This window comes from Oryza sativa, chromosome 4 (assembly GCF_034140825.1).
Source record: "Oryza sativa Japonica Group chromosome 4, ASM3414082v1".
Classification (NCBI taxonomy): domain Eukaryota; kingdom Viridiplantae; phylum Streptophyta; class Magnoliopsida; order Poales; family Poaceae; genus Oryza; species Oryza sativa.
Window position 1 is genome coordinate 20,405,857 of NC_089038.1, and position 66,714 is coordinate 20,472,570.

The 66,714-nt window shown below is 45.8% G+C and overlaps 7 protein-coding genes across 12 annotated transcripts; 3 read left to right on the plus strand and 4 right to left on the minus strand.

The window, feature by feature from the left end:
- Nucleotides 1-7,830: 7,830 nt before the first annotated feature.
- Nucleotides 7,831-8,833, minus strand: LOC9267281 (uncharacterized). 3 transcript variants are annotated; one of them, XM_015778153.3, is made up of 2 exons: nucleotides 8,771-8,833; nucleotides 7,831-8,537 (listed from the first exon to the last, which is right to left on the minus strand). In XM_015778153.3, exon 2 carries the CDS (start codon nucleotides 8,514-8,516, stop codon nucleotides 8,190-8,192), a length of 327 nt encoding a protein of 108 aa, XP_015633639.1. In that variant the 5' UTR covers nucleotides 8,517-8,537; nucleotides 8,771-8,833; the 3' UTR covers nucleotides 7,831-8,189. The 3 variants fall into 3 exon arrangements, with proteins under 3 accessions (XP_015633639.1, XP_015633640.1, XP_066165365.1); XM_015778154.3 differs by having other exon boundaries at nucleotides 8,636-8,833; XM_066309268.1 differs by having other exon boundaries at nucleotides 7,831-8,557; nucleotides 8,636-8,833.
- Nucleotides 8,834-27,118: 18,285 nt separating this feature from the next.
- LOC4335744 (desiccation-related protein PCC13-62) lies at nucleotides 27,119-28,519 on the minus strand. The gene is made up of 3 exons (XM_015778672.3): nucleotides 28,111-28,519; nucleotides 27,790-28,015; nucleotides 27,119-27,701 (listed from the first exon to the last, which is right to left on the minus strand). Exons 1-3 carry the CDS (start codon nucleotides 28,482-28,484, stop codon nucleotides 27,330-27,332), a joined length of 972 nt encoding a protein of 323 aa, XP_015634158.1. The 5' UTR covers nucleotides 28,485-28,519; the 3' UTR covers nucleotides 27,119-27,329.
- Nucleotides 28,520-29,302: 783 nt separating this feature from the next.
- On the plus strand, nucleotides 29,303-29,878 carry LOC136356212 (uncharacterized). Its single transcript, XM_066309807.1, has 2 exons — nucleotides 29,303-29,390; nucleotides 29,517-29,878. The coding sequence occupies exons 1-2, from the start codon at nucleotides 29,303-29,305 to the stop codon at nucleotides 29,876-29,878; spliced, it is 450 nt and encodes a 149-aa protein (XP_066165904.1).
- A 9,793-nt stretch (nucleotides 29,879-39,671) lies between these two features.
- LOC4335745 (acetyl-coenzyme A synthetase, chloroplastic/glyoxysomal) lies at nucleotides 39,672-44,966 on the plus strand. The gene is made up of 18 exons (XM_015781198.3): nucleotides 39,672-40,332; nucleotides 40,675-40,821; nucleotides 40,927-41,082; nucleotides 41,225-41,347; nucleotides 41,437-41,605; nucleotides 41,742-41,824; nucleotides 41,999-42,100; nucleotides 42,177-42,265; nucleotides 42,383-42,473; nucleotides 42,604-42,717; nucleotides 43,093-43,169; nucleotides 43,242-43,320; nucleotides 43,418-43,486; nucleotides 43,593-43,768; nucleotides 43,863-43,919; nucleotides 44,036-44,126; nucleotides 44,236-44,334; nucleotides 44,499-44,966. Exons 1-18 carry the CDS (start codon nucleotides 39,997-39,999, stop codon nucleotides 44,682-44,684), a joined length of 2,244 nt encoding a protein of 747 aa, XP_015636684.1. The 5' UTR covers nucleotides 39,672-39,996; the 3' UTR covers nucleotides 44,685-44,966.
- Nucleotides 44,967-45,821: 855 nt separating this feature from the next.
- On the minus strand, nucleotides 45,822-53,848 carry LOC4335746 (uncharacterized). The gene is made up of 13 exons (XM_015778740.3): nucleotides 53,528-53,848; nucleotides 53,169-53,398; nucleotides 48,060-48,197; nucleotides 47,875-47,956; nucleotides 47,709-47,785; nucleotides 47,512-47,618; nucleotides 47,288-47,399; nucleotides 47,072-47,188; nucleotides 46,891-46,982; nucleotides 46,702-46,768; nucleotides 46,524-46,602; nucleotides 46,202-46,437; nucleotides 45,822-46,094 (listed from the first exon to the last, which is right to left on the minus strand). Exons 2-13 carry the CDS (start codon nucleotides 53,376-53,378, stop codon nucleotides 46,068-46,070), a joined length of 1,344 nt encoding a protein of 447 aa, XP_015634226.1. The 5' UTR covers nucleotides 53,379-53,398; nucleotides 53,528-53,848; the 3' UTR covers nucleotides 45,822-46,067.
- A 2,242-nt stretch (nucleotides 53,849-56,090) lies between these two features.
- LOC4335747 (chaperone protein ClpD2, chloroplastic-like) lies at nucleotides 56,091-61,875 on the plus strand. Of its 4 annotated transcripts, none has more exons than XM_015780860.3 (12): nucleotides 56,091-57,057; nucleotides 57,582-57,751; nucleotides 57,847-58,076; nucleotides 58,185-58,293; nucleotides 58,384-58,514; nucleotides 59,178-59,279; nucleotides 59,474-59,755; nucleotides 59,864-59,985; nucleotides 60,068-60,362; nucleotides 60,456-60,689; nucleotides 60,837-60,980; nucleotides 61,335-61,875. In XM_015780860.3, the coding sequence occupies exons 1-12, from the start codon at nucleotides 56,465-56,467 to the stop codon at nucleotides 61,644-61,646; spliced, it is 2,724 nt and encodes a 907-aa protein (XP_015636346.1). In that variant the 5' UTR covers nucleotides 56,091-56,464; the 3' UTR covers nucleotides 61,647-61,875. The 4 variants fall into 4 exon arrangements, with proteins under 4 accessions (XP_015636346.1, XP_015636345.1, XP_066165251.1 ...); XM_015780859.3 differs by having other exon boundaries at nucleotides 59,900-59,985; nucleotides 60,837-61,070; XM_066309154.1 differs by having other exon boundaries at nucleotides 59,900-59,985.
- A 206-nt stretch (nucleotides 61,876-62,081) lies between these two features.
- LOC4335748 (chloroplastic import inner membrane translocase subunit HP30-2) lies at nucleotides 62,082-64,935 on the minus strand. Its single transcript, NM_001419321.1, has 6 exons — nucleotides 64,501-64,935; nucleotides 63,890-64,005; nucleotides 63,161-63,287; nucleotides 62,760-62,908; nucleotides 62,532-62,594; nucleotides 62,082-62,448 (listed from the first exon to the last, which is right to left on the minus strand). The coding sequence occupies exons 1-6, from the start codon at nucleotides 64,816-64,818 to the stop codon at nucleotides 62,421-62,423; spliced, it is 801 nt and encodes a 266-aa protein (NP_001406250.1). The 5' UTR covers nucleotides 64,819-64,935; the 3' UTR covers nucleotides 62,082-62,420.
- Between the last annotated feature and the right edge of the window lie 1,779 nt (nucleotides 64,936-66,714).

Sequence of the window (66,714 nt, forward strand, 5' to 3'; positions counted from 1 at the left end):
ACATTCCTATTGAATTAAGCACCCATATATGACATCACGGAAGTTGCGTCGAAAAATAGTCAACTTTGTTGTGATCTTACTTATTACTGCAAGTTGCTTTATGTTAATCTGTAAATGATGATCGATACTGCCATCAAAGATGATTCACCAATGCTGTAATGCAAGCTAGTGTAAAAATTTTCAACCAAATAGAAACGATGTTGATAATGACCAATGATGCAACTGGCGAGATGTTCTCTGTGGACTAGTGGGCTGTGAGGGTATGGTGTTGATTTTATTTTATTTTATTTTATTACTTTTTAATGGAATGAGGGTATTGTATTTGCTTTCATTTATCAAATATCTAGTATATGTCAGTATGTCACTTGACCATTGATGAGTCGAAAGGGCAGTTAATTGCCTAAATACAAGGGTCGCAAATCTTGTCATGCACATTTTAGTTATTGTAGCTTGCAGGGCCAGATTCAATCAGTTCAGTATATGTGAGCACAACCACAAGCTTAAAATATACTAGCAGAGGGTAGTGAAAAGAACATTTTGCTGATTAAAATTATCAGCATTCAAGATATGTTATGTAAGAGACATATTCCCTCAGTCTAAAAAAAAATCAACTAGACCTATGTTATATCCAAATTTGTATAAAAAAAGTTGGGTTTTTTTTTACAGAGACAGTATGGCGTCATCTTCATCAAGCATGCAGGCTTTGTCAATCATGAGCTGCACATACATTGTCAAGACCTTTAGGTATGCATCAATGCATGTCAAGACCTTGGAGGCATATGTAGCAATGGAGATCCTACAAAATCTCTAGAACATGGCCTGAATGACTGAATCAATCGCACGGCGAGGCACACCGTGCTTCGCGGGAGCGATAGAATTGTGGTGAAACGAACACTCTCTGAAGTGACAGATATATAGATCATGGATAAGGCTATCTGGATTCAGGCAACAGAAAGATTAGCTTTTCTGTTAGATCGATTTGCATGTGATCTAGTTGTGAACCAGTGAAAGTAAAGCCATGCATGAAGGTGAAGGTTAAAGATAGGCGTGCTAAATTGCCGGTGAGATCACCTAAATTCACGGCCCGCGTTGATTAGGCCCAGCAATGTTCAGAAAAGTTCAGAATAGAAGATGCTCATAAACACTGGGTGATGAATCAATCCTACTACTTATTCTCTGTTTTTTTTCCCGTTGAGCACGATCGCTGTCTGATTTCTAGAATTCTTATTTTCCCTTTCAATAATTTTCTCATTGAAACAATCAAAAAGTAAGATTAGGTTTGGTCGTTGTGTCGTGTCGATAGCCTCTTACCCAAGCGAGTTCATGGAGCACGTCAAAATAGTCCCGAGTCCTAGGCAACATTGTGTGCATCACATGCCCTCGGCGATATGATGGAGCGGTCAAGTTGGAGGGCATGGTAAGCATATCAGAATTGTAGGTTGCGTGGCCTGGAACGCCTAGAGAAACAGTTAGCATGTAGTCTATTTAGGGCTCATTTGAATTAGAGGAAAAAGGTATTTTGGAGAATTTCAATCCTATAAGAAAATTTCCTATGATGCCCTTTGAAATAAAGGATTGAATCATATCCAATCCTTTGAAATTCCTATGGAATGGATAATTCTATAGAGATTTTAGAGAAAATTTAGCAAGAGTTTCAACCTCTTGATAACTTTCCTTTGAGTCTATCTCTCTCATCCAATTCATGCGTTTTCCCCGCAGTTCAATCAAACGGTCATTCCTATGTTTTTTTTTCTGCATTTTGCAATCCTCTGTTTTACACTTGCATTCCTATTAAAATCCTATGTTTTTTCTATTTCTACGTTTTTTCAATCCTACAATCCAAAGGGGCACTTAAGTTCTTATAATGCAACAGAAAACACTGCAACTCACCAATAGCCCTTTGCGTGTTCTTGCATTCTTCCAACACGTGTGTGTTTGTGATTTCTGGTCTCAATTGTAACAATTGGTATAGATGAATTGGAGCCAGTAGTGGACTATACTATTAAACTTGCTCTAAGAGCCAAATTGCACCTTGATGCCGTGTCGGCACAATCTACACCAGCCAACCGGCTTTCCTGCACACCACCCATGTGTCGTCATACCTCTCTCCCTTGGCCCCCACTCTGTAGCCTCAACCATGATGCACGCACACAAGAGATCATCCTGGCGGCGCGTCGTGAATAAGGGTGGAAACGAGCTAGGCTCGGCTCAGCTTGAAGTGGCTCGCAACAAACTAGGTTTGGCTTGGCTCGGCTCAGTTAGAAAAACAAGCTAAAACTTGAGTTCGGCTTGGCTCGTTTCCTGGTTCAAGCCAGCTCGAGCTGGCTTGCAATCCTTCCTGTTGAAACACCTCTTCATATATATTTTGTTATTATTAAAAAAAGCAAAAACAAATCATCAATATGTAAAAATTAAATAAGTTTATATATCAATTCTTACAAATCTTAATGATAAATTTTAAGTTGACAAATAATAACTCTATAAAAAATAAAATAATCAATATAAACACATGATGGCCTAGACTCGCGAGCCAAAACAAGCGGCTCGAGAGCCAGCTTGGACTCGATTCATTTCAGCAACGAGATAAAAAAGAGACTTGGACTTGGCTCGTTTGGCTTACGAGCCGAGCCAAACAAACAAAACTCGAGCCAAGCCAAAGCTGAGCTCACGAGCCCGAGCTTTTTTTCCTCCCGTGGTCGTGAAGGAGTCAGGTGCCAACGTCAATACCCGGTCCTTATCAGGCCAACTACGAGGAGTGGACAATGCTCATGAAGGTGAACTTGTAGGCAATAAGGGCTACGGCAGACCGTTGAGCCTGACGATGACGAGGAGGTGAACTACTAGCAGGATAGTCCTGCGCTGGCCGCCATCCCATGGGTCGTGCCACCTGAGATGCTCAGGTATGTACACCAAATGGGAGATACAAATGGCATGTGAGGCTATCATGACCGTACATGTTGATCTTAGCCTCTCAACATATATGCGAGGGGAAAGGGCAACATATAATGAGAGACGGCGAGGCGATCGACGATTTCTCCATACGCATGAACTGTCCTCGCCGATAGCATCTGCATGTTGGACGACGATCCCCCAAAGCTGATGTGGTGAAGAACCCCTACAAGTTCTCCTCGAACATTTTTCCTAGGTCGTGATCGCAACTGAGATATACTCCCCGATGTCAATGACTCATCCAGCGAGATAGATGTTCGATCAGGGCCACTGCAGAGATTTCTTCAGTACATCAGCTTTAGGGAGGTTGCTACCGAAGACGCGGATGTTGTTGGCTAGACCGGTGATGCGGATGGAGAAATCACTGACCTGCCTCACCATTCTTGAACTCGATCTCGCCGAATCCCTTGCATTAGCAGCTGCTCTTTCGCCTCGCGTATGTGTTAGACGCCAACACTTATGGTCTTGATCACCTCCCATGCTGACTACGCCGTCTGTTTGGTGGACAGTGCCCTGAGCATCTCAGGTGGCATGGTCCTTACGATGTGTAGCGTGAGCTTATCCTCCTGGTAATCTACCTCCTTGGCTCCATGGCCTATTAGAGCCCTTGTGCTGTGCCTAATAAGAATTCTAGAAATCAGACAGAGATCACCTTCACTGTCATGAGCAGCACCCACTCCTCATAGCTGATCCTGGTAAGGACCATGTACTGGACGATGGCACCTAACTTCTTCGCGATGCGTTGAACTTGTCTGAATATTAGAAAACACTTTAAGAACATGTGCTATATATGTACTGTGCTTTCTGAAAATCTGTGTTTTTATCAATGTTTTAAATAGCGGGCTAAGACATTTAGCGATTAATTTCTCAAACAGTTATAGTGGGCTAAATGGAGCTATAGCGATCAAATTGTATATGAGATCAAATAGCTAGAACTCTTTTCAAACAGCTATAACAGGAGATTTAAAACCCTGGTTTTTATGCCCTGAAATGTGTATACAATAATTTATTGGGTTTAGGGTTTAAGGATAAAAAAAAGGAGATTTGGAGGGAGAGACATCTCTTCAAATATTTTTTTTTAAAGAAATTATGAGCATGTTAGGGATTGAGCATGAGATCGTGAGGTTAAAACCACACAATGTATCTCAAAAAACTGTGGTTCAAAAGATTCCATGCCATGGATTACTAGATCGGCCTGCCAAGGGAGCCTCGGTCAAGCCATTTACAATGCGGCGATGTGGCGTGTGGCAATGTTGTTCCTGGCTTACGTGGAGGAGGGAGAAGAGTGGGGATCGTGGCTTTGCCTGGTCCGTGTGACCAAAGTTGGTACCGAGTTCCTTGCTGCAAAATCTGAACCAAAGAGAGAGAGCAAAAGTGTTTGGTGGTGGGACCCATTAGTAGCTTATACTGTGGAGTACAAGCTTTGCATTCTGGATGGAGTTGCTTAGCAGCAGTTCCATCCAACGTGGCATCTCAGGTCCAGGAAAAACCCATGACGCATTGTGAATGGCCTCATGGCACTGTGCTCTGTGCAAGCATGCACTAATCGAAGAAGTATCCTGCAGCATCACTCGGTATCTGAAACAGATGGACGCACGATCTTCAGAGATAGCAGGGACCCTTCTTTTCTGTTAACTAAGACCCGATTCGCCTGACTGTCACCACCAAAGAACTGAAACTTTCCTCTGAAAGGAGTGGTTACAGAATGATATGATTCTTCTCCACCACCAAGATTCCAAGAAGATCACAGGTGCCACCAGGACAGAGAAGCAAAAGAAGGCGCATACACCAGACGCAAACACAGTACGCAAATGATGCTCCCTCCAATTGGAACTGCAGATGCAGCATGCCTCCCTCGAATCTCCATGATGCACGAAAAAGTTCCTTCCTTTTTGCCAGGGAAAAAGCATGATTAGCAGTAGAACAACCAATCAACCATGGCATTGGATCCGATTTCAGGAAAAGATCGCGTTCCCCTGTGCTGTTCTGCTGTGCAGCCACGACGCCCGGTGTCATTTCTGCAGCACGCGAGGATCAAATCGACAGATTTATTACTGCTCCGGCAATGCAAGGTGCAGTCTTTCCTTCCCCACAATGATTCATTTCAGGCATGCACCCTACTTGATAGAGATCTTGATACGGCGAGTCGGTGATGCAGATGGCAAGTCACTGGACATTCATGGAAGTACGAGCTAAAGAGTTTGTTCAGAAGATCAACAAATCTTTCACATGACACCGCTTCTGGCATGAGCATTTGCGCCTTTTCTCTTTCTGAACTTGTTCTCTTTTCACGGCTCATTGAGCAATGGATCAGTGCAGAGAAATCACCAGCGTGGTAGATCTGTGACGGACACATGCGGGGCAGCTCAGGCGATTATGCAGTCATGTGATGGTGTCGCAGGCGTGCCCTGTCCACTGTGTTCACTGACCTTGCAGACAGTAATGTGACTGTAAGCAAAGGCCATCATGCTCAAAAGAGAAGTACTGTACTGCAGTTAGACAGAGATAAACTCCGTTCCAGATATTCAGGGAGATGCATGATCATAGTTAGCTGTGTGTAATTATTTTGTCAGAAGCTCGTGCTTAATTTGAATTTTCTTCCAAATAATCGCACCCAGATCATTGTTCTCTGGACTTGATTCACCAACAAGATTACAAGAACAGCTCATGGTACCAGTACAAAATAAGATAACGAATATATTTCCTAACGATCACGTGGCACCATCTTATCAAGGCTTTGCCTCTGGGTTCGCTCAGCTCATGCAACGTGAATCGGAAGAAAAGAAACTCCTGATTAGGGCCCTTTGAATCACAGGAATAAAAAAACGGAGGAATAGGAAAAACATAGGATTTTGACATGAATACAAGTGTAAAACAGAGGATTGTAAAACACAGGAAAATAATAGGAATAACCGTTTGATTGAGCCGCAAGAAAAACACAGGAATTTGAGGAGAGATAAAGACTCAAAGAATTCTTAACATGAGGTAGAACCTCATGCTAAATTTCCTCCAAAACTTGCATGGCAAGAGGCATTCCATAGGAATTTCATGGGATTACATAGGATTCATTCCTTTGATTTAAAGGGCTATATAGGAAAAATTCCTATAGGAATGAAATCTTTTAAAATTCTTATGAATTTCCTTTGAATCAAAGGGGGCCTTAGGGTTTCTTTCAAACGCATAGTTAGAAAACGGAAGAAGAGAAAAAATATAAAATTTTAACAGGAATATATGTGCAAAACAAAAAAAAAATTATAAAACATAAAAATTGAATGAGAGAAATATACATTAGGAAACTTTCCATAAGATTTGACCTCATCTTAAAAATCCTCCAAACCTCAGGAATTTTGTAGGGTTCAATAATTTTCAATCCGATCATAAAGGAAAATATTCTATAGAATTGGAGTATTGCATTTCCTTCAAATCAAAAGCGCCTTGCTGATTACAAATGGGCCTAAAGAGCATGGTTTGCTGATGGGCCTAAATGCAGAAAGCACGTTGACAGTGAACTGGTCTGCTCTCAAGCCTCTCATTTCACTGGTTCTACACTTCTACTGAAGCTTATCTCGTTTTGCAAAAGTACTTCCCGATAATGAGTTAACCACGTTTCAGTAAAGTAAAATATCGAACTTGCTGCAGCTTATCTCGTGAAAATATGAACTAGATTAGTACTATGCCTAACATCTTACCCTGGACCACCACCACCACCAAGACAAAATCCAGACCAGCACAAATAAGAGCAAGTATAACATAGAGCTATAAATCTATTATAAACTTATATAGAGGAGAGAGATAACAAAAAATCAAGGATGTTAGCTCTAGCTTAACACAAGCTCCTAGATAAATACATTAAATGTATAGGTGAGAGATAGAGAGAGGAGGAGAAAATTATAGCCAACCTTATAGCTAATCTATTATATATATATTGGCTTTAAGATGTGCTAATAGTAGAAAGTGAGCTCTACTATTTTCCTTGCTCTAACTAGTGGTTGGCTGAGTTGATCAGACACCAAGATAACACAGGATGAGCACCCAACCAATAAATCACATCCATCTAATGTATAGTGCCATACTATGATGAGTCGATGACACTGAAGGGCATTTGTGCTCCTAAAGCAAGGTCTAGATAAGATATAAGGCATTACAGTCTACAGGAAGAAAAAAAAATACTCCAAGGCTACAGGAAAATTGAGGGTAACTGCGGATCATGGCATGGCAACAATCTCCTGCTTAACTTTGCGCAAGAACTGATCTAGTATTACTACTACCTCCGTCCCATATTACTTGTCTTTTTGAGTTTTTGTTTGTTAATATTTAATCATTCGTATTATTTAAAAAAATTTAGAATTATTATTTATTTTATTTGTCAATTGCTTTATTATCAAAAGTACTTTACATATAACTTATCTTTTTTTATATTTACACTAATTTTTTAAATAAAATTTTTTTTATATTTACACTAATTTTTTAAATAAAATGAATGGTCAAACGTTACAAATAAAAGGTGAAAAACGTCGTGGACGGAGGGAGTACTACATTGTTACTACTAAACTGTTCTGTTGTTGTTCAGCGAATACTACTAGTGGTTTACATTACCAACATGATAACGTGGCTGCAGCATTTGTCAGCATGCTGCAGAAGCATCACATGATAACCTAAAAAACTGACACAAAACACGATGGCAGGAATTGACAGAGAAGTCAGCTTAACCACCAACAGACCCTCTCTTGATTGTGCCAGATATTTGTGCTTGCTACCTTCTACTCCAACAAATCTACTCCGTTTTTTTGCTACTACGTTATCCTTTAGTGGTTCATTTGTATCAGCCTATCAGCAAATCTGTTTGTGACTAGAAATGCTCTTCCAGGATATCCATTCGTCTGAACAAAATCAACACCTTCAACAAGCATGGATCTTACTGAAATGTTAATTACATAGTAGAGCACCACACATACTCTTAACAATATGACTAAAATGCTTCCAATTTCCAATAGTCGAGAGGACAGAGGAAAAGCAGACAACTTCTTCAATGGAGATCCCAAACAAAAAGATGGGAAAAAGAACGGGAAAAAAGGGACTTTTTTTTTCCAAATGGCACCACATCAAGGGAGGAACCAAATAATATCCCTTTTCTTATGAATGACACAAATATTCTTTGGTTTAGATTATGTTCTTTCCTTCTTTTTTCCTTCTCCTCTCTTCTTGTTGGGCGTTTCTTGGTCCGAGAGACCGTTCTTGCGTCACTGCGCCGCGACGGTGCGGGAGGACGAGGACTGCACGGCCGCCGCCGGCGCGGCGGCGGCGGTGGGAGAGGACGACGGGTGGCCGTGCGAGCTGCTGCGGTGGAGCCGGCACTTGAAGGAGCCGGCGTGCGTCGCCGGCGCGCAGACGCACTTGGGGCCGGACCCGTGTCCGCCGCCGCCGGACGACGCCGAGGCGGCGGACGACCAGCTCCTCCGCATCTTCGGCGACGCCGCCGCGCCGGTCGGCGTCGTGCCGCTGCTGTGGTGGCCGTGGCCGTGGAACCTGCCTTCCTCCCCAGCAGTGTCCACGTAGTTGGACGCCATTACTCCCTGCTTTCTGTAGTTCTGCACACCATTAAAGATGGCTTTAATGAGCAATTAATTACAAGATCTCTTTGTCATAAAAGGTGTTAACAGAATTAAAGATTTTGATTAGGACTTACATCAGATCAAACAAATCTAACCCTGACCTAAAATTACAACCAGCCTTTGATTCCCTTCTCCATACCAAGTTATCAACAACTCAACTAGACTTGTGCAAGAAAAAAAAACAGGAACAAAGAGAAGATTGTGTATACCTAGAACTTGCAAGAATGGAATCAGAACTGCAGAAAGGTGGAGGAGCCGGAGAGCGGCAAACTGGCTTGGGACGGAGAGGGGACTCGCTTTAAAGGCGACCCGGGATTCCCAAACCGTGGGTCCCATTGTGCCCCGCCCACTGACTCACTGGCCCCACCCACATCAGGAGTACTCGTACGTCACTGGGGCTTTGGTTGTGGTGATCCCCACGCGTAGGAAGTGACGGCCGTGCCCTCGTCCCGGCGCGGCCGCGCGTGGGTCGCATCGGCACGAGGCGGTGGCAAGGCGGTCGTTTCGCGAAGTGCGGATGTGGTTTTGCGTGAGGAGAACCGTGGCGATTTCTTTGAGACGGCGGAAAACGGTGGGTCTGCTGGATTTTTTTGGCCGTTTGCAAGGCGTGGCTGGTTGGGTGGATGGATGGATCGCGTCGGTTGCGCGCAAACGGATTTCGCCCGCCTCCGCCCTCGGTGTTGGAGTTTGGTGTCTGGTGTGCCGCCCGCCGGGGCCACCGGGCGACGAAGAAATCTCAGCATAGGATGGTTCTAGAAATCCAAATAATAATCCACTGGTTCTCACCCATATCGTTTCTTCCATATCTGTGGGCTCCGGATCCACCAGATCGTCCGAGACCGGAATCACGGGCTCCACCCATGTGCAGACTTGTGCAGTTGTGCACCATATATCTGATCCGTGCGCCGCCTCTCTCTAGTTTGCTACACAGGCGGGCGAGGAGGCGCGGAAGCGGACGGGCACGTTACGTTACGTGGCCAGTGGCGTACGTCCCGTCCCGCCTCCGCGCGCGTGGTGCGCGGCGCCCGAACTCTCCCGGCCTCTCGCGCGACGCGAAGAATCCAAGCGAGACGGCGACCCAGGCGACGATCGAATCGAGTGATCCCGCGGCACGCGAGCCTGTGGAGCGCGCCGAAGATACGGCACGTCCGGTACGCACGCTCGGCGCCCTTCCTTTTTTTGGGGGGAGATTCGCACGCAGCGACTCCTGGCCCAGCGTGCGGGTGCGTAGTGGCTGCGATCACACCGGCGACTTCCTACGCGCGCCACGACGACGGAGGCTTCAACGTCTTCGCGTAGATGATTTTTTTTTTTTTGAGAAAGGGAGGGAAACTCCCCCGTTTTCATTAAAGAAAACGCAGATGATTACAAGAGTTCCAGACATCAAGTTCTTACAGAAAAGACGAGAGAAAAAGGAAAACAAACAGTTATTACAGGACTAGAACATTGGCATTTCAAGCATCAAAACATAGGTTTCTATCGTCGTCTTCAAAACTCTTTGCCATTAGTTTAGACTGCCTCTGTTTCCCATCCTATTCTTTGTCTGCCGCCCCTCCATTCAAATTTTGAGTGAAAGATCTCATTTGCTACCTGCCTTAGTAGCTGCGCCCCCCACTGCATTCTTCCTCTGTCTCCCTCCTTGCTCTGCAAAATACTCCAAGAGTTTAAATTTGAGCAAATGTTATAAACTATTTCTATAGGATCAACAGGCATAATTCCATCAAAGCAGGCTCTGTTTCTTGCTTTCCAAATGGTCCACAAGACTGTTGTAACCCCCACCATAATCAACTTCCCATTCCCTTTGCCAAATTTCAAAATCCAGGAGCTACACATTTCCCCCACATTCCTGCCAGGCTTCACATTGAGAGCGCATTCAACAACACTCCAAACGAAATGAGCCATCGGACAATCTAAAAACAGATGTTGGATGGATTCACTCTTATCACAGAATTGGCATTTAATCGAGCCCTTCCTCCAACCCCTTTTGAACAGATTATCTTTTGTAAGAATACTATTTCTTAGAACCAGCCAGGAAAAAACTTTCACCCTGGGTGGTGTTTTGATTTTCCACATTTTTTTGTAGGGATAATTGATCCCCTGTAATACCAAAGCTCTGTAGAAAGATTTAACAGAGAAACCTTTGCTAGACAGTCTCCAAATCAGTCTGTCTTTTTCATTAGTTAGACTAACATTGTCCAGGGCTCTACCAATATTAGCCCATTTTCTCTGTTTAACTGCATTTAGGTCTCTCCTGAATTTGATTGAGCCTAACCCTCTCCTTTTGATCTCTGCCACAGTCACATTTTTTGTCAAGGTTATGTTATAAAGATCTGGAGCAGACTCTTTAATTGGTTTACCCCCCCCCACCAACTATCTTCCCAAAAGAGGGTACTCTCCCCATTTTCCACCTTCTTGTCACAAAATCTCAAGAACAGCTCTTTGATCTCCATTAAACTAGACCAAAAGTGAGAATCCCCATTCTTATGTTTTATTTGAGTCAGAGTTTTCTTTTTCAAATACTTGTTTCTTAGCATGTCTTGTCACAAACCTTCTGTATTCTCCAAATTCCACAGCCATTTCCCCAACAGAGCTTTATTCATTACATCTAAATCTAAAATCCCCAGCCCTCCCTGATCTTTAGGGAGGCAGATCACTGGCCATTTCACTAGATGATATTTCATATTACCTTGATCTTCTTGCCACAGAAATCTCCTTCTATAAAAATCAATTTTTTCTCTAACTCCACAAGGAAGAGAGTATAAAGACATCATATAAAGTGGGACACTGCTAATGCTAGAGTTAATCAAAGCAACCCTCCCTCCTATTGCTAGGAGTTTCCCCTGCCAACACCCCAACTTCTTTTCAATTGTTTCCTCTACAGGTTTCCAATCTTTGTTATGGATTCTTACTTGATTTATGGGAACACCCAAATATTTCATTGGCAGTCTCTCAATTTGGCAAGTGAACATTTGGCTGTATGAGTCCTGTCTCTCAGCTGCCTCTCCCAGGCAAAAAACTTCACTTTTATGAAAGTTCACTTTTAGGCCAGTCAATTGCTCAAAAATACACAGAAAGAATTTGAGGTTTTTTGCATATTCCAGAGAATCCTAGATCAGGCATATGGTATCATGGGCATATTGTAAAATAGCCACCCCCTCTCTCATGACATCCATTCCCAAACCCTTGATTAGTCCCTGTTGCTCTGCTCTTTTGATAAGAATGGTTAAAGCATCAGCAGCAATGTTAAAAAGCAAGGGTGAGAGTGGATCCCCCTGTCTCAACCCTTTGTGTGTTGTAAAATAGTGCCCTATCTGATCATTCACTCTGATGGCCACTTTCCCCCCTTTAACCACTTTCAAGATCCAATCACACCATATGTCAGGGAATCCTTTGGCCTTCACCATTTAATACACAAAAGACCACTTAATGTTATCATATGCCTTTTCGAAATCAATTTTGAACAGAATTCCTGCCTGCTTTTTTTGATGAATTGAGTTCAAAAATTCATGCATAGTTACAACCCCTTCCATTATATATCTATTTTTTATGAAAGCTGTTTGATTCAAAGCAATCAAGACTTCAATCACCTCAGCCAGCCTTTCCATCAAAATTTTTGTTATGATTTTGAAACTCACATTTAAAAGACATATTGGTCTGAATTTCTGTATCATTCTTGCTTCTTTGCATTTAGGGATCAAAGTTATAACACCATAATTTAATCTCTCAACTCTAATTTTTCTTTTCATGAAATCTGTGATTAGTTCCATCAAGTTATCCTTAATCAGATACCAAAAATGTTTATAAAATTCCACAGGAAATCCATCAGGCCCAGGGGCCTTATTGTTTTCCATCCCAAAAACTACTTTTTTCAGTTCCTCCATTTCTATTGGTCTAATCAATCTCTCTTTTTCAGCTTCACTCAACATAGCTATGCCTTCCAGATTCAAAGTAAAATCATTCTCTGGAGGGGGGGGGGACCAAAAAGCTGTTTATAAAAATTTGTTATATATTTCATTAGATCACTCTGTCCTTTAATCTCCCCCTCTTCCTGATCCAGAGAATGAATCATGTTTTTTCTTTTCCTTCCATTGGCTTTAGCATGGTAATATTTTGTGTTATCATCCCCTTCCAAAAGGTTTTTTTCTTTACATCTCTGCATCCATTTCAATCTATCCTCTCTTACTACTTTCTTCAACTCTTCCTCCAAATCCCCTCTCTCTTTTCTTTCCAGAATAGTCATTCCATATGCTTCACATTTTTTATCAATGTCTTCTATTTTTTCCATAATTTCATGTTTTTTCCTTTTGTACATTCCTTCCCAGTTCATGTTCCAACCTTTTAGTTTCTTTCTCATTTTTTGTAACCTCCATTGCCATTTATCAATACTGGATCCATTTATATTACAAGAATTCCAAACTTGCTCAACCACAGTATTAATATCTTCTCTCATGAGCCAACTATTCTCAAATTTAAACAGAGGAGATAGCCACTTTTCTCCCTCAACATTGATCAAAAGAGGAGTGTGGTCAGAGTAAATTCTCTCTAAGACCCTTCCACATGCCAAAGGGAACTTAATCTCCCATTTATCATTAAAAAGAATTCTGTCCAATTTTTCAAGAGTTACACTTTGTTTGTTATTAGCCCAAGTGAATTTTTTCCCTTCCAAGGCCATCTCTCTCAAGTTTGCATTCTCAATTATAGAATTGAACATAAGACTCCATTTATTCACCCCTCCCCTCTTGTTTTTTTCATTCTCTTGTCTCAGGATGTTAAAATCCACACCAATTAACAGGGGTTCATCACACCCATAACAATCCTGAGCTAACTCCCTCAAGAACTCCTCCTTGTGTTCAGGCTGGGCAGCCCCATACACAGTTATTAATCTCCACACAAATTTGTCATTTCTATTTTTTACTTTAACATGCAACAAAAAATTCTTCTTGGAAACTTCCATAATTTCCATTTTGTCTTCATTTATTCCCACCAACATACCCCCAGATCTACCCTTGGGAATGGTCCAATTCCAACTAAACTTACCCCCTCCTCCTATTAAATCCAAGTCTTTAGCAGTGAAATCCTGCTTCACAGTTTCTTGGATGCCAATGAAATCAACTTTATGCTCTTTTATTAAATCATTGAGATGCTTTATTTTATCATGATCACCCATACCTCTTATATTCCAAAATAAACCTTTCATGATTTCTTTTTTGTTTTTTTCTTCTCATTTATGCCACTACATTTAGGAGTGACCTTGAAAATCTCAAGGTTTCCTCTGTTATTTTTCCTCCTCTTTTTACCTGATGAATTGCTTTGAGAAAGCCTCAACATGTTTTCAGCATAATCAAAATCAGACATACAATCATCTGAATGTAAGACTTCATCTATATTTATGTTTATGTCACTCAAGTTCTCCCCAACATTTTGACACTCCCCTTTCTGAGAAGTATTTAGTTTCTCTTTCAAGAACAGATTTATCCTAGCCAATTCCAGATTTTTGATTAGGTTCAGATTTGTATCCGCAGCTTCTAGAGCACATCCTAAATTAACACCTAACAGACTAGCCATTTGAGCTAGAGAGAAATTACTTTCATCAACTATAGATGGGATTTGTTTGTTACCTTTGTTGATGAAAGCATTAAGAGCCTCTTTCCTTTCAGCTGCAACATCGGCCACCTTTTTCTTCCTTCTCCAAAAGTCTTAGACTTTTCTTCCTCTTCTCCTCTGTCATGTCTTCATTAGTTTGAGACAGAACAACTCCCACCGCTACAGCAAAGTCACTTGATTCTTGTGATTCCATGTTCTCCTCACTCCCCACCAGTTGCACTCTTGGTTCATCTTCATCATAAATCACCTCCTCACTGTCATTTTCCACTCTCTGGCTAGTACCACTTTTATCTGCCATCCCTTCTTGTGTCTTCTTTGTTTTCTCATTTTCCTCCTCCCCAGCCTGTGCTTCTTCTCTGATTCCACCCTCTATCATCCCTCCTGCTACATCTTTATCAAGTTGAATCTGCTTGACTTTAAAATGTTCTTCTAGTTGTACTCTCAGAGCCATCTCCCTATCTATCTCCATCTGTTTGAGCTTCACCAATTCTGCTTGAGCACTTTCATTGTCTGAATCCTCTTCCACAACTATGGCTTTCTTCTTGTCCCCTGCCTTTTCCAAAACTCTCATGTTTGATGCAGCTTCTTCTTTTCTTGGTTTCTTATTCCTCTGCATGTGATTTATGTTGCCAGGTTCATTTTGCTCCTCCACCTCCACAACTCTCTTTTCCTGTGCACAATCTCTAAACCATCCCAACTCCACAATCTGCTCCAACTTGAAATGAGCTTTGTAAACCAGCAACTTAGGTGTCATCAGAGTCATGGTCAGAGGCAAGCTTTTTAATGTCATCATTCCTACTCTAATTCTAACCACATCCTTTGTCTTTAAAGCTACCATATCCACTTCTATCACAGGTCCTAGATTAGAACCCACTTCATGTAGAGGGTCGTAATCCTTCATTTCATCAGGTACCCCCTCCACAGTCACCCACACTTCATGTAACCTCCCCACTGCCTCAGCTTCTTGAGTCCATTTCTTCACTTTCACATGTACAGATGTTCCTTTTACTCTAATTGAGTCAAATTCAGCTAACTCATCCAATTTCATCTTATTTAGGAATCTCATATGGAACAACCCTTTCTCCTGCATCCTGGCCTTCCAAGTCCAGTTCCACTTGAAGTGTTGAGTGAATCCTTCCTCCAAAGCCTGCTCAGTAAGATCACCTACCCACATAATTGTCACAATAGCCAAAGGGTTAACATGTTCTTTTTGCACTATACCCTTAGCACTCTGAATCAGCACACAGCCAGACCTGGGGCAGCACATCCCACTACTTTAGCTACAGGTTTCTTCTGATTCTTCCTAAAGCAATCCTCTGTCCTATGAGTCTCTTTTGCACAGATCATACAGAACACTGACAATTTGCAATCTCTAGACAAATGACTGTAACTCCTGCATTTAGAACAGAAAATCCTCTGCTGGGAATGGGATTCACCAACCTAATGTTTGGACTCATCTCGATTTTGTTGCTAATTTGGCTTTGCTTCCAATCCTGAACTGATAGAATCCATCTTAGCACTTGTTTCCTGCAAATTTGGACCCGCTTCCTTCCTCCCTTCAGTTTTCAGCGTGTCCTTCCCCTGCTTCCCCTTCTCCTCAGCAACTTGCAGAATTTCCTCATGCTTTGCCTTCCCATCCTCTACTCCTCGATTTAGATCTGGAGGTGGCGGATGTGGACCTTGTGGCTCCTATCGCCCAATCTGCAAAGGGCGGATATGTCCCCTTCCCCCTGCGTCTCCCCTCCAGAATCGATTAGGCGGCCTGAAAGGTGGACGCGGCCTCCATCCTCCGCCTTGATTTGCCATTGGAGAGCCGCTTCTTACCACCTTCGCGAAACTCCGGCCGTCCCCTCGAACGCTCACCGTCCACTCTCGCCGCCGCCCACCACCGCCTACCCTTGGCCACTCCTCCACTTCTCTCACCTCCCCTTGCGTCTCCCTCTTCTCCAATCTCCTCCACCTGTCCTGGAACCCTAGCTCCTCGAGACTAGCTCCCCACAGGTGGTGTAGAAACGGAGTCAGGAGAGTCGACTCAAAGGTGTTCGACCGATCCCCAAAATCGCCATCGTTGGATCTCGACACGTGTTGCCCCTCCACCTCTCTCTCCCTCACTATTGGATCGGGCCGAAAACCATGGGCTTCCTCCCTCCCCTGATCAAAAACTCTCTCGCGCGCCGAGGAGCACTCTCCCAACTCCCGAAGGCCATCCCTTCCGCCACGAATCACCGCCGGCGATCGTCGGAGCGCCGCGGGTGACTCCCTCGTCTTCTCTCCTAGGAAAACTGTGGACCCCCGTTTTTATAACAGGAATCAATCGTGTAAACAGTACCATTTCCTTGGATCAAGTAGTCTGGTACACACGAACTCATAGCTGAAATATCAAGTGCACATACACGAGAGTCTAGTACGAATTATTACATCATAAGCCCGCATGCACAGTCTTAAATCATCGGACTGAGCGGTCCGGAATACATTCCAAAAACAGAAGTAGGTAAGGCAGCGGAGTTAAGGCAGCGGCACACCATTGCCACAGGCAACGACCGTAACTAAGACCTACTGAGCGCCATCGTCTTCATCTCCCTCCTGGTAGTAGGCATAGGGATCCTCCGAAGCTTCATCTCCCGCTTCTGATTATATTTGCAAGGGTGAGTACCAACCGTACTCAGCAAGCCACCACAGCAATGATGCACATGACAAAGGAATTCAAAGGATGGCTATGGTTCTTTTGCACAAAGCAAGTTTTGTAATTCTTTTCACAAGCCTAAGACCTAGCATAGACTGATCAAGTTTTAATACCAGTGTTCATATTAAACAATGACGGTTCTGTCCACCATCCATTTTGATCCCAAGGATAGCTTCCCGCCATTGAGTCGTTATGGTTTTCTGAGGACGTCCATATTCCCGCCTCTCAGGAAGTGGCTCCATCAGCATAAAAATCATCATGCAATATCCCATCCCACACAAGTTAAAGAATTTAGAGTCTAGCCAAGTGTAATACATGTCCCGGTGCTCAATAACCGCGAGCACGGCTATTCGAATAGATTTGGTTTACTCACACTGCAGTGGATGTACACTTTACCCGCACTCCGCGACTGCCCAACACATGAGCCTCGTCCCAACACATGAGACGCGTCACGGCAAAGCTTTTCGATAACCTCGCATTGGCAGTATCCGCTCCATGAACTTAAATCCTCATGCACTCTAGGCGTCCATGTTTCTAGCAGTGTGAGGAGTTCTGGCGCTCCCGGGAAAGAGAAGTCTCACACATATTAAATTATGGTTCAAGTTAAGTTCTCTCTCTCTCACACTCATGGCAGTCCTACCAATGGCGACACCGATGTAGGGCACGCCTCTCGGCCCTACCTCAACGGCTATCCCATCGTAGCGCACCTGCCTCACTTAGGGGTGAACCATCTATGCAGGGATACTGCCTCCGCTCGGCTATCTAATCCGCTAGGTCTATACCCATTCGAGAAGTACGGTTGTACGGGGGTCGTTTCATGCTTAACTTCATGGCTCGGTCCTTAATTGACCGGGGACGGTACTAGCCTTTCCCAAATACCACCCAAATCCTCCGTCCGCCCCAGTCGAAAACAATTGTTTAATTTTATTTCTCCTTTCACAAATCATGTCATCAACATCATGGCAATGTGGCGCTCATGTCTCCACATGCCGCATCTCAATTACCTTCCCAAAAGTAATTGCCCAAGCATCATTTGATAAATATGAGTATGCATGATTCTAGAATAGCATTTCTAAGCAATTGTCATAATTGACTAGGGACTCATACGTAAACATGGTTACGAAGGAATAAGGGGCAAACAATAATCAAGGCATGGCATAATCACAAGTAGGATGTTCATCATTGCATGCAATTTTATTTGTAAACAAAACAATTTCGCAATTGGGATCAACATGTTCAAGGAATAGTGATGACTTGCCTTGCTCAAAGTCTTGCGGGTCTTGGCCTTCACTTGGATCCGCAACTCCCTCGGGCTCTATAGTTATGTGCGAAAATTGATTTGAATTCGGTTAGAATTCAAATAAAAATCCAAATAAATCCAAATGGAAGTCGAACGCGTAAGTCGATTCTTTTATATTAACTTTACTATTCGCGAACTAGGGCAAACCCAATTTCGATTTTTATATCCTAAACTATTTTGCGGGTATAAATATTTTGTTATCATAAGTTTTTAATTTAATCTACCCGAGCATTATATCCATATAATAGGTTGGAAATTTCTATCACAAGCTAAATATCGGACGGAATCCTAAAATTATCTTATAATATTATACGATTAAATTTTAGTCTAGGATTAAACGACTAAATATAATATACGTCTAAAATTCCTAGTGATTAAATCCGAATTTCTACCGTGAATCAATTACTTATAGAGATTACCCAAAATAATCTATAATAGTCTATAAGAATTCATCTAATCGTTTAGTTCTTAATTACATTTAAACTACTACCGCGAATTGATTTCTTGTAGAAATTACCAAGAATAATCCATAATTTATATTAAATTTCGCAATTCTACGTCTATAACTAGTCTATAACTAAATGCTAATTATTTTAAATTTTCTAAACTTCCCTAATCTCCCTCTAATTTCCTATCTATTTCCCTTTTCTTTTTCTTCCCTTCTTTTTCTTTTTCCTTCCTTTCTTTTTATTTTTTTTCTCTCTCTCTTTTCTTTTCTTTTTCCTTCTCTCTCTCCCTTTTCTTTTCTTTTTCCTTCTCCCTCTCCCTCCCGGTTTCTCTCCTCCTTCCTTCTTCTTTCTCTCCCTCGGTTTCTCTCTCTCTCTCTCTCTCTCTCTCTCTCTCGGCTCTCTGCTACCCGGGGCGGCGACGGCGGCCGAGCAAGTGGTGGAGGCGGCAGCTTACCGACGGCGGTGGCGGCGACGGCGGCGACGGCGACGGTGGCGACGTCGGCGCAAGGTGCGGCGCGGCGCGGCGGCTTCGTGGCGGCGGCGCGGCGGCTCTATGCGACGGCGCAGCGGCGTGGAGGCGGCGGCGTGGTGGCGTGGGTAGAGGCGAGGAGGTGAGGATGAAGGGGAAGAGTGGGAGTAGGGGGGCTTATATAAGGGAGGGGGGAGAGAGATAATGGGGAAGAGGGGAGAGGGGCAGCGGCCTCATGGCGTCGGCGGGGTGGCGCGGCGCGGGGCTCGACGCGGCGATGTGACGACGACGCGACGCGGCAGGGCGCGAGGAGCGGCAGCGGCGCGGCAGCAGCGGCGGCACGGGGCTCGGGGGCGCGGCGCGGCAGGTGATGCGACGCGCGATGGCGATGGCGCGGTAGCGGCGACGCGACGGCCGAACGGCGACGGCGCGCGGCGATGGAACGGGCGGCGCGGCGCGGTAGCAGCGGCGGCACGGGGCTCGGGGGAGCGGCGCGGCACGGGGCGCGAGGTGACGACGGCGACGGCTCGGCAGTGGCGACGGGACGGTGCGCGGTGCGATGGGACGGCGCGACAGGATGGCGGCGAGCGACGCGCGGCGGCACGGCGGTAGCGGCGGTGCGCGGCGCAAGGCGATGGACGGCGGCGCGGAGACGCGACGGAAACGACGGCGACGGCGGCGCGGGGTTAGGGGCGGCCAGGTGCGGTGATGGCGACGGCGTCGGCAGAGGGGAGGCGGAGCGGCGCGCGGGGCGCGAGGGCAACGCGGCAAAGGAGGGGCTAGGACTAGGAGACCTCGTCGAACACTTCAGGTGCAATGAACAGTGCCGTTTTCTAATTAACCCGATTTTGGCCCATTTATTATTTAAATTTGATTCTTTAATTCCAAATTTTGCATAAATGAAGTATACTCAATATTTGTGCCATTCCAATCCATGGATTCATTCTAGATTAATTTATTCCATGTTTTATATATTATTATTGTAATTTACTTGAACTTAATTAGAGTTAATTCTCATTCCATTGCTTTTAAATTTGATGGATATAAATATGGTCGTAATAATATTTTACTCATTTCTATCCTCACCAAATCTTATTTTAAGTTGCACTTTAATTATTTACTTTGTCCATTTACTTTTTAGGGTTTATTCCTAACCAATTATCCATTATTCGCGATTTATAAACTCCGAACCCAAACTCCAATAAAATAATCGAATAAAATCGGCATGATGCAATTTATTTAAAAAGTTTTTGAAAATCCGCATTTTTAGAGTTTAGATTTTTGTCGTCGAATTTTCAGGGTGTTAAAAAACCCTAGCCATTGTACATGCCTATAAAAATTTAGGACCCCTTCGCGTAGATGATTGGTGGCGGACGATATTATACCCGCGATATACTTTGTTTTGCAATCGTGCAGGAACAAAAACTATTCGTTCTTGCATGTTGCATCGCGTGTGAACTGGGAACTCGTATCTGAATATGTCGATGGACGATTGATTTCTGCGGCATGACTATCAGAAGTTTCAGAGGAGGACATGCATGCTATATTGCAAATTGCAAATACATGTTCCTGATTGCTGGAGGAGATCAGAACCCAGAAGCAATTCATCAGCCGTCAGTCGTCCCATTCATTTTAGGTGCCGTTTCCCTTCGATCCAAAGGCACACAAACAAAGTGTCAACACCATAACCCCACCATTGCACGACCAAACTCTATCTGCTTTCGCACCGGCCTGCCTTCTGGCATTATTGACCCCCCGGTCATATGGCCCTCGTTCGCCAGGATGTCAGCGAGAGCGAGAGATGAGCCCCAGAATTGCTTGCCACTGTAAACTAATGGTAGGTAGACTAGTACTAGAGCCCTCATCTTCGCCCATGTCGACAGGTTGCAAGTTGCAACGACTTTGCTATCAGCAGGTCTTTTCCCCTTTGCCTCAGTTTCTCTTATCATGCGGCTCATTTTATCTTTCGTCCAAGCAATCGCGTCTCCCGCCTTTGTAAAGAGCTCCAATTATTTGTCCTCTTGACAGTTACAGTACAGTAGTGTTATTCTCTCTTTGCTTATCAGGGGAAGGAAATAGATTTCTTTTTTGTGCAAGGGAAATAGATTACTTGTTTCTATTCAGCTAATCGCTTCCAAGAGGCATCGCCCCATCTGCCTTTAGAGATAAGTAAGCCAATGTCGCTAGCAATCTGATAGATGAGATATTATGGCGTGTTTAGCAGCAGTAATTAACAAGTGTCAAGCTGTCATCTTTCGTCGTCTTCACTCAATCTTATCATACTAAACTAGTGCATTCGGAGAGGAAATGTGAACACCTGACGGAATAATCTAGGACACTACATATTCCTCGAAAGAAAATAAAAATCTAGGCACTGCATAATTAACCTTATCTAGGACTTTTCTTGGTGCGGAGGTATCCATCTTGGAAGGGATCATCAGAAAGCAACATTGACAAAAAAATGTATGCTGAATTTTATATACCAAATGAATAAACAAGATCAGATTGCTAATCACACAATGGGAGATCTATCATAACCTATCTGCAAGATCAGTTGAGTAATTGAGTCTAGCCATGATTTCTCTCCTCTTTGATTCAGCATGGGGGGATATGTTCTGCGACTGGCTGATCGATCCAAGATAATAAGATTCCCTATCGGGTGCCTTATCAGTGTTGTCCCCTACAAAGCCAGCAATAGGTACATGCACTTTGGATAAGTGCATCAGAAAGAAATCCAAGTCCAACGGAACAGGAGGGTGCTTTACAAAAGAGAGGTGTTAATTATACTCCTAATCAAAGATTTTTCAACGAGGGACTCGTTAACGGAGTTCCGCCTGAAGGTCAGAACATAGGTAATATGTCCGGTGCTCTTATCACTTTTCAGATAGAGAAACAAAATGAAGGTTATACCGAAAGAGTCTGTAGCAGTGTCTGTAGCTTGGCTAATACTCCCTCCGTATTTTAATGTATGACGCCGTTGACTTTTTAACAAACGTTTAACATTTCGTCTTATTCAAAAAATTTATGTAATTATCATTTATTTTATTGTGATTTGATTTATCATCAAATATTCTTTAAGCATGACATAAGCATTTTTGTATTTGCATAAAAAATTTGAATAAGACGAATGGTCAAACGTTGGTTAAAAAATCAACGGCGTCATACATTAAAATACGGAGGGAGTACTGTAACTGAATGGTTGACAACTTGAATACTTGATTACATAGTTCAATCCAGCATATGCCCTCTGGGGAGAAAAACTGTCAATCAATAGAACTAAGAACCACTTCCCTCTTGCGTGGTTTCTGAAGGCTTGCATAGCAGGCAGCTCTTACCAACAAAGCCGCATCGTTGCTTCTTCCTCCTAGAGAATCTCTCTTCTACGCGTTGGTCGCTTTCAGTCCTTCAGAGATCGACTTTTCAATGTGAGCATCTTGTACCCGAACAAAGTGACCAAGTCAAGCCTACTACTTGTCCTGAAAGTTTTTCCCTGATTGAAGAAAATGCCCTGTTCATATGAGGGGAAATGCACTTCCAGCCTTTGCTTTGCTCATCAGACAATCAATCGCTGGCTTGGTCCGTGCGTGCCGCTGCCTTTGCTATTCTAGAAGCCAGCAACTCTGGTTTCTGGCAGGAGCTGTCCATAAATCAAAACGAAAGATGATAACAACGCAACAAAAGCGACCAAGATACGTCTCGAAACGTAAGAGAGTAACGCGAGACTGTAAGAGTTGTGGCTGTTCCTGAGGGCAGAAGAACAATCGTTGATCATTGCAGGCCTGGGTGGCTGGATTCATACATGAATACTAGTGAGCCGAGTAGTAGGATCTTTTCTATCAGTGCATGAATGGGTACATAGCGGTAATAAACTCTCAAAGAACGAGGTTCAAGATGTGCAGACCATTATATTCGGCCCCAATGGGGTTCAGGGGGGCGTACGGCCCACTAACAACTACAGGGCTGGAAAGGGATTACGGATGATGCGCGGCCCGTTATTGTTGGCCCGGAGTGGTACTATTACAGATTACGTGGCAAAAAGTTCACGTGAGGCCCTCCTCATCGTCGAGTTTCAAAATCATTCATAAACTAGAATACCAAATATGTTGCATTCCTAATATTCAAAACCGGGTCACTTTGGGTCCAAGGCAGTATAGATGATGGTTTTGAGTGACGTGGTACTAAAAGCAAAAATTAAAAAAAAAATCAAAACCACGTGAGACCCACGTATCATTAAAACAATATTCTTCCTGGTATCTCTCCCCACCACCCCCTCCTCATCGACCAGTCACTGCAGCTGCTGCTGCCTTCCCGTAGCTACTGTTGCCGAAGATCATTGATGATGCGGCAGATTTCACCCAATCACGGGCCTAGTTTCCTTCTGCTCCTGTTTCAACACCGGCGCTGTCGGGCGAGGGTGGTGGCCTGCAAACAACACGACAGTTGGAGCTCGGCATAGTGTTGTCGAGCTTCGTCGCATCTGGAGGAAATCATCGGTGTGGTCACTGCCTCACTAGTCGGAGTTGAGGATAGCAGGCCGGCTCGATGCGGCGCACACGTCAACACCGATTGTAGCAAGGGGACTAGATGCAGCACAAGCAGCCAGGCGGCGCACACTGGGAGGAGACCCGGGTTGTGGCTCGATAGTCAATCATGGGGCGAGGAGATGGCGATCAACGTGTGACATGCCTGACAAAGGCGATGAAGGAGGTCGGCAAGCAGCTTACTGGAATGGGGTAGGAAGAGGAAGGCCGGTGTGGTAGCGGTGGGGAAGTAGAGACCATTGGCCCGTCAGCAAACGACTCGGGCTTCCTCCTCTGCAACTTCGTCGGCCGCTGCACGGTCGCTGCCTCGTAGCTCCTTGGCTACTCGGACAACTTCCTTTGTCGCTCCGACCCGTTGCTCTCCCACCTCCATGCCATCATCACAACAGTTCTCTTCTGGCTCTCCAACACGGCCGTACCGCCCCGCAGGCCTCGCCCACCTCCACGCGCTCCACGCCGCGCTTGCCAACCTGCTCCTCCTCCCGAAGAAGCGTGTCGCCCAAACCACTAGCTCATCTACCGCCTCCTCCCTTCTCGACGGCTTCTTCGTCTTCGCCGACATGTATGGCACCTTCCAGGAGGCCATCCTCAACCTCAGGAAGCACGCCCCCAACGTCTAGAACATGTTGCGAAGGCACGACGCTACGAGGCTCTCCTCCGCGCGACGTTGGGGGGCCCGCGCAGGTCGTCGTCATCATCATCGCCGCCGGAGTGCAGCTAGGAGATGCGGAGAAGCCAAGTGATGTCCACAAGCGCGGTGTCGGGGACATTTAACTTTTTGCCACTTTTAAGATGTAACAATTAATTATTTGTCACTCGCTGTCTATAACATATGAGCCCTTATGTGTCTATGAAATGTGGGTTCAGTGACAAATCTTTTATCACCACATGTAAGAGTGGTAAATAATTAATTATTCCGCAGTGTCAAGCAGTGCCAGCCAGGGTGCGTGGAAGAAGATGGAGAGAAGAGAGGAGATGATGACATGTGGGCCATATTTGCTTTTGCCATGTAAGCGTGTACTTAGCGTGAGTGAACCGAGTCAATTTGTTACGTTAGCGAATTCATACTGCCGAAGGATCTTATTTAAACGGTTTTGCAAAGATCTGGGATGCATTATATATGGTATTCGGGTTCAGCGACAATTCTGAAACTCGACGACAATAGGAGGGATGTAAAGTAGACTTTTACCCATTATGTGCAGCCTGTTTAGTTGTCGGAAGTCCAAACGGGATGGAATAAGTTCACTTTGGGTCCCTTTATTTGTCGCCCAGTCCGATTTTCGTCCCTTGACCGCAAAACCGGGTACAAAACCGGGTACGACCCGTCCCTCAACTTAGGAAAACCGGGCAAACGAGATCCCTCGGTGGTTTTGAAGGCGGTTTTGGCTTACGTGGCGCTTACGTAACTTATTCGACTTGGTCTTCGTCCCACGTGGCATTGACGTGGCGCTTACGTGGCAATTATATCTCGGAAAAATAATAAAAAGCGTGGTCCCACATGTCAGCTGTACACAAAAATATTTTTTAAATGGTGGGGCCCACGTGGGCCCCGCATGTCAACCTCACACCTCTCTTATTCCCTCTCCCTTCTCTCTTCTTCCTTTCCCTCCTCTCTCTCTCCCCTACCCGGGCTGCCGACGGCGTGGGTGGGCGGCGGAGTAGGCGAGCTCCGGCGGCGGCGGCGGGCGTGGTCGGTGCCGCCCCCGACCGGAGCGCCGCGGACAGCGCGGCGTTGGCGGCGGGTGACCGGAGAAGTGCGCGCGCCGGGCGGTCGGAGTCGGCGAGCACCGCGACGTCGGAATCGGCCAAACCAACCCTTCCTCCTTCCCAAAAATACCCTCTCTCTCTCTCTCTCTCTCTCTCTCTCTCTCCGCCCCAAATCCCCCACCTCCTAACCCTCACCCTCCTCCTCATCATAGCCGCCGCCGACGTCGCTGAGTTGGCTTCCGAAGCGGACGCCATCCACGACCTAGCCAAGTCGGTCCCGGCCCTAGGGTGGGATGGCGACAACGTGTGCGGCTTCGAGGCTGTCACCTGTGAACGGGGCGGGTCGGGGAAGGTGACGGAGCTCAACCTCGCCAACAGGGTGCTCGCCGGCACGCTCCCGCCCACGCTCTCCTCCCTCACCTCGCTCACCGCGCTGCAGCTCCAGGGAAACGCGCTCGCCGGCGCCGTCCCTTCCCTCGCCGGGATGGCCTCCCTCACCCGCCTCGCCCTTGACGGCAACGCCTTCACCTCCCTACCACCCGACTTCCTCCTTGGCCTCACCTCACTGCAGTATCTCAGCATAGACAACCTCCCCCTCCAGCCATGGCCCGCCCCCGACGCAATCTCCAACTGCTCCTCCCTCGAAACCTTTTCTGCCTCCAACGTGCTTCGGTCAAGGGGCGGCGCCGACCATGCCCGCCGCCGCCACCGGAGCTCGCCTGCTCCGCCGACCACCCGCGTCGTCGGCAGCCCGGGAAGGAGAGAGAGAGAGGGGGAAGGAAGAAGAGAGAGAAGGGAGAGGGAAGAAGAGAGGTGTGAGGTTGACATGTGGGGCCCACGTGGGCCCCACCATTTTAAAAATATTTTTGTGTGCAGCTGACATGTGGGACCACGCTTTTTTTTCCCGAGATGTAATTGCCACGTAAGCGCCACGTCAATACCATGTGGGACAAAGACCTAGTCAAACAAGCCACGTCAGCCAAAACTGCCTTCAAAACCGCCGAGAAACCTCGTTTACCCGGTTTTCGTAAGTTGAGGGATAAGTCGTACCCGGTTTTGCGGCCAAGGGACGAAAATCGGACTGGGCGACAAATAGAGGGACCCAAAGTGAACTTATTCCAAACGGGATTGAGGGCTACGTGCGGCCCATTTAAATTGGGCCAATCGCACAACACTACAACAGGCCCAATTTTCGCCCTTTGCGGCTTCGTCTTCTTTCATTTCTCCGATGGCTTGATCCATCGAACTCCAATGTCGGAAGGGCACTGCAGAACGTTAGGCTTAACATCAGAAACGGCTAAAAGAATAGAAAGAAAATAGTATGTGTCTAGCTATCAAATTTGTTAGCAAATTGTCCCATTTATTAAGGGAAAATTACAATTACAAATTTATCATTGGTTTGATTGTCACTAGAAAATTACTTCCTCGTTCCTAAAATGAGCATCATATATACCAAGAATAATTTAAATCGCATCAATCAAGACAACATGCACATATTCTCTCACAATGCATGTATCGATCAAAACATTGTTGCCAATTACTCCCTCCGTGCTCGTAAAGGAAGTCGTAAAATAGTACACCTTAGCATACATAAATTCTTCCCTGCTGTATTAATTGTATTATGTTGAAATCCGTATCCATGCGGTTATATAATGATCAATTTAAGAAAATTTGCATTCCATTACATGCGGTTATATAATGATCAATTTAAGAAAATTTGAATTCCATTACATGATGATCAATTTAGGAAGTAGGAGTATAAAATTACCACTAGAACTATTACTCGAGTAGCATTCTTACATAATGACAAATTTGTAAATGTCTCCTTTATTTATTATTGATATTACCATCCAGTATGCATGTATACACTCCCCAATTTATCCATGCAAGTTCTATAACAAAACACACACTGACACACATGTAAGGTGTATAGATAGTCTACAGCTTGCAAGAACATGAGTTATATGTGTTCCGATGTATCTATGTCCTTTTTCTTCCATCGGTCGGCCGGCTTGCTAGGCGATGAAGGCTCTGGCGATGCGGCCGTCGGCGCCCTGGGGGAAGAACCCGCCGGCCTTGGCGGGGTCGCCGGAGCCGTACACGACGCCGAGGATCTCCTCGGGCGTGCGGTCGTAGGCGAGCGAGAAGCGGTCGCCGGCGATGATGTTGCCCACGGTCTGCCCCTCCGGCCCCTGCCCCGGCGCCACCACCAGCCCCTCGTCCTTGACCCCCTTCCTCCCCAGCACGTTCCGCAGCTCGGAGATGTGCGCCGTGAGCTCCGCCACCCCGACGCCGTAGCTCGCCACCCGCGACAGCCCGTGCTCGTACAGCAGCGCCCTGATCACCGCGTCCTGCGCCGACTCCACGCCCAACAGCCCCGCCACCAGCTGCACGTACATGCTGTGTGCGTGATCGATGGTGGTAGAGTGATCATGTGCCATGCGCGTGTGTCGATCGGGGTGTGTGCAGCTTTACCTTCCTGGCCTGAGGGGTGAGGAGCCTGGGGTTGGCGCCGACGTAGCCGGTGAGGCCGACGTAGGGGATGATGTAGGAGGCGAGGAGGAAGTTGAGGCTGTTCTCGTAGGGGTTGAAGGGCGGGTCCAGCGTCGTGTTCATCGCCGTCTCCACGATCTTGCCGAAGTTCGCCGCGCTGATGTCCAGCAGCGGCCGCGGGAACCCCTTCACGTTCTGCTTGATCTCCCTGCAGGCACGTACGATCAAATTAACACAAAATCGATCAAACGCTTGTGGAACACCGGTTCGATCGAGCTACGTTTGCATCTCCGCTGTTTTTACCTGAGGTGGCCGACTTCTTGGTAGCAGAATTGGGTGGCGATGTCGCGGACGAAGGGGGTGAGGGCGGCGGTCTGGGCACCGACGGGGGCAGGGCCGCCGCCGGTGAGGCTGGCATCGATGCCGTCGAGGCCGTAGCCCAGCGCCGACCAGCAGAAGAACTCCGCCTCCAGGTACTCCAGGTTCAGCGGGAACTCCAGCAGGTCCACGTCCGACTGCGGCAGCAGACCGCCGACCACGCCGCCGCCGGTGCCGCCGTAGAACCCCCTGTTCCGCGCCCACTCGTTGTCCATGTCCTGCGCCCGCGCGCCGCCGCCGCCGCACAGCGCGACGAGCGCCACCGCCGCGACCACGGCGAAGGTGACCGGTGCAGCCATGGCTGGGCTAGAGCCTAGAGCTATCTGCCTCAACTGTCCACGAGCCGCGCGCGAGCTGCGACTAGCTTGCACTTGCACACGCCACGACACTGACACGAGGCTGGAGTAGAGGTGAGCTCGGGATGGGGTGCACGTATATAGGCGGGTCGGGGGGCGCGCGGCACGTGCGGGAGGGCGTGACACGTGTGGCCGGGTGAGGTGGATGGGTAGGGGAGTCGCGCAAAGGGTGTGTTGTGCTGTGGCGTCGGGAGAAGGTCGGAAGGACGTGTCGTGTTTGTTTTACACACTCGGTCGCTCTTTTTTCCTTTGTCTCAGAGTTTGAGCTCGGTTGCCGTGAGGATTTAGGTTATGACATGTGCACGGATGGATCGACTGGAGAGATCGATCGGCGAAGGATTCATCCATGTTGTTGCCATGGTGCTTCCGTACGCTCTTATATATTCAAACGCCACTTCAAATGAAAATTCAAATGAAAATAGGGTGCAATAAATCAAGGGACTACATAGGATATCCTCTCTGTCTTTGGTGTACCGTCCGGACTTCGCACCAACTTTGCCAAGTGTTCGGTTACTCCGATCCGCTGTTCGGCTGAAGACCTGGAGCTAGTTCAGTCCTGCTTTTCCTACTCGATCTCTGATTTTCCTTGTTCTTATCTCGGCATTCCGCTATCCGTTCACAAGTTGCCGAAGGCGGCCCTGCAGCCGCTTGTGGATAAGGTTTCCCATCGTCTTCCTCCCTGGAAGGGACGACTCACCACTATGGCCGGCCGCTCTGTTTTGGTCCAATCTATTATCTCCTCCATTCCGGTCCATGTGTCTATGGCGATCGGCCTTCTAGCCTGGGTGATCAAGGCCATTGACAAGAAGCATCGTGCCTTCTTGTGGACGGGCACGGACTCGGCTCACGGTGGGCAGTGTCGGGTTTCTTGGACGAATGTCTGTCGTCCCAGAGCTTTCGGTGGGTTGGGAATTCCTGACCTTAGGTTGGCAGGTTTTTCCCTGCGTGTTCGCTGGCTTTGGCTCCAACGCTCAGGGCATCCCTACTGGGATAGCCTGAAGGCCCCAGCCGAGCGAGCCGTCTCTGACATGTTTGAGGCGTCCACCTTCTTCGTACCAGGTGATGGTGAGTCGATTCTTTTCTGGTCTGACCAATCGATCTGTGGCCGCTCGGTAGCTTCCTTGGCTCCGGATCTCCTCTTCGCTGTGCCCCCGCGTCTGCATGGTTCGCGCAAGGTTGCTTCTGGCCTAGCAAACAACGCCTGGATTTCTGACATCCGCGGCGCCCTCATTGTCCCGGTCATCTCCCAATTTCTTCTTGTTTGGGATGCGGTGCTCCACATTCAACTTACGCCGGGTGTCGGGGATCGTCTTTTCTGGCGTTGGACGAGTGACTAGCGCTACTCGGCGCGTTCGGCGTACCAGGCGTTCTTCTTTGGCCAGCACTCCTTTGCTTGTGCCGATCTTCTCTGGCACGCGAAGGGCCCTGCTAAGTGCAAATTCTTCCTCTGGTTTGCATTTCAGTAGCGCTGTTGGACGGCTGATCTCCTCCAGAAGCGCGGCATTGATAGCCACTCGGCCTGCCCCTTTTGCGCTCAAGAGCTTGAGACGGCGAACCACATCCTCCTTGACTGCGTGTTCGCTCATCAGGTCTGGTTACGGGTGTTGTCGTCTACTGGCTGGGCTGCCCTCTCTCCCCTCCGTGGCAGCTGGCTACAGGATTGGTGGCCATCTTCTAGGGCTTGTTTACCTGATCATCTCTGTGCCAGCTTCGACTCCGTAGTCCTCCTAGTCTCATGGCAACTGTGGAAGAAACGTAACTCCAGGGTTTTTGACTCTGTGCTCTCTTTGGTCGCAGTGGTCCTAGAGTCCATCCTTTCAGAGGCCGGATGTGGTCATTAGCGGCTGTCGCTTCCTTTGGGGAATTGTTGAGAGCGTAGAGTGGCTCTGCCCCCTCTCGCTGTTTGGAGTAGAGTTACCGTCGTTTCGAGTTCCTTTCCTTTCTTTGTTTTTTATCTTTATTTTTCTTCCTTCCTTGTCATAGGCCGGTCTGGCTGAGTGCGTCGTGTATCAAAATTCTATTCTTCTAATATATTGACGTGTAATCCTTTTGCGCGTTCGCGAAAAAAAAAATCTTAAATCTTGTAGAATTTTCGATCAAATGCAACTACTAACCGCTACTTACAACATAATAGTATAATTGTAATGCACTATGCAACCCGGAACTGATAGTGAATGTCTCCCGTCCACCCATCCAACCCTCATCCTCTGTAGGCAAGAACTGACGCTAATAACATTTTATCAGAATCGGTTTATTAAAAAAACTAACACTAATAATATCGATACTGGTTCAGTAAAATACTATTTGATATGTGAAACATCAGTACCGGTTTTTTATATGAACCGACATAGATAGAGATATCGAGCAAATTCAGTCGATCGACTCTTTTAAGGTTGACTCAACCAAAATCATCTTTTGAAGTCTTGATCTATCTCTTTGTCTCTTGTTCTCCCCATTTCCCTCTCGCTCTTTCTCTAGTATCACGCATCCTCCATGCCTCCACCGCCACAGCTTGAACAGCAAGTGCCAACAGTTCACGTCCCCTCTCCTGGTGTGCACAGAAAGAGAGCACGCATTATGGGGGCCCTTCTTCGGATCTGGACGAGGACCTGTTGCCCCACCAGTATGACGAGGGAGATAGACAATGGCTGCGTCTCAAGGGAGATGACGGCAACAAGCTAAGGGAGATCAACGACGGTGTTGGCAGCTCCGCTGGGATAATGATGGTGGGTCCAATTTCATGTTGGTTTCTTGATCTATTGAATGTTGTAGATGGCATTAAGATATTTATTGGACCATTTGTTAATCAATAAACGACAATATTCTCTCTCTTTTTGCTCCACATTGTAAAAATTGCACTCGGTGTGTCGGTATTGGAAAAGTAGTTGATATTTCATATGTACTATTTTCTCTTATGCTTAGTTCTTTTCAGATTATTTACTGAATTGTTGAAACGGATTGTTTGCTCCATGTTTCAAAAAATATATCTTCTCAAAATACTTTCTTCTATTGTATTGCTTGCACCATTTTTATAAAAAATATTTGTTTAATTTTATTTATCAAAATATTTAATTTATCTTCTTGGTCTAAAAAATTAATTTATCTTCTAGGTCTAAAAAAATAATTTATCTTGGATCTATAATTAAGTAGGTAATCCACAACAACAATTTGCTCAATAATCTACTATTCCATACTGAGTCTTTGACGCTGATTTTTTACCATTGTTTGTCATGCCCTTAGATGGACTGTGAATAGTGGAGAGTGGAGAGCGTTTTGGGTGGGACAATGCAGCAGCTGGGGGTTAAACTAGTGAGGTTTTGGGATGCGATTAATTAAAAGAAACACATGTCGTGTGCCATATTTTCAAATCGGTAATGCCTATTATATTGTTTGGACCGAGAAAACATACTGCTCGATCGCATGATCTTGTAGCGGTGCTGTAGTAGTGGCTGCGCCACTGTAGTCGATCAGAGCCTGTGTAGGTGCGCACTTTGACATGTTACCAGCATGTGGGCGGCTACAGATGTGGGTTGGTGTGGGTTTTCTCCCCTCTAAGTCCTGCAGAAGTGCAGAGAGATGCGGCGCCATCCCACGAAATGTACGATCTATTCGACGGTGCAAAGCAAGAAACGGCGAACAATGACGTGCAGGATATGTTGTGCGGCCGATATCTACCTTTTCTTTTTGGATGCGGTGCCGGATTGGCACATTACAATTTTATTACAACGGTGCCGTCCGTAATAGTGGAGCATTACGCTCCCCAGTATCGTCCAAGCGAAAAGACACGCCACACGTCCACGCTACTGATTGGCTGCCATCTTTCTTGTGAATAAAACATGTGACGAAATGCAGCGCCGGAGGGCATACGACTATACGAGATAAGACAAAGGACACGAAGGACTAAAGGCCCAACTCGTCTGTATATTTGGGCCGAAAGGACTAAAGAAAGCTGGGCTAGATGCTAAGTTTGTAGATGGACTGGGCTAGGCCAAATAATAGCAAAGAATTTTGGGCCCATAGACTTGTCACGCTAGAACAAGTCCCATCTATAAAAGTCTATTATACCTGCCTCATCCCTTACCCTTGGATCGAATCGCTTCCCTCAACTATAAATCGGGTATAGTGTATACCCCATATTAGAAAACCTGTGCGGTTTGCGAAGCGGTTTCTACAGGTGGCCCCACATGTCAGTTCATTTTCTCCTTCCCCGCCTCTCTCTCTCTCTCTCTCCTCACAAGCAGTAGCGGAGGCAAGACAAACTGAATCGCCGAAGGACGTGGCTGACAGTGGTGAGGCGGTGCGCAAAGGAAGTCCTAGAGGGTCGCTACCATCTTGGATGCTAAGGAGGCCACCAGAGGTGGCACACAACAAGAACCCATTGATGGTGGCAAAGCTGTTAGAACCCACCAAGGAGTGCGTCCAGGAGTGCATCCTGCCGTTCGCTCCTTCGGCAAAGCCATCTGGTTGTCAACAGATGAACTGGATGGATGATGCGGCGGCGTAGGAGCTTGGAGGTGGTGGTGCAATGGACTACGAGGTTGGCGTGGCACATGTTGACCATGACGCTGCTCATGGCTAGCCTCGAGGAGTACTCGTTGTGAGCTTGCCTCCCGCAGGCGCTCTTCTACGGGTTTCCGCCCGGACGGGACGTTGTTTCTTGCACGGCCATGGTGACCGTGTGAGGCACAGGTTCTTGGGTGAAGCCATGTTTGTGTCCTTTGGTCGACTGGTACATCATTTCCTCCACAACCATGGTGACCACCCACGCGAGGCACGGGTTCTAGGACGAGGCCGTTCTACTGTTCTTCACCATGGTGGATGACGGCATCGTGCCCATCATGTTCTTAGCGTGTGCGCAAATCGGGGACCTCACGGTGGGCCGATCGTCCTCGGATCTGGGCAGAGAGTGACCTCACTAGCTGTTTTGATCCTACCCATCACTGCACACGCCCCTCCGGCTGACCGCCCCTACAGGAACACGTCGAAGGAATTGGTGGAGTGATAACAAACTAGTGGCAAGGAATCAGTGTTGGCAACAACGCTGGGGGGAGGAGGAGATTTTAGGCGTGGAGAGGTCCGCAAGGTATGGCCGGCGTCGTGCACGCGGCATGGAGGACCGGCAGTGGCACAGATGATGGGGCGGCGAGGGATGTTGTGGACTTTGTGGTTGTGCCATCGGCCTCAGGGGAGAGGTGGAAAGGAGAGGAGAGAGGAAGATAGAGAGGAGGGGAATAGAGGAAAGTGACGTGTGGGTCCCATATTTTGGCTTAACGAGTCAACCGCAGGCAATATACTACGTCAGCAGAAACCGCTTATAAAACCACCGAATGAGTCTATTTGTACCGGCTTTGGAAGATGGGTGAAGCGTTATACCCGGTTATACAGTTGAGGGAGATGATTTAATCGGAAGCCAGACATGAGAGTCTTTTTTTTAAAAGAACTATGAGAGAGTCAAAATAGACTTATTCCTCTATGAAATGGCACTCAGCACACATCCTTCGGCCCAACGCTGTTTACAAGATTAAAAACCCATGCGCATGCTTAACAGACGGAGACCACTAGCACACCATTGTTAACCTTAAAGAATTCCTACTGGAGTGCATCACTGAGAAAGTGAAAGTATACATCAAGATTCGAACGTGAAGTCACACGCTTGCAAACTCTATCCCCATGCATGCTAAAAATATGGTCCTACCTGGAAAACTAGACATCTAAATGTTCATCTCACAAACGAAAATCAGGGAGGTAGATATTCTCCAATTTTCAACGTTAGCACCATCAGCACTGCTAGCTGACTGCAACTAGTTGGTGAGAAAAGATCTAACTGGTCACACTCACACATCAAGAAGTGGCTATCAGCCTATCACTAACATACGTAATAAACAACTTAAGTATATAGCTGAAGGGGATCGATTCGATTTATGTGTTCCTCACGTGACAAGCCCAGTGCACCATCCCTCCCTGATCAATCTCGCCAGTTTCTTTTTTCGACGTGACAATCCTGCTGCCTATATACTGGTATAATAGTACTAGAGTACTTAGCTTATTTCGTTTCTAACTTTTCACGCAAGCGGCTGGGGGCCCTGACTGCCTTCGCGGCACTACGTACTGCGCTGGATCGCGAAGCCAAATTCGCGACGGCGTCTTCCGACACAGGGAGTGGAGTCTCCGGGGGCAGAGCAGCTAGCGGACGCCGCCACCAAGTTTGTGTGCGCGGGTACACACGGGGAAGGGAAAGATTAGATCCCGCAAGGCCGCAAGTGGCCCGGCCGCGCGCGAGGCGAAGCGAGATGGAAATGGAATTGATCGCATCGCGTATTTCGCAGGTTGCAGCGTGTGCCGGGAAGGGAGGCCACCTGCTACTAGCCTACGACGACTCCGCGACTGCACGATTCGGAGAAGATACCCGTGGGCGCACGCACAGTCACAGCCGCACACAGCACAGGGAGTGTCCTACACGTGTTCATGTCCTGATCCGACCGACCGCGCGGGCTCCATCATCGCCGCATGCGTTGGTGCCTACTGTACGTGCCATTACTGTCAGAAGCTGGTACACTAGGGACCGTGCAGGAAAGCCGTTTGTGCCGTGGGTTTTCTTTTCCCTCGAGTCGCACACAGGTTGGGTACACACCGTATGCGCGGCCCGGTGCCACGGCTTCAGAGGAGCCCCTTGAATCCTTGATCATGTCAACACTTTAAACTTCGTGCTCAGGTCTGTGGCCGTTCCAAGGATCGCGGATTAACAAACTCCATACGTTTTTTTTAAAAAAAAACTGCGGATCCACTGCCTCGGTCGAGCCGCGAGAAAAGCCGAGAACTCAAAAGCAGCAGGAGAACTACGAATTCTTTACTTCGCGTTCTAGACAAGTGGCAAACGTTTACGTCAGTGACGACGAATGCCACGATCGAGGACGCACGCACGCACGCGCCACCAAAACGGCAGGGCGCTCGCGACAAAACCCAGCGAAGCGGGCGCACACGCCCGTCTCCGTATCTCACGCAGTCGGGTTCACATCGTCTGCCTTTGGGGCTGACGGCAAACATTGCCGTTGCATGCATCTGTACCACACGTTCTTCCATCAATGGTTGTATGAAGTGGCCCTACCAGAGAGATTAATTAGAGGTCACTAATCGGTAAGTTACGGCTGTATAAAATTTTAAGTGCAGTAATATATTGACGTAGCTCTTTTGCGTTGAAAAATGTCTAGATTCCTATATGTATTTTTAAATTGTAATATGAGAAATGTCTAGATTTTTCTGTTTTTTTCATTTTAATTTCCTTTTTTTAGAAAATTTACGGTTATGTATTAGGAAGAACCCACCTAAAATAATTAAAGATATACCGAGCTTGTTCTAGGCCTGTAGATTATTGTAGTCTCTTCGTATAAAAGAGGATTCTATTTGCTTAATTTTGTTTTGGAGAGAAATAACTAATAATACCGATTAGTAGGTCTCTAATCTCTAATACCGATTTCAGGGCTCTATCCCTGGTTAGAGATTGAGCCACGTGGCGTCCTATAAATTAAGCTTCTCCTCCCCGAAAATCTGCCACGTGTCTTCTTTCTCCCCGAAAGTTCGCTGTGATGGACTAACGAAGCTTGATTTTTTCTCGCAAAAGCGCTCGACCCCTAATCCACCCATCCCTCCTCCCGATGCACGCCTCACCGCCCACCGGATCCTCCACCACCCGCGCGCCGCAGCGGACCACCCGCTCATGTCCTCCCTCAAGGCGCGGGCTCGTCTTCTTCACCACCGCCCGGCCACCTCGCCCTCCCTTGCGCTCCCTGCCGCCATGCTGCTGCCCTTCCTTGACGCACGGGGCTGTCGCCATGCTGCAGGAGTCACCTCAAGCACGCGATAGCCGTCGCCGATACAAACTTCGGCAAGATCCGTTGAGCCCAATGAAGAGAAGAGCGGCGGTGGTGGCCGTCGACCCGGAGGCCGGATCAGGAGAAGGGAGGGGGCGCTAGCTAGCGGAGGAGAGGAGGCGGCGTGCACGGGTGAGCGATGGCGTCACGTCGGATCCTCTGTCACCTACACGTCATGGCTATGACGCCGCGGTGAACCACCCGCCAACGGCCCGAGGAGCAGGAGGGATTGCAGGAGGTGGAGGACAGGGAGCGCATCGCAGACTTCTCCTCGCTCATGTTGACGGCGCTACTTTGATCTTGTAGACGCATGCGCCATCGAACTTCCTGCAAAGGAGGCCATATACTGTCCGTTGTAGCAGCGGCACCGCGGCGAAGATGGAGACGCCGAGGAGCAAGAAGCAGATTGAGGAATGGAGACTGGAGAGCAGCGGAGTCGTCGACGACTAGGAGCAGGGACTAGGGACTGGGAAGGACAAAAAAAAGACTTTATTTAGCTGCAAGCCTGCAACTGAAGACAACGTAAGAGCAAGTTTAATAGTATAGCCAACAATTGGCTCCAAATTATCTATAGTCAATTTAATAGCCGATTCATACAATAGTACCTATAAACGTATACTACACAATTCATAGTTGGTCCCACCTGTCATACACACAAGTATCTTAGAGTTCATGCTACAACTGGCTACAAATTTATAGCCCGCTGCTCTTCTCTCTCCTATTATATATTCTTGAAATGTGTCTATAGCTAGCTTATAGTCTGCTATTGTACCTGCTCTAAGAACGCTAGATCAATGTACAGACGGACGGCTCTGTTTTTTGCATGACGTTGCCATCTAAATGAAAAAAACAGTGAACATTACATTCAAATAGTGTAGGTGAGAAAAACTAAAGATATTATTATATCATTTGATTTGATTGTGCTCTCAGTTGACACTTACAGGCTCCCATCAGATGGCCTAATCAGCCAAAGAAAAAGCCAAATTTTAAATTTTCAAGCTTAATTTTGAGATTGATTTTGAGATATTTTCAACATAGTTTCTTTTTCAACATTGGTTTTTAAGTCACCAAGAACACATTTATAAAAGTTTTATCTACAAATTTATTTTTATTTTCTAATAAGCCGTTTTGGCTTATTAGAAAATAAGCCAAACGGTGGAGACCACAGTTCGGCTGCACATACAAGTTGCAATGGGCAGATAAGGACTCTTTGTAATCATTTATCCAGGATATAATTTTTTGATGGAGTATTCAGGATATAATTAAGTAGTAGAAGAGAATAAGGAGGCACCAGTATCTTTTGCTTTAGCTTGAGCTCAACGCAATTCCAAATTTTCAAACAAATAATTAATTCCTTACCCTTCTTTATTGTGCAAATAGAATTTTTTAATGTTATGCACTTTTAGAACGTTATGTTTAAAGAATAAGAAGATAAATTATTTTTAAAAAAAGGATTTTCTTGATTTTTATAGACATGTGGAGGCAGGGGTGAAGCCACACCTGGCTATCGCAAGCGGCCGCGCAAGCTCACTGACAAAAACTCCATTAAATTTATATGTTATTGAATGAATTGATGATGAAATTTATATAACAAATACAAGAAGTATAGTTTGCTTGGGCTCAAAAAAATCTTTTTAGCTCCGCCAGGAGATAAAATGAAAATACTCCCTCCATCCAAAAGTAAGACCTACTCTCTCCATCCCAAAAGGACTTAATTCTTGGGTTTTCGTGCCTAACGTTTGACCGTCCGTCTTATATGAAAATTTTTTATGATTACTATTTTTATTATTGTTAGATGATAAAACATGAATAGTACTTTATGCATGACTTATCTTTTAAATTTTTTTTTATATTTTTTTTCAAATAAGACGAACGGTCAAACGTTAGACATAAAAACTCAGGAATTGAGTCTTTTTGGGACGGAGGGATTATTTCTTTTGGCACCAAGACCAAGGAGTAATTAATTTATTTACAATGTGACAAAAGCAATAAACATGCAACCAATAAGTAATAAAATAGTTTATTGGGTTCTGATCAATAATTTAATTTAACACATAATGACTATAAATAGGACTTAAACTTTTGGAAAAACCTAAGAATGGAATAAGTTTTAGACTTTTAGAAGAAGGGAGTAAGTAGTTTCATTACTTTGGTTTCATTGGAATTTGGAATTTGTGCGCATATATTCGACTTCCAACTTATGTCTATGAATTCAATGTCTCGCTGCTTTAAATTAATATATGAATAAAAGGGCATAGTTTCCATAATTTCAGGCATTAAATAGATAAAGAAATTAAGTCTACTTATCATACCATATCATTTACTCCCTCCATTCCATATTCATTACCATATAACTTTTTCACCAAGAAAAAAAAGGATTAACTTTCCTATATTTCATTTAATGTGAGTATGTGGTAGGGAAAAATCAAGAAACATGCACACTTTAACTCCTCTTAGGCCCCATACATAAGAGCAGGTCCAGTTATTGACACATTTTGAGGAGATAAAACAGAAGAGAGAAGAGCAGTGGGCTATAGATTTGTAGCCAGCTGTAGTACAGACTCCCAGATACATGTGTGTATGACAGGTGCGACCAAGTATAAATTGTGTAGTAATGTTTATAGGAGTATATGAATTTCCTACTAAATTGACTATAGATGATTTGGAGTCAGTGGTTGACTATCTTATTAAACTTGCTCTAAGAAACGATAGCTTTACTACCTCGAATTCCTACATACATGCATGCATACTCAATTTTCATGCTTAAATGCAATAATATTACACGTCAAACGAAGGGGCTATGATAACATGATGATCAATTTGAAAATTTCAATTTGTGTTAAATGATGATCAATATGAAACGGATGGAGTATTTCATCCTGGCTGGTCTATTATGCGGCAAAGCCGCATCTAGTTTAATCTCTGTGGTAGGACCACTATATACAACCGTTAATGAAAGAATGTGCGGTACAGATGCATGCAACGGCAATGTTTGCCGTCAGCCCGAAAGGCAGACGATGTGAACCCCAGTCGGGTTCGCTCGTGTTTAACGGCATCCGCCGCGGTGAGTCCCAAGTCAAAAACCACACGAATCCTGTCCACCCGTTCGGTCGTCCCCCCGCCCCCGGTCGGTCGTCCACCCCCTCGTCGGTCGTCCACGCAACGCAACCAAACGTGACAAAAAATTTCTGAGGCCCTCCTCGATCGCCACGCCTCCGAGCGCCACGCGTTGCATATAAACGGCCACGGCCACGGCCCCCGCGCGCGTCTCGTCTCGTCTCCCCCTCCGTTTCCGTCACCGGGCGCGCGACAGCGTCACGCCGCGAGGTCCAGCTCTAGCGGCACAGCTCGTCAGCTCCAACGTCCAGGTACGACCAGAAGAAAGAAAGACGAGGAGAAACCCAAGAGAGATACGTAGAGTGTAGAGAGAGAGGGGGGGCCTTCGTTTCTCCGCAACCCACCACCATCCCGCCTGATTTGCATCCTCCACCAGCTGAAGCCGGCAGCAAAGTCAGAAAGGTGTTTGTTGTTGTTGGAGGCTTGGAGCGCGCGCGGGCAGGGGGAGGGGGAGGTGAGCCGTGGCCGTCATGGCCCAGCTGCATATATACGCCAGCTGCGGCTGCGCACGCGCCCGCGCTGCGATCCCGCTTCCCGCGCAGGCTCAGGCATCCGCTGCGGCTCTACCTTGGGTGATGTCCGTGACTTCGCCGCCGCTGCTCCGGCGAGGAGGGTGGGCGATGGGCGCGAGCGATCACGCCGCGGTGGCGGCGGCGGCGAGCGGTAACGGCAAGCCGCGGGCGAGGAGGCCCTCCGCCGCCGCGGCGGCCGTGCTGGGCGAGCCGGTGGCGGCGTCCGACGACCACGGCCTCGTCCACCCCAGCACGGACTTCGCCTCCCAGGCCCTCGTCTCCTCCACGCAGCAGGTGATCGCCGATACACGCCTCTCTGCTTTTCTTACTGCTTTGCCGATTTCCTCTCGGTTGCTGTCAATTCGCTCTCCCCCTCGAACTGGCGGCGCATCGCGCGTTCAAAGGCCGTACCTTCAATTTGAGGCGCGCAGCGATCCATCCATCGCTGGCCGCAGAGGCGCAGATAAGGCAAGAGTGGCAGACAGCGACGGCGCAGTCGTAGTAAACCCTGGGTTGCCAGGGTTAAATTCCCCATTTTCTTGCAACAATTTGGTCACTGTGAATTTATCGATTACTCGATTTGGTTCTTGGTTGTGACGAGTGTTCCGGGTGTTTTTGCACATGGCCGGCGATCAGTACCAAGAAATGTACCGACGTTCGATCGACGATCCGGCCGGGTTCTGGTCGGAGATCGCGGAGACGTTCTACTGGAAGCACAAGTGGAACCCTGACGAGGTCTGCACCGAGAATCTGGATGTCACCAAGGGGCCGATCAAGATCGAAGTAAGCTAGTACTGTCACTTTTCTCGACTGATGATGAACAATTGTCTGAATCCGATGCTCGATTGCCATGAGAGCCACGAGAGTAATCTAAGAATTTGTTTGCAGTGGTTCAAAGGGGGCAAGACCAATATATGCTACAATGCGGTGGACCGCAACGTGGAGGCTGGCGACGGCGAGAAGATAGCGATGTACTGGGAAGGGAACGAGCCCGGCCAGGACGCGAAGCTCACCTACTCCGAGCTCCTGAACAAGGTTTGCCAGGTAAAGATCACACGCGCTCCTATCGTAGATACGCCGAAACATTTGCACGTAATGCCTCCGTGGCGTCGTATAAAGTGAGGTTGATTTTGGTGTCCTGTGCTAAATTGTTGTGGTGTGATCGTGTGAATCTGTGGCATGGCAGCTGGCAAATTACCTGAAGAGCGTCGGCGTCGGGAAGGGTGATGCCGTGGTGATCTACCTGCCGATGCTGATGGAGCTGCCCATTGCGATGCTCGCGTGTGCTCGGATTGGCGCTGTTCATTCGGTAATTGTCACAGCAGTTTAAGATGCTAATTGTCATGTGTCTTTTTTAATGAAGTTCCATTTCATATTGTGATGCCGAATTGTGTTCAGGTTGTGTTTGCTGGCTTCTCTGCTGACGCACTAGCACAAAGAATCATTGACTGCAAGCCTAAGGTTGTGATTACGTGCAACGCGGTGAAAAGGGGAAAGAAACTCATAGCTCTCAAAGATATAGTAGATGTGTCGCTGGCTGACAGTGCGAAGAATGGAGTCGATGTAGGTATGTACAATCTGACTTCTATGAGTTGGTCACTGCCTAAATTAGCCTCGTCTGATGTCATGCTGAGAATCCCTCTGTAATTGTGGATACAGTTCTTGAGGAGTTTCCTCATGCTTATCTTTGTTGTGCTGAGCAGGCATTTCTTTGACATACGAAAATCAGTCGGCAATGAAGAGAGAAGACACAAAATGGACGTCAGGCAGAGACGTTTGGTGGCAGGTACGCCCAAAACAAACAACTTCAATGCTATCCAAAAAGTACCACGCCACGTCATATGTGTTAGGAAGTAGGAACAGAACATCTGCAGAACAGCTGTGTTATTTGGAAGATTTCTTTTTAAGTCCTCCATTTCATGTTATATCACTAAAATTTGAGATGATGTGCGTCCCCCAGGATGTTGTGCCCAATTTTCCAACAAAATGTGATGTGGAATGGGTAGATGCAGAGGATCCATTGTTTCTTCTATATACAAGTGGTAGCACAGGAAAGCCAAAGGTACCCTAAACCACATGGTTTGTTACTTTGTTAGCCTATCCTATGGCCAAACATTAACATATTGTGAGGTCTGCAGGGTGTATTGCATACAACGGGAGGCTATATGGTGTACTCTGCAACAACATTTAAGCACGCATTTGATTACAAGCCATCAGATATATACTGGTATGATGCTAGTTTTTTAGCATCTTTGGGTAGTATAAACTTGTTCCTAATGTTAATAGGAAATTTTCTGCAAGCTGCATTATTTCTTATTAGATTTCCCTGTTTGACTTGCATCAGGTGCACTGCAGACTGTGGGTGGATTACTGGGCATAGTTATGTGACATATGGTCCTCTCCTGAATGGAGCCACAGTTCTTGTTTACGAAGGGGTAATTTCAGAGAACTTTTTAATTGATATTATGCCTAGAATCACAATAAATAACAATTGTGTGTCTTTCGGACTAGTTTTAGTCCTGCCATGTTTGTAATTTGCAATGCCTTTGCTGATGCTACTTGTAGGCTCCAAACTATCCTGATCCTAGTCGTTGTTGGGACGTTGTTGACAAATACGGGGTGACGATATTTTATACTGCACCAACACTTATTCGTGCACTCATGCGTGATGGTACCGAGGTACACTTCTTAATTTTTTGTGTTATTACTACCCATGACTGTTGCCATCCAGCAATTATTTATGTAATATTATGGCATTGTGATAAGATTATAAAGAAACAACCCGAAGATACATCTTGAACCTAGTTACTTTTCAAGGGAAAAAATCAAACAAATATTGAACCACATGTCCTGTTTATTTCCTTCACACATTCCACCACATTTGAATCAGAGCGCCTTTGATCAAATTTTCATCAAGTTTCAAAAGACTGTTTTTAAAAATAACTGCACAAGAACATTTCTTCCAGAGTGAAATTTATAACTGATGTTTGCTTTGTTTCAGTTTATGTTCATGGCTCATTGTGTATCCTTTATGATTTTCTGATGTATTTGCAGTATGTTACTCGGTATTCTCGTAAATCTCTTCGAGTTCTAGGAAGCGTAGGCGAGCCAATCAATCCCACTGCTTGGAGGTTTGTGATGATTCCTGGGTCAAAAATTATAATATACTCAAAAGGTCTTACATTCTCTTTTGTTCATTTCAGATGGTTCTATGATATTATTGGTGATGCAAGATGCCCAATATCAGACACTTGGTGGCAGACTGAAACTGGTGGTTTTATGGTAATTGTGTCTTTACATATCTAGTGAGAAATTCGGTGATTCTAAAGTGAGTTGCATCTGATGAATCAAATTGAAATTCAATGTTTATTTCTGTCAGATCACTCCTTTACCTGGCGCTTGGCCTCTGAAACCCGGATCTGCGACATTTCCTTTCTTCGGTGTACAGGTATACAATGACTGACCTTTGGTATACATTTTTTACTTGAAGTGAGTTTGTTATACTATTTCAATCACCTCTCTTATGTTGTAATTACTGTGCACGTGATTGACAGCCAGTAATAGTAGATGAGAAAGGGAAGGAAATGGAAGGAGAATGCAGCGGATACCTTTGCATAAAGAAGTCATGGCCTGGGGCTTTCCGGACACTTTATGGAGACAAGGACAGATATGAAACCACATACTTCAAGCCATTTGCTGGCTATTACTTCTCCGGTGATGGTTGCAGCAGGTAACTCAATCAAATAGTTCTTCAATGAGTGGAATATACAGCTTTGCAGAATTACCGGATGTTTACACACTGGCAAATGTAATTTGAATGCCAGGGACAAAGATGGATACCATTTTCTGACTGGACGGGTTGACGATGTTATCAATGTCAGGTAATTCAGCAACCTATTCTATTCATGCTTATTCTTGATTTCAATTCAATGCTTAGTTTTCTCAGAAAAAAAAATCAAGCTATAAGTAATTGACCCTTCTCTGAAAAAAATCATAGCGGCCACCGGATTGGGACAGCAGAGGTTGAGTCTGCTCTGGTTTCACATCCAAAATGCGCCGAGGCCGCTGTTGTTGGAATTGACCATGAGGTTCATCCCTATACCTACATCTTGCTCCTTTGTGTTGGCTCCATGTTTCTGCACCCTCTCCCCTAGTTCCACGAAAAACCAGGTCTTAAATCAGCAATGCCCGTTTCAGGTTAAAGGCCAGGGAATTTACGCTTTCGTGACATTGGTGGACGGTGTTCCTTACAGCGATGAGCTACGGAAAAGCCTCGTTATGACTGTTCGCAGCCAGGTATTTTCTTCAGACTTTACACTGATGGTGATACAGTGTTGTTCTCCTGCTGCATTGCTCTCAGCCGTTTTCCCCGTGGAAGACGCGCACACGTCAACTACTGTTTTCAACTGTGGAGTTTTCACCTGATGATGCATAATACCTTCACTTGTTTCTTGTGGCAGATTGGGGCGTTCGCGGCGCCGGACAAGATCCACTGGGCGCCGGGGCTCCCGAAGACGCGGAGCGGCAAGATCATGCGGAGGATCCTGCGGAAGATCGCGTCCAGGCAGCTGGACGAGCTCGGCGACACCAGCACGCTCGCCGAACCAGGCGTCGTCGACCAGCTCATCGCGCTCGCCGATAGCTAGCTTTAGCTAAAGCCACCGTCGTCTCGTCGCGCGCGAGGAACCTCTGCTCGGCCGAGAGTCTCATTTTCGTTATGAGCAAGATTACATTCTTATTCCATCAAAAAAAATATGAATGATTTTTTTATGTGTCAGAAAAAATGGACTTTTTTATGTGCTGCCGCGGCTTACGATCGGTGTAAATGGTGTATCACAGCACATATTAGAGAAGTATACTTGTGTACAATTGTATGCGTTTGACATTTTGTACAAGTCAGTAATTCCAGGCCGTAAAGGCTACGCATACTACCCCCGTCCTAAGGTAGTTACCACCCCATCCTAAAATAAAACATAAGGGATTTTAATTGGGTAGTAAATAGGTAAAATCTCTTATATTTCAACACGAAGGTAACAGTAAAATTAGTAACAGAGATATTTGTGAGTTAATTTTGGCCCAAACTAGCCAACTGGACTTTTTTTATGTTGGGCTACTATTCGGCTAGCATTTGCCTTGACTGAAACGAGGATTCATACTTTCATAGCCCACACGTCCTGGACCAAAATATCGCCCTCATCAATTAAAGGCTGAATGTTTTTTTTTTCTAAAAAAAAAACTGCAGAAGCTCCCTGGCCCTGTTTCTTTCAGCTTTGGGATTATTAATCCAGATTATTGAGAGTAAGCTGAAAGAAACAGAAAAATTATTAAAGTAGCTTATTATAATCCGATAAGCTCATTTAGGTGAGCCTTTTCCAGATTATTGGGTGAAAAATTACCCACCATGCCATCCCACTCCCTCTTTAGACTTGCAAATCCAATAATCTAGGAAAGAAACAGCTAACCGCTTATTCTACTACAGATTATAACAATCTAGCTTATAGTAATCTAACTTAATAATCTAGATTATAATAATCCAAAGCTGAAAGAAACAGGGCCATAGTCAATAAACAGATTTTATCCTGACTAAAAAGTCTTACTCCGTTGACTTTATTCAGTCAAAATTTTAAAACTTTAACCATTAATAACTCTTAAAAAACATAAAATTATAAAATATTAGTATGTTTTAATAGAAAAATAGTTGTCAAAATTGTATAACAAAGACCGATAAAAATCAGCATTGTTTTACATATTTAAATATGGAGGTAGTGTCATGCAGCTCTTCATATTTAAACTGTGCAGCTGAAAATTTTTTCTGTACTATATATTTCTTTTAGATCGTATTGTCATGATATACACAGGCTCGTTGTTTACCATATACAAAGAGCTCTCAGAGAGAACGAATCTGTGCAACAATAACTAAGCCTGTAGCAAAACTAGGCCTGCACATGTCTCGTTTGTCTCTGTCCAAATAGTGTCCTAAATACGCCTCTATACGTGCCTTCTAGGCTTCTAGCTGCTGCATCCATGGATCATGCCCCAACTCCGATTAACCTCAACTGCGCAAAATGGAGCCAGCCAGGTAGCCGTGTTAGAAGAGATGTTATTTTGCAGTGAAATCTATCTGGAAAATGATGTTCATCGTCAGTGTTGCAGCAAAACTTACAAGGTTGTTCTTGGGCTCCCTCCAGTAGAAGCCGTGGATGAAGATGGGCAGGATGTTGCACGCGATCAGGACGTAGATCATGAGCGCGTGCGTCCCCATCCACTCCATGACGGCGGTCGGCCGCCGGTGGCCGTACATGTCGACCAGCGCGTAGATTCCGGCGAACAGGAGGCCCGCGGCGCCGGCGGTGGCGAGGGCGTAGCTCACGGTGTACAGTGGCTTGTTCATATGCATTCCTGGAGAGGTTCATCAGCATAACGGTCAGTTCAAACGCTCCTGATGATTAGGAATGAAATGTTGAAGATTACAATGTATTACTTACCAAAGAAGTCCAATGAGAACGCAAGGATTAGCATGCTGAAGGAGGGGATTAGCCATTTCATGATTCTCTCCTTGTGTTTCTGCAAATCGATTCAGAACAGAGAGAAGTTCAGAGTATTTTCAATGTGGACTGCAAAATCAAACGCTCATCAATCTGACATATCAGCGAACTACTGTACCTGGAAATGTACGATTACATGCCCGTATTGTAGACCAATCAAGCAGGTGACGATAGCCATCACAGAGCTGATACGAGAATCAAGAAAGAACAGTGAGAATTTAGCAAAGTTTGCAAAGGAAATGTTGTACTGTTGTAGCCTGAAAGATAGTTAAAGACAGATTTATTATGATGGCAAGGGTCCAGTGACCTGAGAAGCCCTTCAGGATCAAAAGGGGCCTGGCACCATGAAGGAGCATCAGGACGAAGTGGTCCATTTTGTGGTGAATTTATACTGCATTGCTGTCAAAGGAGAGAGCAGTTGTTATTATGGACCGAATTTGTACATGAGGAAGAACACACAGATTCAAGCTGTTGCTTTTCATTAGTACCTTTGATCGGGCGTAAACCGGTCGACAGTACAGATGTTGAATGCCCAAGATTTTGCGGTCTATCATGCCAACAGCATTGCAGCCTGGTCCAGTGTCGCCTCTTACGCTGCATTTCACCTGATAAAGATTTTGAATTTAAAATTCATCAGTTCCCATCCTTGTTAGTAGTAATTGATCCACTTGTACTGTATAAGATAAAGGTGGAGTGTCACTTACAAAGAAAGATTTCTCTGTGGAACCAGGAACGGATATCCGATACTCCCAGTCAGGAACGTAGGTACCATACAAGAAGCCCATGTATGTGATCATGACGATCAGGCCAATGAACCTGGAAATACAAAAGTGGACGATATTTTAAGGTGAATAAGAGGACTAATTTCTCATCAACGTGAAGAACAATAGCACAAAAAAATTAGACCGGTTTTGGTTTTTATACTCACAGTTGATAACGGTTTCTCTTTAGCAGATCAAATCCAGAATCTACGTCATCATCTCCCTTGAGCCAAATTTCACATAGCGCGGTCACAATGTAAGCTATTGCAATTCTCTGCAACCACGAAGATACGTCATTATATACTATAATTTTTATTCTTGATGGAGAAAGTGTTGGTGGTATAAAATGGCGTGTGCCGTATACCTGTAGTATACCCATCAACCGTATTTTTTCCATATCAATTCCGAAAGTTAGACTACGAACACCATGAAAAAATCCACCTGCATAATATAGAAGCAAGAGAAAGTTAAATACATATTTTCCTACAATAATTGTAGCTAGTAGCTTTCATGAATTTCCTAACTGATACCTTGAAGAACAAGACCAACACAAAACAGCTTCAGTGCACGGAGAATTGCTTTTCTGGTTGCCTCCAATTTGTTTGGCACTCTCTGCACAACGTGACGCAATTAGGTTTCAGATAAGTGTCACTGGTACGGTGTTAGTTTCAGAAAGGAAGTTAAATATCACGATCTTAGCCTTGTCATCCTGTACCTTGTACGCTAGAGCTAGAGCGACTCCAACAATGAAAAGGAAAAAGGGCATGACGAAATCAGCCAGGGTTACACCGTCCCATGGCGAGTGATTAATTGCTGGAAGAAACGCGCCAGCATCGTCCACGAGGATCATAAGCTGCAGGGAGGAAAGCAACACTTAATCCTACTTATTTAAAAAATCTATCTTTCCTACTACATTGTTGTCATGCAAAAGAACATCAGATTAAATGGTGTTGGCAACCTGGCGCAATCATTTTGACTTCAATATATGTATACAGAGCTTTTCAGTTGTACGAAAGATTATGATGAAAATAACTTTAAGATCGGTGGAAAATTTAGATTCGAGTTACTTATATTTCCAATGGTTATTAAAATATGTACGATCCTTTTCAGAAAAAAAAAGTATTTAGGAAACACCCAGATGCTGCAACAATAAATCTGGCTAGACCCACTTGTTAGCTGCTACAGTACAAACTAGATCTGGTTATGCTATAAAAGCACAAAACAAAACCGAATAACCAGATATGAATCCACTGTCAATCTTTATAAATAGACTATAATATCGGTTCTTGCACTATTACCATTCTAAAATATTGTCGATCTGATATATAAAACACTGACGGCCCATGGAAATATCTTAGGAAACGAAGGGAGAATACGATGCTAAACAACTTCACCAAAATATGGGTTTCTGTCTGGCATCAGATTCCATCTCAGTACATTTCACCTCAAAAGCCAAATATTCTAGCAATCAACTGGGAACACAGAAACTCGCCCCATGATAAGCCTACCGGCATTTCGGGCATAAAAAGATGCACGCACGTTAGCCATTGCCCCTCGGCAACATCAACCACGGACACCTGAATCCCTTGCCGTTGGTTTCTGTTGTCTGGCCAGGCGACCATGGGTCCATGACACAAATGGACAGTTTCATACCAACCCCATAGAATTCATAATATGGTGGAAGCAGGAAGCAAGCACCAACTATTGTAACATAGAAGTTACTTGCAAGAGTGTAAAACCAGGTTTGCTAAGATGAGGATTGGTCGGAAAATGGTCCATCGTAAAGAGTTATCTATTGATCTCTTCCTCACCTAAAAAAGCAAAACTGATCTCTTCACCAATCTACAATTTAGTTTACATTGCCAAAATACAGCAGCAACATACTAAATTTCCATCTAGCTAGTGCTAGGTAGTAAAAGCCACAGTAGGTGGAGAGACCATGAATCACCAAAGTTTTACAGCGACGGGAACCTACCGTTCCCATGCCTAGTACCGTGGCCTCACCTCATTAACACATTAACAGTTTTTAACACTCAAACACCCGGCCTGTCACCTATCACCTACTGTAGTGGTGGAGTAGAAGAAAGCATAGTGGGGCCCAGGCACCGATCAACGTTCGTGCAATATACCTCCTCTCATTGGCACATGTGTCACTGTGATCCGTAAGCTAGCTCTGATCCTAATGAACTTCTTTTGATTATGCAGGTATAGGCCATTAGTATTAAGTTGGTCTCATACTCTCATGGCTTTCGGATAGATTGGATTTTGCATTGCTGGATATTCCGGGACAAGCTAAGGTGTGGTTGGTGCAGATTGGCTAGAGCTTAGCTAAAGGCCAGCCTGATCACATGGAAGTATTATGTATATACGTGTGGTACCTCTTCATGTAGTACATGGCTATCATTTTCAGTACCACTGGACAGGATTGTTCCGGGAGGAATTGGTACACACACGTCTAGTTGGGGTGTGAACATATGGTGCATTAGGATTTAGGGCCAGCTACTGCTACGTGAGGCAGAGATCTAGCTCCTTTAAAGATGACATCCATGATCCATTTGTGCTGCTCCATCCATACTGCTAGCTAGCTATATCTATCAGGCTTATCGGTTACTACTTTTCTGTGTCTGTCGTTCATTACTTTTGCAACAGGGCACCCTAAACTACGAACTGTTCTAATTTCTGTGTTTAGGGATGTTCTTTTTTTTCTCAGCAGTAATCGATGGAATGACATCAGAAAGGTCGCTCACCTTTCGTGTGCCAATCTAAAATAAAAAAGTCTTCAAGGTTCAGACTCAGTGGATCTTGACTCTGCATCCTGGTAGGTCATATCCTCGGGTACTCAAAATGCCGGAGACCATATCAAGATTTTAAAAGAACTTCCGTGGCGGTCATCGCGTCCACCGGTCGTGCGGTTCAGTGGTTGTACCGAGTTTGCCTGAATCCGACATTGCACTTGTTTTAGTCTCCACTATTCTCTCCCTCAAAATCGCACTTAAGTTTCTCTAGCTAGTAGCTAGTAGCTGACGAGAAGGCAACCAGGGCAAGTGGACAAAACCGAATTAAGCAGCGAAAGAAACTAGGATTGGTCGCGTCACGGTCAGCGGGATGGTGCGACCCTGGAAAGAACGGAAAACCGGACGTGTTAGCCCACACGATCTATACAGTACATGGTAGGGACGGGCGGGCATGGTTTGTGTGCGCGTCTTGGCGTTGGTGACGGTGAGAGACGTACTAGTTCGCCGCCCACACGTACACCAAAGATGGCGGCGAGAGCCAGCGAGATTATTACGCAACGCAGCCCCGGTTCCTGCAATTTGACGCGGTTAGTCCGTGTGCGGCGCGCGTACAGGCGGCTGCTATGCGGAGCCACAGCCGTCGGCGTCGCGTGCCACGGAAGGTGGTGACGAGCACGCAGGGAAAACGGCACCAAAGAAAGCCAGAAAAAGGAGCTCGAGGTGACGAGATGTGTGGCACAGTACCACGGAGCAGAGAGGCGCGAGAAAAAGTGCTCGGGAAACATGTGTGGGTGTGGCGTGGAGCAGCAGGCGCACCCGGCCCGCCCGCGCCGGTGGTGCACTGGTGCGACGGGTGGATGGAACCAACCGATCCGCCACCCCGCGCCCCCGCGCGCGCGAGCGCGCATATGCACCGGGCGGGCCGTTTGCCGTGGCAGCAGGGGGTCCAACCGGTGAAGCACGCGGCGCGCCGCGCGCCGGTGAGGTGAATTGGTGATTGGGACTTGGGAGTGGGCACCGACCGACCGACCGCGCGTCGAAGGAAAGCAGAGGAGAATAGGAGACGACGAGATCGATCGATCGATCGATCCCACGCCGCGGCGGGCAGGGCGGGGAGGGTGGCACATGGCAAAAAGGCGCCGGCCGTCGCATGGGCTTGTCTTGACGCGGAGAGGCCAACCGCCGACGCGGACGCTGCAGAGGATAATGGATCGATGCCCGGTGATGAGATTCCGCGCAGGTGGTGCGCCCGGCCTTCTGATCAACATTCTTGCTCTTTTTCTGTCACTCGGCTCGTCACCACGGTGTCCGGAAAATGTGGCTTCCTCTGGTTCTTGAATTGCCCCGTGTAAGAAAAAGGTTTTAGGACAAAAGGTGGGTATCTGGTTATGGGCTAATGTGTACTACCACTCACTAAGTTAGGCTCATTTCCTATTGACTCTACAAATCTACAATAGCTTGCTAATTTTGAATTTTAAAATTAAACAATAGTAAGATTGAAAAGTGGGGGTTCAGAATGTCATATACTTATTAAATTTTTACAAAAATTAAAAGACACCATGACAATAAAAATTAAAGAGTTTGTAATATCTCCAATGGCATATTTGTATTTAACACAAAATCCTAATATGATTAAGAGCCATGACAGAATAACTCACCTAATCAATGGTCAAATATTTCTAGTTAGTGACATGGGAGCTTTAGGGTACCTAATTAGTGTAGAAGATATATCTTCAACTTTTAAGTATGTCTACCTTTTCTACGAGCACTTGAACCAAGTTTTTGGATATAATGGTTTTTGTTTCTCATTGTAGGAGAATATATTTCTACCATCAGAAGTTCTATTGATTATTTGATTACTCGTGTTGTTAGCTGCATCAGACCGTACGTGATATCTTTTTCTAAGTGCCAACTATAGAGGGTACATGCGCTCCGCTCATCTACTTATCTAAATATATTTACAGGTGAGCTATACTTGACATTACCCACTTATCTATCAAACTAATGGAGGTTTGAAAGCAACAGAAACTGAACATATTAGTGCACGAAATCTGCCGTGCAGTTCGAGTCCAATAGCTGGAGAAATTCCGTACGATGGTAGGCAGGGCATTTTCCTACTGTGATCGAGGGGCCACGAGCACCGACGATTCTAGCCACATCTCAGGAGCAATCACTCCTCAGAATCTGACAGGCCAGGCCGGTGATTGTTAATTCACGTCAGTTCTAAATAACTATATCTTGCATAGCATCAAGATGTGCCGCGACTAAAAATTGATGATCTATGCTTCCACAGCTCTACTATAATGGCTACAGTTGCTGCTAACTTGCTACTCTCTCCGTCAGTGCAACCATAAGTTTCCGCGCTCAATTTTAATCGTTCGTTTTATTTAATTTTTTTATAATTAGTATTTTTGTTGTTACAAGATAATAAAATATAAATAGTACTTTACTCATGACTTATATTTTTAAATTTTTTTAAAATTTTTTTAAATAAAACGAACGGTTAAAGTTGTGCGTGAAAAACAGAGGGCATTTTGCTGTTTGGACAAGATAATAAGTGGCTAGAGAATACAGATGTTGTGTGTGACAGCATGAAGAGAAAGACGCAACCTATCATGTCGGCCCGTACAGGCATCGCTGGATGCGCTAAATATTCCCTGATAAAGCTAAAGTTTGAGCTGTTGGGTTAGTTTAAGCAGCTCTGCTCTCTTTTGGTTACTGTGGTTCAAGTACAAACAAAAAGGGAAAGGGAAGGGAAGAGAAGTGTGGTCGCTGCTGCTAAGCCACTGCCATGCATCATGAGTCCATGAGTCATGGAGCGTGTTTGGTTGGCACCAAAGACCACACCACATGATCGATACACATGCAGCAGGCACAGAGACCCACTCGGCAAGCAATCCGATTTGGTAGGTTGTTTGTCATATATCGTAAATTAAACAGGGCAATCAAGCAAGAAAGAGCCATAAAGATTTGCAGGAATAAACCGTAGAAATCTTTAAAGGACAGAATAATCGGAGGAAAAACATACCGGCGAAAAGAAAGAGATTTTTTTTAACAAAGTAAAAAAAGGGAGTGATTTCTGCGCGTACCAGTACGGTGATCCCTCGGAACACGTCGAGCGAGACGAGCCGCTGCCGCGCCGACGCCGGAGACGAAGGCGGAGACGGCACCGGTGGTGGAGCGATGCCGCCGCCGCCGCCGCCGCCCTTTGGGTATACGGCGGCGCAGCGTCCGGCCTCCAGATCCAAGACGTGCCCCGCCGCGTCGTCCGTCCTGACGAGCTCGTACGAGCCCCCCATCGCCTCCGCCTCCGCCGCCCCTGCATTGCCCATCGATCAATCAGTCCCAAGCCCCCGCCTCGCGGAGTAGCAAAACGGGCATAGCAACCGAAGCGGCAACAAGCGCGTGAACCCGCCGCGCCGATGCGGCACGCGACGCGCCCGCTCACCTGACCGCCCGCCCGCAACAACGCCCGCAACAACGCAACCGCCTCGCCTCCTCTGTCTCTCGATCGGTGTCTCCCTCGCCTTCCGGTAATCCGCTCGATGGGAAGCGCGCCTCCCGCAACCGACGGCCACCGCGCGCCCCGCACCTGATCGATCGATCGATCGGTTTCGGGCGGGCGCGCGAGCGAGAGGTAGCAGACGAGACGAGGGAGCGTTCGGCGCGCGGGCGGGGCCGGGGTATATGTAACGTCGCAGCGCGCGCGTGGCGCCTATCCGCAAATCCGTTTCGTCTCCAGTGTTTGTTTTTTTTTTCTCCTTTTTTCTCTCCTTGTTCCTGTCGTGGTGGATGGTACAGTACGTATATCACGTATATATACACATACACAGCTCGGACGCCGTCTCGGCGCTTCGATCACGAGCCGACCTCGCCGTACACGGGGCGATCGATCGCCTCGCGGCCGTTGGATTGGCGAGTCAGTCTCGTCCCGCCCCCCCCCCCCCCCCCCCCCCTCCTCTCGCTTTCGCATGCAGATCGATGTGGTGCGTTCGTTGGACAATCGGAGGACCGACTCCGTCACAGGATATATGGAGATGGAGATGCTTTTCTGTCCGCGTCCAACTCCTCTGTCCGTCTGCTGTACGGGCACGATATTTGTTCTTGTGCTCTAGCTGCAACTGCTTGCATTGGATCGATTCTTTTTGGGAGAATTCCCCAGCCTCTTTGCATTGGATCGATTCTTTTTGGGAGTGTCTTTTTTCGCTACTGCAAATTGCAGCGCGCTCAATCATATGAAGCATGGTAGTATACTGTATTACTGTGCTACTTGGCCTGCGGGGCCGTGGATCAAATCAGGTTATGAATCGCGAGACGCGAGATCTATCGTGGGAGGGTGTACCACCCGGCCAAAAAATATCGGAACAGAACACATGGCGCCGAGACGAGATCCAATGTTTTGCCCATCATAGCGATCACGCGCCTTGATGCTTTAGAGCTATCGAGCCCTCTCTTTTGGGCCTTTTGGAGGCAGATCAATGAGAGGCCCAAGTGAGGGTTCTTCTCTATAACGCTTCATTTGTAGGCCTCCGTAAGCTCTTTGTTGGCCCGGATAACGAGTTCGGAATAAGCCTATTGTCCGTTTCTCATTTATTCCTCCTTATTGAATCGTCTCCTGCAACAGCAAAACTAGGTACAATACCTCCCTAATTTTTAAAAATCAGCACAAATCGACTTCTTCGGTGGGTTGAAAAATAGTTTGCTAACATAGCAAGTTGACCGAGATTGACTTGCTGACTCAATAGGTGTGACCCACATGTCGGGGGTGGCGTCGGTTGGGCCTCATCATGCTGCACCGCACCACATGCAAGGCATCACGGCTGTTGGCTTAGTGACAAGAGTATGGAAGAGAGGAGAGTCGCTAACATGTGGGTTCATCTGTTGGCTCAGCGAGTTACTTGTAGTCAATCTGCCACATCAATAAAAAAAACACTTCCCAAACTACCCAAAGAATCGATTTGCACTATTTTTTAAAGATGTGTGAGATATTATACCTGATTTTATGGTTGAGAGAGTTGATTCAAACCATTCAATCAAGAAAAGAGATAAGAGACGCAAAATAGACTTATTCTAACGAGTTTTCTGCTCCATGAACAATGGATTCATGGAGCTTTGGAAAATGGGCCTTAAATGGTGTGGTAGGGTTGTGGGTTATACTGCTATATCACTTATGGCCGGTCATCTACTTCCATTTCAATTCTCAATATCTATTCGGCTAAGAACAAAAAATCCATCTCATTTTATTAAGTAAGAACACTACTCAACTGAGATTTTTTTTTTACAAACTCATGTACAAGGAGGTATACTTACCTCTATAAACATTCACACGTATTGACATATCCTGATTTAAATAGAACACACATATTGCGATGCATGATATCTATATACGATATATGGACATTTGTACATACGAATTGCTTTAACACGATTTTCTTATGTTCATGTATCTATCATCTATTACATTATATTTGAGTTATGTTAAACGGTGTGTTTGTATTGTGCATGCAAATGTGTGGATAGCGAGACATCGTATAGGTACGCTATTCTGCCAATTTCCATGTAACCAACACTAGGATTTGCCCATTTAAACCAACCGTTTTGTTAACCATTTTGGTTGGCATGCAAGCACATGTAAATAGTGCAACCAATTAGGAAATCGCCTCGTTGTGCCCGTTCTGTCACACGTCACTGTACCTAGACGTAAACTTGTAACCGAACAAATCGATCCGAGACACTGATCGGGCTGCCCAGACGCCACACCCATGGAAACGGTACTCTCCCAATACCATGGCCCTGTTTAGCTCTAAAATTTTTTTTTCAAACTTTCAAATTTCCATCACATTAAACCTTTCGTGTACACACACAACTTTCCTAACAGCCCATGCACCGGTTAACCTTACGGACGCAGCCTGCGCCGTCCGTCCCCGATCGCACGGCCCCCGGGACGGCGCGAGGCAAAGCCATCCCCTCTTCCGTTCGGATAAAGCGCGCGCGTGGGCGTGGGCGTGGCCGCCCGACCGGAGAATACCCCCGCGGCGGAGGCGCACGCCAACGGTGGAATCCAAGCCAGAAAATCCCTTTCTTCTCCCGCTCTGCCTCCACCCCCGCATCTCTCTCCCTCCGCCGTGCCGGTTCCCCCTCCCTCCCCCTCCTTCCTTGCGTGCCGCCTCCACTTCCACTGTTCTTCCATCCACCCCACCCCACACCACCTTCTCACACCCGATTATTCTATTCCATTTCGCGAGCGAACCTTTACAGCCACAACCTTGCGGCGGGTGTGAGAGAATCCGCCACATAATTGAAGCGGCTTCGGCTGCAGCGGCATCCGATCAATCATACACCGTGGGGGGAGTTGGGAGCGAGCTTCGCGGCGCGTGGTAGGGCGATGGAGGCGTGCTGCTGCTCGTCGTCGTCGGTGCCGTCCGCGTCCATCCTCGCCACGGGCGCCGGCCTCCGCCGCCGGTTCTCCCCTGCGGGGGCCGGCGGGGGTGGGAGGGCGGTGGCGGTTGCGGCAGGGCGACCGATCCGCGCGTCCGCGGCTCTGCTGGCCGCGCCCGCGCCGCGGCGGCGCGGGGGCGTCGTCGTGAGGGCGGTGTTCGAGCGGTTCACGGAGCGGGCGGTGAAGGCGGTGGTGTTCTCGCAGCGGGAGGCGCGCGGGATGGGGGACGAGACGGTGGCGCCGCACCACCTGCTGCTGGGCCTCGTCGCGGAGGACCGGTCGCCGCTGGGGTTCCTCGCCTCGGGCGTCCGCGTCGAGCGCGCCCGCGAGGCGTGCCGCGCCGCCGTGGGCAAGGAAGGGCTCGCGCAGGCGCCGGTCGGGCTGGCCACGGACGTGCCCTTCTCGGGGGCCAGCAAGCGCGTCTTCGAGGCCGCCGTGGAGTTCTCCAGGAACATGGGATGCAACTTCATCTCGCCGGAGCACATTGCGCTCGGCCTCTTCAACCTGAACGATCCCACCACGAACAACGTCCTTAAGAGGTTTGTGGTGATGTTCTCCTGTTCCATGTTTTCCCAAAAAAAAAAAATGCTTCCATATGATCCGCGATAGTGTGGTCAATGCATCAACCACCTACGACCTTTTCATCGGCCAGTAAACAACAAACGATATTTTGGAAGTTTAGAGATGTGTATGCTCACAAACTAGAAAAATGAAGGCATCTTTATATACCATTAGCTAATTCATTAGCCATGCAACCTGAAATGTAAATGAATTTGCACATCAGCAAGCTCACGTTGCGATGGATGTGGACTTCGCTAAGGATTTCCACTTAATAAAGAGAAAAATAAATAATTAGTGTACTTTTGCACATTTAGGGGTGTGCTTGGTCGAGGACGGTTGCTTTAGGAGTTGGGGTTTAATTCCTTAAAATCCTATAAACTTATACAATTCATCCCCGCTTAGTGTAGTTAATACCAATTCTCTGCATTCTCGTTTTGAATACAAATCCCACCACTAAACTTTCATTGATTTTTTTTTCCTTTTACAATGATTGTCATTTTAGCTTAGGAGTAGATTCAAGTCAGCTAGCAAAGCAGGCACTTACCCGAGTCCAAGGGGAGCTTGCAAAGGATGGAAGAGAGCCTGTCGGATTATCTTCTTTTAAAGTGCGTGAGAAATTTACTCCTGGAGGTGGGAAGTCTGCAATTGTCAAATACTCGAATAAAAATAAAGGTCTGGTTTGACATCACTTTATTGAACTAATAGCTAGTACTATTCTTGATAGCACAGATGTAGAAAGGATGAACTTGCTCTTATTGTTATTTCAGAGAAGAGTGCACTGGCTCTATTTTGTCTAGACTTGACCATGCGAGCCAGTGGAGGATTGATTGATCCTGTTATTGGTCGCAAGGATGAGATTGAAAGAGTAGTTCAGATTATATGCCGCCGCACGAAAAACAATCCAATTCTTTTGGGCGAAGCAGGTGTTGGTAAGACTGCCATTGCTGAGGGTTTGGCCCATAAAATTGCCAATGGAGATGTTCCTATTTTCCTCGTGGTAAGTTTTAGCTACAAGAGATGGATACAATCATGTTGGTTGCATAATTTTGCTTGCTCGATTGTACTTAATACCTGATAATTACCATTCATTGACATGGTTATGTAGGGAAAGCGTATATTATCATTGGATGTTGCTCTACTAATGGCTGGTGCTAAAGAGAGGGGTGAACTGGAAGCCAGAGTTACTAGTTTAATACGTGAAGTGCGCAAAGCAGGTTATCTGACATTCTGACTTGATGCATTACAAGATCCAAAACTTCCGTTCTTGGTCTTCAATCTTCAAAGAGCTCCAAAGTTTCATGCAGGTGATGTTATACTGTTCATTGATGAAGTCCATACTCTTATTGGGTCTGGGATTGCTGGAAGAGGAAGCAAAGGAGCTGGTCTTGATATTGCGAATTTGCTGAAGCCTGCACTGGCTAGAGGAGAATTGCAGGTATATGTCATGAAAAGGCATCCCTCAATCCATGTTGCCCATTTTGTTTCTCAAAACTACTTGATTCTTTTCTGGATTAGCAGCAATTGGTGCCTGGGTTTGCATCATTTTACCTACTGTCTAGGTGAATATCTATTTATCTAGTGGTGTGGAATGGCTAATTTAGTGCAGTTTCCAAACAGAAAATAATAGATAAATATAATTCAATAGGTAATCCCTTAAAAATAAAGTTAAATATGCCATACATGTGTTCCATTATTTGTATCATTGAAGTATTATGAATACCACTCTACCTGCAACCTGTTGACATACAACAATACTTATGCACATCCTATCTATATTCAATTCTTTTTGTTAAAATAAGTTGCAATATATCCAAGTAACACTTGGTGCTAGGGCTTCAGTATTTAACTGACCCTTTCAGTACTGCTACACACACTCTTGATGTCCTTCCATGTGCACTTGAGGGATATTCCTTTGAAGAAGGATGTCTAGTCTCTAAAATGTTCATTAATATCATGGACATGATCTGTATGGACAACACCCGCTGTGAAGTATAATGGATTATTTTTGGTCATCTGCAATTGAGTGCAAAGTGTTCTCTACTATAAAAGGAACCAAGTTTATTTGTCCTTTCCCTATTGTGATGTATTTTTTTCGCAGTGTATTGCATCTACAACTCTGGATGAACACCGATTGCATTTTGATAAGGATAAGGCTTTGGCTCGCCGATTTCAGCCTGTTTTGGTGAATGAGCCTAGCCAGGTAATACAAATTTCAATTTCAGAAATCACTTGTCTCTTAGGGTTACCTTTCACTTAATCATTATCTCAATCTCTTGAACTCTCTGCTCTTGGGGATACCTTTCACTTGATCATTATTTCAAATCTCTTGAACTCTCTGCTCTTGGGGTTACCTTCCACTTGATCATTATTTCAATTCTCTTGAACTCTCTGCAGGAGGATGCTGTGAAGATATTACTTGGTCTGCGTGAGAAGTATGAGACCTATCACAAATGCAAATACACTTTGGAAAGCATCAATGCAGCAGTTTATTTGTCAGCAAGATATATTGCTGACAGACATCTTCCCGATAAGGCCATTGATCTAATTGATGAAGCTGGCAGTAGAGCTAGGATGGAATCATTTAAAAGGAAGAAGGAGGAACAATGCTCTATTCTCTCAAAATCACCAGATGAGTACTGGCAAGAGATTAGAGCTGTCCAGAACATGCATGAAGTGGTAATAGAAGATTAACAATACTCAATATGCTGTTGCAAAGATTTTTTTTTTGTTGATATGCTGATAGATTTTCAATGAATTAATATTTCATTGCCCACCACTTTTCAGGCACTGACTAACAAGGTAAAATATTCTCTAAATCAGAATGACCAAGAGGATGCTGTTGATATTGAACTCGTGGGTGAGGACAAAACAAGTCCAGCATCTATGCTATCAACTTCAACTGATAAGTAGGTTCTCTTTTCTCATCCAGACTAAACTCCCCATTCTGCAATCTAAGCACATAATATTTACAATACATTTACAATGCAGACCATCTCTGGTTGGATCAGAGGAAATTGCAAGAGTCACATCATTGTGGTCAGGCATACCAGTTCAGCAGTTGACTGCAGATGAAAGAAAGCTTCTAGTAGGACTGGATGATGAACTCAGGAAACGTGTCATAGGTCAAGACGATGCTGTTCTAGCCATATCTAAAGCTGTGAAGAGATCGCGTGTTGGCCTCAATGACCCTGACAGACCTATTGCTACACTAATTTTCTGTGGCCCAACAGGTGTTGGAAAAACTGAGCTCACGAAAGCTCTAGCAGCAAGTTATTTTGGATCTGTGGGTCACTCTTTGCTGGTTATATCCTTCTAATACTATTGAGTTCACAACATATTTCGTTGTTTTGAAAATGTTGCTTCTTTCATTTCACAGGAATCAGCTACTGTTAGGTTAGATATGAGTGAGTATATGGAGCGGCATGCTGTGAGCAAGTTGATAGGCTCTCCTCCAGGATACATGGGATTTGGTGAAGGTGGTACTTTGACTGAAGCAGTCAGGAGAAAACCATTCACTGTGGTGTTGCTTGATGAAATAGAGAAAGCTCATCCTGATATTTTCAATATTCTTCTTCAAATATTCGAAGACGGTCATTTGACTGATTCACAGGTACTAGATATGAGATTTGTGATCTCATATCTGCAAATTATGCTGCATACCTCATGCCTTGTCTATGAAATCGAGCATTTTGAATACTCAATAATATGATTGTCATGCCTCATCATCTTTATGCTAACTCTCAAATGTGAATTGCAGGGCCGGAGGGTTTCCTTCAAGAATACATTAATTGTGATGACATCAAATGTTGGTTCCACATCAATTTCTAATGGAAAGAGGAGCATAGGTTTCCAGACACAAACTGATACTGAAGAAAAGTCATATGCTGCAATGAAATCTTTGGTAATGGAAGAACTGAAGGCATTTTTCCGTCCCGAATTGCTCAATAGAATTGATGAAGTGGTTGTGTTCCACCCTCTTGAGAAAACTCAGGCATGTTGCTTTTATAGATACTGCACTTGCATATTGCCTTGTACTTTTGTTAATACTGTGAGTTTAGAAATGCTACCACTCCATAACGAAAACAAACAAAATATTCATCTTGTTGCGATACCTTTTGCTCACATAGAGTAGAATCGCCCTTATATCCGTTCCTTCTGTTCCCTTGTAGCACGTTGTGCTATAAATTTCTACATGTTCAGGCAACCAACGCAAATGCCTGATGTAAGCCACTGACACTTGCCTGACAATTTGCAGATGCTGGCTATTCTCAATATAATGCTGCAAGAGGTGAAGGGTAGGATTTTAGCCCTTGGGATTGGCCTAGAGGTGTCTGATTCCATGAAGGACCTGATTTCTCAGCATGGGTACGACAAGAGCTACGGTGCACGGCCACTAAGAAGAGCCGTCACTCAGCTGGTTGAGGATGTTATCAGCGAAGCAATTCTGTCTGGTCAGTTCAAGCCTGGTGACACCATAATGGTGGACACTGATGCCACGGGGAAACCTTGCTTGAGCCGACTGAATGATCAGACCGTCCAATTATCCGATCCGACACCAACACTTTGAAGGTTCAAACACCCTATGTATATTCGTGATTTACTCATTTATTCTTCCACACCGATAAGCAAGCTTCTTGTGCATGCATAGGTTCCATAGTTCATGTACATAGCCTCCACATGCTGGAATTTCTCCATGCATATAATGTAAATTTGAATCTAACATCAACTGTACATATCATTGAATTTCAAAAGGTACTTGAACCATTTACATGATTAGATGGTCCAATACGCATCCATTTGCTGCTGTGTCCATCTAGTTGATTTACGCATCACTGGAAGTGGACTTGGGTTCTGAAGGTTTTCAACCTTCACATTACCTGGGAACTGCATTACTCCATTCAGTCTACAGTAATACGAAAAGACCATCTTGGCCAAGCAGCTTTAGTTCTCTTAAAGAACTTACCTCTGAAGAAATTGCAAGATACACTCCACACACCGGGATAACTTGGAAAAGGCCCAATAGATTATTAACTTATAACATACACAACTTATGGAAAGTGTTCTATCTTGACTTGCCCAATTGGAAATATCAACCACTCAGCATAAGATTCAACCGTTCAAGACTAAAAACAGGAAGCTAGTAATTCGAGGGTAACTTCAGTGCATATCATCCATCTAAATTTATCATAGTTTGATGACTACAAAAACGTCTATGAGCTATCTTTTCCAATCACACTTCTGCCTAAAGAGCTCATCCTTGAAATAGCTAGATTGTACTTCCAAGAACACGATTTTATGCAACTTGAGGAAAAGCTGGTGCCAACAGGCTGTGGCAATCGATTTAAGTTGATTTCGTTAACTCAGGGTCTCTGCAAAAGTCGTGTGACGAAAATTATATCAGATCAATGAAACTAAATGCTACATACCAGAAATTTGTACAGCTGTTCCAAACCTTTGAATGTGATCAAGGATGAGAAGTCTGGGACCAGGGGGGATCTTCACATCTCTAAGTGCACTGGATCAATATAAACATAGAATTTTATTATTGGTAAGGACAACTTTTTGGCATATAGAATTTTATTATTGGTAAGGACAATTTTTTGGCATATCAATATTTTTTTTAAATACTTATGTTTTTTCATCTACTGTAGGAAATAAATTGAATAAAAAATATATATACCTGTCATTGAGTAGGGGCAATGTTTGATCAGTAAGAAGACCCTTCTTGAAATTCTTCTCATAGTTCTGAAGCCCTAATTGTTTCAACATATTTCTCCCACGGGAATAGTATATATCTTCACTCGGTGGCTGCGAAAATTTCTGACCAATCTACAAAATAGATTTGTAGGCAAAAAGAATTACAACTGATATCAAATTTATCGCTAAAAAGGATAGTACCAATGGGCCCTAAATCCTAATCCACTGACAGGACATCAAACAAAAATATCAACTAGTTGCAATGCACATGTCTAATGTCAAGTACTAATGAAATTGGTACTCACATCCAGTACTAAAATCTTGAGATAATTCAAGTTGTATAAAAATGGCTTTCATTAGAAAGAGAAACATTGAAATTCTTACCATGAAAAAACCACCTTGAAATACTGCAAAAGCTACACCAGTTGTAATTGCATTAGCAACTGGATTTGGAGACCCCATTCCACTCACAATGGAGAATAAAGCGCCAGAACCAAACGCTGCTGCCATGCTATCGAAATGAGCACTTGTCAATCACGCAGGTGAAAAAAAAATCAAGTAATCAACACGATTTATATAGATAGTCAATAATCAGCCTTCCAAACTTGTAATATACCCTTCTGGTGATAGAGTCGGCATTTCTTTTTCGGTTTTCAGCACTAATTTATAAATTAGTTTCTTAACTAGTAAAGCATTTAAAGTTTATCATAAGACCCGTAGATGCTTTTGTTATGTTTCTATCTTGAGTTTGTTGAAGATTACAAAATGTACTCGCACCAGTGAGTCAAGTCTTGCTCATTTTGATTTAAGCAGTATAATTTCTTAGGTAGATTTTTCATAAAAACACAGACACGTGGCTTTCAGGTTTCTTACATCTAATATTAGTCAGTCATGAGTGGCTTACACCAATATTAATTTGACAAAAGAAAAAATCTTAGAAACTCAAACTAGTAGTTATATCGACAACTGGTAAGCAACTCACATGTGGGAAAGAAAGAAAGGGAATATAGTATATATGAACAGAATAAGATGCATTCGTGCAATAAGTGTACTGGCTTTGCTGCTACTAACGAGTATTTACATGACAGTAAAATAGAACTTGTGAACCCTCACCTGCCCTGGACATCCTCCACTCCTCTTATCCTTCTCATAACACAAGATATTCCTGCATTAGCACCAGTCATGACGGCAAAGTTTCGGGCTTGCACCAGTGGTCCACCTGCCAAAGCCTGAAATACACACAAAAAAAAGATCCCGTTATTCTGATTGCTTAGAGGAGAACACAGAATGGTTCCTTTGCAGTTCTTTACATCAAGGATACTGATATAGTGCGACCTTTTAGCTCTACACAGACAATCTTGAGGAACAATAAAGACTATTGCACCAGTAAAACAAATCAAAGCAGAGTGTTTGCTTTCTTAAAATGCTACCACATGCATACAAAAAGCACCCATCTTCCTTTTCTTTAATAAAGTTTGCTTCCTTCGGGAATTGCATCATTATTCTCAAATTTGAACAAAAGAACCCCGACATTGTCGATGCATACCAGATAACCAGTTACCGTCGGTGCTTTATCAAGAAATGTTTGGTCGCTTTATATTCTACTATAATCCTCAACAAGCATCCAAGAAATATTAAATTTGTTTACTGCGCCCCTATTATTCCTATTATTATTGAGTATACTGTATAACTACGAGATGTATAGTATAGGAAGAAGACGAGACCTGCGCCTGCTTGAAGGAGGCGAGGGCGTTGGGGTCGGCCCCGGGCGGCGGCTGCGGCACGGGGAACGGCGACCCGCCGTCCGGCGCGAGCGTGCCCATCAGCCCGCCGAGGGCGCCGCCCTGCACGGCCCCGACGGCGGTGGCGACGGCGGCCTCGACGTGCGTGGGCTGCTTCGCCAGCCACGCCCGCAGGCCGGCCTCCAGGGTCTTGACGCGGTCGGTCAGCTCCGCGAGCGGGTTGGCCCCACCCCGCGCCGCCGCCTGCGCCGACGCCATCACCACCAGCGGCCGCCTCTTCTGCTGCCCCATCCCTTCCATCTCGCCGCCCGCGCCCGCGCCCGCGCTCGCCTCGACGACGAGAGGGATTGGAGGTGGGGTTGGGGGGGCGGGGAGAAATGGGAAAAGATAGCTGTTGGGTTGCGGGGCGGCTGGTTTATCCCCTCGGATGCTCCGCTCGGCGCTCGCTATAAACCCTCCGCGGCGTCGACGAATTTTCCTCGCGACCAGCTCACTTCTACCCACCCGCCTCTCGTGGATCACATGGGCCGGTTCTTCTGGGCTGGGGGGTGGCACGTTTCTGGGCTGTGTGTTCATACTGGCCTGTGTTGATCTGCTCCTGGACTCCAGGGAAGTAGGGGATCGGCGTCCTTTGCAGGAATAAGTCTACTTTTCCTCCCTCATCTTATGCCCCTGGTTGAATCACATCCCTCGGCTGCAAAACTGGGTATAACACATCCCCCAACTTCAAAAACCGGTGCAAATAGAATCCCCCGGTGGTTTTAATAGCGGTTTCATCCTACATAGCACTTACGTAGCGGGTTGACTTGGTTTTCATCTTACATAGCATCAACGTGGCGCTTACGTGGCATTAAATTTTAAAAAAAAACAAAACGGGACCCAAATGTCATTGAGTAAAACAATAAAAGTAAATATTGGGCCCACGTGTTAGTTCATCTTTCTCTTTCCGTTTCTTAGCCACATGTCTCCGTAGGGGTGAAAACGGATCGGATAATATCTGATCCGATCCGCTTCGAATCCGTTCGAAACGAGGATATGGTATGGGCTTTTCGAAATCCGGGGGATACGGATGCGGATAGTATGAGATGGATGCGGATGCGGATGCGGATATGGTGTCTCTAAAATCCGACATTATGTGATAAGCCGTTTGCCGGATAATCCGAGATTATCAACATATATAACCACTCTATCTATTCTATATAACATAAGTTGGTACATCCAATGCCCTAATTCATTAATTAACATAGATTTTTAAGTCTAAGGCTTTTATCGTCTCATGTCACACTCACGTAGCTATATTTTTTATATTATGGACATCATGTATTCATGTTGTTTAGCACTTAATCATATACTTATTACGATGGGTCATTTATGGATTATTGTATTATTGTTCCTGAGATTGCTAACTCGATTTTGCATTGATTGCATATACACGTAACATCCGATAAATTTAATCCATTTTCAAACCGATTCCGCACTATTTCTGACATCCGAAACAATCCGCTCCGCATCCGCATCCGTACAATATCCGCACCTGCTCCGAATCGGCTTAAAAATTATGGTTTAGGATATGGTATGACCATTATCTGTCCAAATCCGCTCCGTTTTCATCCCTATGTCTCCGCAGAGTGATAGGGGATGGATGCCGTCATGCCGGCGAGGGAGCGCTCGGCGGCGAGCGGCGGTGTATGGCAGCAGTGGCGGCTGTGGGACGGAGAGCAACAACGCGAAGGCGAAGACGAGGTGCGCGAAAGTGGAAGTGGGCTCTGCGCCGCGGAAGTGGGATCAGCGTTCATCACCACCGCCATCTACTATGCCGGTGGCGTCGGGGGCAGGAGCCCCTTCTTCCCTCATCCACCTCGCTTGCCCCCGCCCCCGCCCCTCCCCTGCCGCCGCTCCTCATCTCTGGGACAATCCTGTACCGGTGCGGAAGAGGAGCCCATGACGTTGGCGACCCCGGTGGAGCCATGGAGGACGACGAGAAGGAGGCGCCGGCGCGCGCGACCGCGACTGCCGGGTGCACGGGCGGAGGCAGAGCTTGTGCAGCGCCGGAGCCTAGAGCCTGGAGGAGGCCATCGGCTTCCGCCAGGAGACGCAGATGGACCTCGTCACCTCGCTCCAGCGCCTCATACCGACCTCGTCCCCTCCCTCGACCGCTCTCGCTGCATCATCGCCTGACCGCCCCTTTGCTCCCAT

Bases quoted from the DNA above. Each gene is read 5' to 3' on its own strand.
- LOC4335745 (XM_015781198.3), top strand. From the start codon at position 39,997: ATGGCCCAGCTGCATATATACGCCAGCTGCGGCTGCGCACGCGCCCGC. The intron at 41,825-41,998 runs GTACGCCCAAAA...TGCGTCCCCCAG, and splicing joins GCAGAGACGTTTGGTGGCAG to GATGTTGTGCCCAATTTTCC. The intron at 42,474-42,603 runs GTAATTTCAGAG...TGCTACTTGTAG, and splicing joins CAGTTCTTGTTTACGAAGGG to GCTCCAAACTATCCTGATCC.
- LOC4335744 (XM_015778672.3), bottom strand. From the start codon at position 28,484: ATGGCTGCACCGGTCACCTTCGCCGTGGTCGCGGCGGTGGCGCTCGTC. The intron at 28,016-28,110 runs GTAAAAACAGCG...ACGTGCCTGCAG, and splicing joins CAAGAAGTCGGCCACCTCAG to GGAGATCAAGCAGAACGTGA. The intron at 27,702-27,789 runs GTAAAGCTGCAC...ATGTACGTGCAG, and splicing joins TCACCCCTCAGGCCAGGAAG to CTGGTGGCGGGGCTGTTGGG.
- LOC4335746 (XM_015778740.3), bottom strand. From the start codon at position 53,378: ATGGGGGGCTCGTACGAGCTCGTCAGGACGGACGACGCGGCGGGGCAC. The intron at 47,619-47,708 runs GTATACGGCACA...TCGTGGTTGCAG, and splicing joins GGTTGATGGGTATACTACAG to AGAATTGCAATAGCTTACAT. The intron at 46,095-46,201 runs GTAAGTTTTGCT...CATTTTGCGCAG, and splicing joins GGGAGCCCAAGAACAACCTT to TTGAGGTTAATCGGAGTTGG.
- LOC4335747 (NM_001419320.1), top strand. From the start codon at position 56,465: ATGGAGGCGTGCTGCTGCTCGTCGTCGTCGGTGCCGTCCGCGTCCATC. The intron at 58,515-59,177 runs GTATATGTCATG...TTTTTTTCGCAG, and splicing joins TGGCTAGAGGAGAATTGCAG to TGTATTGCATCTACAACTCT. The intron at 60,690-60,836 runs GTACTAGATATG...TGTGAATTGCAG, and splicing joins GTCATTTGACTGATTCACAG to GGCCGGAGGGTTTCCTTCAA.
- LOC4335748 (NM_001419321.1), bottom strand. From the start codon at position 64,818: ATGGAAGGGATGGGGCAGCAGAAGAGGCGGCCGCTGGTGGTGATGGCG. The intron at 63,288-63,889 runs GTGAGGGTTCAC...TCATTTCGATAG, and splicing joins GTGGAGGATGTCCAGGGCAG to CATGGCAGCAGCGTTTGGTT. The intron at 62,909-63,160 runs GTAAGAATTTCA...TCTATTTTGTAG, and splicing joins TTCAAGGTGGTTTTTTCATG to ATTGGTCAGAAATTTTCGCA.
- LOC136356212 (XM_066309807.1), top strand. From the start codon at position 29,303: ATGGCGATCGGCCTTCTAGCCTGGGTGATCAAGGCCATTGACAAGAAG. The intron at 29,391-29,516 runs GTGGGCAGTGTC...TCCAACGCTCAG, and splicing joins GGGCACGGACTCGGCTCACG to GGCATCCCTACTGGGATAGC.
- LOC9267281 (XM_015778153.3), bottom strand. From the start codon at position 8,516: ATGGCGTCCAACTACGTGGACACTGCTGGGGAGGAAGGCAGGTTCCAC.